The sequence below is a fragment of the Ursus arctos genome, unplaced genomic scaffold (assembly GCF_023065955.2).
Source record: "Ursus arctos isolate Adak ecotype North America unplaced genomic scaffold, UrsArc2.0 scaffold_26, whole genome shotgun sequence".
Lineage (NCBI taxonomy): Eukaryota > Metazoa > Chordata > Mammalia > Carnivora > Ursidae > Ursus > Ursus arctos.
In genome coordinates, this window is record NW_026622941.1 from 41856291 (window position 1) to 41925101 (window position 68811).

Sequence of the window (68811 nt, forward strand, 5' to 3'; positions counted from 1 at the left end):
AGGGCTGGCTGGGGTCTTCCTGAAGGCCAGGCGGATTCCTGAGCCCCTCCCCCAACACAGCCCCTCCCTCTTCAGGCTGTTTGGAATGTCTTACCCAGTCGTTCGGGGTGGCCTGCCACGGTGCAACCTTGGGGATTTTCAGGGGCATCCCACTCCGAATAGGCCTCCCCCCACCCCCACTAGATGATGTTTTTGCAATCTCTTAAAGGGGACAAAGGGATAGGAGACTTAAACTCTTAACCCCCCCCCAGGAAGGGCTAATCCCTGAAGACCCCTACACTGTGTCTGGGAGCCTTCCCTCCTCTTCAGGTCAGCCGCCTTTGTTCAGGCCTCGGCCCCTTTGGTCCAGACACTTGCAACTGTCCCACTTACCAGGCCATTCCTCCATACTGCCCCCGAGTGCGCATCCGAACACCCAAGCCCGGGATTCAGATCACTTCTCTCCTGACAAAACTTCCAGTAGATTCCCAGCAACCCTGCAGCAGTTGCACAGATATTCGTGTTACGTGTGTTTTGGACACACACACCATTTTAGAGCTAAAAAAAAAAAGTTGTCAACATTTAAAAACCTGGAGACAACACATAAGAATCGACATTTCTGATTTTTCTTGAAAATACCTGACAACACGAAGCTCCCATGCCAGCATGATGGTAACTGGCTGGAGCTGAGTAACGACTGTGGCCTTCATAAGGGGCCCCCGCGGCTTACGTGTGCACCATAGTCCCCACTGGATGAGTGAATGGCCTTTTTATCACTGGGCTGGCACTGACCTTTTTATCTCACTTCCTGTCAGCTTCGCTCCTTCTAGCCATTTATGTTCCTGTCTGTCTCTCTCAGTGCAGACACTTCCACTTGCTACAACAAACCCAAGTCTAAATCTCTGGGCCTAGGGTGTATGTCATTTCAGCCACCCTTCGACCCCATCCCTCCTCTCCTTGTCAACTCCTCCCCTCCAGCACTCTTGGTCCAAGCGCATGAAACTTCTCACTCTTCCCCAGACACATCCCAGACTTTCACACCCCCAAGGCTTTGTGCATCCTCTTTCTTCGGCCTGGAACACCGCATCTCTTCGGCCCCTGGTGAACTTCTGTTGCTCCTTCAAGCCCCACCCCAGAAGCTACTGACTCTGTGGCATCATCCTGACCTCTCCCAAAAGCAGTACCCTGGGTTGTCTGATAGATCCTGTGATTCCAAAATGGCTCATGGCGCATCCCCTCCCTGTAGCGAGAGCCTCTCAGGGGCTGGGAGTAGGCCGCTTGGCATTCCTGGGGCTCACCTGCGGGGAGGAATGGGCCATCAGCTCTGTGGGGGGAATGTCTGGGCATCTGAGCCCCTCTGGAGCTGGTCTTTGTGGCTAACACGGGTTTGTCAGAGTTGGCAAGGTTGGAGGAAGGGAAGGGGAAGGCAGCAGGCATTCTGCCACGTAAGGTGAGGTCTCGTGGCAGGAAGGAGGCCTCCCCTCACTCAGGATCACCTGTGCTTCTGCACCTGGGAGGCTGTTTAGACCCCTGGGTGTGTGTGGGGGTGTGTGTGTGTGTGTGTGTGTGTGAGAGAGAGATGTATGTTCCCCTAAGCGGGTCCCGGAACCCAGGCAGTGGGGTACTACTCTCCTCTGCCCTGTGATCACCCCCAGGGCCCCCAGAGCTGCCATCAAGGCTGGATAAAGAGGTCACACAGACAACATCCTCACCTCCTGAGGCTGATGTTGTAGACACCCCTGGAGATGGGGGCTTGAAACCAGTGGGGCTGCTCTCAGGATCTGTTCCCTGGCCCACTCCACCCCCCTTCCTGCCTCTTCAGGCTTCCCAGCTGCCAACACCTTTCACAGGGCCCACTCCCCTTGCCCCAGGGGCTCCGCCAGGCCAGGCACAGCCCCCCCCCCCCCCATCTCCGCAGGACTAGCACCTGGCCCTCTGTGGAATCACCTGAGAGGTAGGTACTGGGGATCCGGTTTTTGTGCACGAGGAAATAAACTCTGAGGACTCCGAGGCTCGAAGGAACGTCCTGGAGATCCCGCAAGTGAGGAGTAACTGGGAGGAATTTCGGCCCGGCCCCTTGTGTCTGAGGGCCGCTTGGCATCCCTGGGGCTCACCTGAGGGGAGGAATGGGCCATCAGCTCGGTGGGGGGAATGTCTGGGCACCTGAGCCCCTTGGGTCCCCCCCATCCGCCCACAGTCACCGCATCCCGTGCGCACAGAGATCGATGCGTCAAGGTCCCAGCGCCGGCGTTAGGCACGGACCCGTGCGGACGTCGCGTGCGTGAGTTGAGGCGGGCCGGCCCCCGGGAGCCTTCGGGGGTCCCTACCCGGCGTGGGGCAGAACCCGAAACCTGCAAAGCGGTGTGCCTCCAGCTCGGGCCCCTCAGCCCCTGCCCGAGAGAGGAGGCGGGCGCGCTTTCGGGGCCCCCCAGCAGTTGGCCCCCGGGGGGCTCGCGAGGCACTCCGAGCTCCCGCCCCCGGGCGCCGGGCGCGCGCGTCGGAGAGGCGTGCGGCGCGCGCCCCGGCCCCTCCCCCAGGCGGGGGCGCGGGGTAGGGGAGGGAGCAGATGGCAGCAATTACGGCTCGGACCCTCCCCCGCCTGTAGCCCGAGGCCGGAAGACCCGCTGCGTGCGCTTTCCCGGGCGGGAGGGGCGGCGGCCTCCGCGGCCAACTAGCCGGCGGAGGCGGGGCGGGGGCGCCGGTCCGGGAGGGGACTTCCTTCCCCCGGGAACGGGGCTTGGGAGATTCCCTCAGGAAAGGCCAAGCCCCACCTTCTCGTTCCCGGCCCCTGAGTGCTTTCAGGCCCGTGTCCCAACAAGCCCAGCGCCTGCAGATCTCAAAACTCCGAGGATTTTCAGGTTGGGCCAGTGGTCCAGGCGGGGGAGAGGGGAGCTGTACGGTTGTGCAGGTTGCGACCTAAACAAGGGCCGGGTGGAGGGGTTAAAAGGGATCTGAAGTCCAAGTCTTGGGCCTTGGCAGGTGCTGCTCTTTCTGGAGGGAAGGCAAGGGGCAGCTTTTCTCACAAAGGGCCCGAATGAGCAAGTCTGGACTGCCCCTGGTTTAGGGTTGCTGACTGTAGACCAGGGGAGAGCAAATAGCTAGAATTGGCTTCCGTGGCTCAGGGACAGGGCCAAAGAGAGCAGGAGGACTCTCATGGCTCAGCACAGGGACAGTGTCTATCAGTTGAGCTTCCCTGGTTCCTTCTTCCTGAATTCTGTTCCCATCCTGATCCTGTCGTCCAATCCACTAGCAAAGTTTGTCCCTTCTGTCTCTAAGATATATCTTGGATCTGCCCCTGCTCCCCATCCCCTCCAGCGTCCAAGCTCCTCTTCCCTCCTTGTACAGCTGCAAAGGCTCCTGCCTGCTCTCCTGGCTCCCTGACAGTCAATTCACACAGCTTCCAGGGGATTGTTAAAAATACCAAGGGGGGAGGGGAATCAGAGCATGTCACTCCGTGTTTAACAACTTTGCATGGCTTCCCTTGGAGGAAGACCCCAATTTCTTATCCTGGCCCCTGCCTATGCTGACCTCTCCTAGATTATTCTCCCTTCTGTCCAGATGCTGCTCACACTGGCTGTCTTTCTGTTCCTTGAACTTGACAAGTTTTTCCCACCTCTGGCTTTGGTCTTGCTGTTGCCTTTGCCTGGAACACTCTGCTCAGATCCTTCACAGGGTTGTTACCGCCCCGTCAGTCCTGACCACAATACTACAGCAGCCCCCCACCCAATTGCCTGATCTACTGTGTCACTTAACCATGTCTATTTCTTCAGGACTTAACATCTTTCCGTAATTATTGTTTCTATTCACTTGGTTTCTGTTCTGTTTCACTCACCAGAATGCCAACTTGAGGAATGCAGGTGTCTTTCTCGTTCTCTGCTAGCACGGTGCCTAGGCAAACCTAGGAGGTGCTCAACGTACTTCATGCAGTTAAGGAATGGATTGGCTGCTTATCCATTCGATCACGTCTAAGGGGGCCACTGCCTGGGAGAAGCCAGCTGCAAACCCCTGTATTCACCTGTGTTTCACCCAAATGCCCCATATAGGGGCAGGCCTGTGGTTTCCAGTATCAATCAACGTAGCAGCCAAGACTTCACTGAGCATTTACCGTGTGCCAGGCATTATTCTTTTTTTTTTTTTTTTTTAAAGATTTTATTTATTTATTCGACAGAGAGAGAGACAGCCGGCGAGAGAGGGAACACAAGCAGGGGGAGTGGGAGAGGAAGAAGCAGGCTCATAGCGGAGGAGCCTGATGTGGGGCTCGATCCCACAAGGCCGGGATCACGCCCTGAGCCGAAGGCAGAGGCTTAACCGCTGTGCCACCCAGGTGCCCCCCAGGCATTATTCTGAGTGCTTTACATGGCTTCGCTAATTTAATTTGTGCAACAAAGTAGATACTCATCGCCTGGGTTTACGAGCAGAGACATACCAGGACGCACACAAGAATGCGTGGTCATTCAGCAAACACCTGCACGCGTCGTAAGCACTGACTTGATGATCATTGTACAGCAGATGGGTGAATTGAGTAAATACACAGGTGAGCCTAGTGCAGGAAGGTGGAACAGATCAGGAGGACAGAGCGCCAGGGAAGGATCAGCATGGGGGACGTGGGTGGAGGACACAGGGCTAGTGTGGGCAGGTGGGTAGGAGAGGAAGCAGAGGGCCATGGCGCGTGCTCCTGCTCTGGTCCCCACAGCACTCAGGGGTGCAGCTGTGGTTCAGGGGCAAGGGCCTGGGTGCAGTATGCTGCCACCCCCCGGAGGGCGATCCTGGGCAACCCGCATGGGGCCACATTAGCGAAATGCAGGGGAGGGCTTATGGAACACCTAACTGCCAGAGCCGGCCCTGGGATTACATTTAAAAATGCTCGTGAAAGTGCTTCTTCAGCCGCAGAGGGCTGCTGAGGGAAGGCAGTAGGGAAAGGGTGCAGGCTGCTGGCCTGAAAAGCTGGGGTCAGAGCCATCCTTTGGCTCCTCTTGAGTCAGTCCCCTGCTGTGTGCCCCTCCAGGGTGGACCGGGTCTTCTAGTTGTTCTCTGCATGCGGCCTGGCACGGAGTTGGTACTCAGTGGGTATCTGTTGAGTGAATACAGGTGTTTGTGGAATGAATGCCTGAGTGAGGGAAAGGCCAGGGGAAGGGTAAGAGAGGGAGAATAAATACATGCGCGAAAGATGGAGGAAATGAAGAAGAGACTGGAGACACCCTCTGCCTCTGAGCCTCAGTTTCTTCATCTGTAAAAGGCAGTGGTAAGGCTCGGCCCACCTTTTCTTGGGGCTCTAGTGCAGATCTGGTGAGATGCGGCAGGTCTGTGGAGGCCACCCCTTGCTGTCTATGCTGGGCTGAAATGACCACTGCTCCCCTCCCCCACATCCCTGTCCCCCGGAATTTATAGATTCCTCATTGTCCTGCACAAAGGCCCTCTTGGGGAGGAGGCGGGGTGGGTGAGGAGACTGGGGAATTAAAAAGTCAGAAGCTGAGTAACAGCTAGCCACACCCGAGGCCCCATAAATCTTCTGGGGCTCCCTGTAAGGTGGACTTGCTCTGCTCTCACCCAGAGCGGCTTGCAGGGCTCCTGCGGCCCGGGATTAGCCCGGGATCAGCTCAGCCTTGCCGCTCGGAAGCCTCAGGTCACCACGGTGGAGGTGTGGAGGCCCGAAGACAAGACGGGACCCTGACCCTGGGGGAGGGGTGGATCCTATTGTTTTATCCCTATGACATCAGAAAGTCCTTCCTCACACCCCATTCCACTCCCTTACACATCCCTGTAAGTCTAGCCCACTGCTGTGGGGACTGAGCAGAAAAATTAGCTTTCTGTGGGTATCCTGAGTTCCTTGGGGAGGGGGTGGGGGGCTGGAGGTCTAGACTCCAGGAAAGCAGCCGCCTCCCCCACTCCGGCCTCTCCAGAAGAGGAGAACTGGCAGATGGTGCAGTGTTAACAGATGACAAGAAAACAGAATTACTCAGCTGCTCTGTCCCTCATGTTCATGGAAGGGGATGGCCTTCAAACTGGAAAGAGACAATGGTGTCAGTTGGGAGGGTTGGGGAGGAGAGGGAGGGAGAGAAGCTTTGGGGCATGGGGGGCCCGCACACCAGCACACGGAAGACCTGCTTGGAGTCCCATCTCAGCCACTCACCAGTTGGGGGATCTCTAGCAGGTCGATTAACTGCTCACAGTCTGCATTGCCTCATCTATAAAATAGATCGACGAAAAACCCTGCCTTACCTTCTCACTGGCTTTTATGAAGACAATATGGATTTTTCTCTTTATAAAACTGACTTTATGACTTGTGAAGGTGTCCAAATACAAGAGGTTATTATAAACTGTAAGTGCTAGCCCCTTAGGTGTCTGTAGAATCATTTTTAAAACTTCCTTTCCCTTACAACAAAGTGGAATGGAATAGAGAATGTCACGTGTATCACAATGTTGGTAAAACTTTTCCTTTTACTTCTGTGGATGTTCTTGTGTCCTGGGCCAGAGGAAGATATATTTTACTGTGGGTGATAGTCAAAAAAGTTTGAAATATTCCAAGGAGAGGAAGTTCTTTCGTGGTATCTCCAGAATGGAAAAGTGGATGGATGGAAACTAACAACAAGAAATGCACCAGGAGAAATATAAATGTATTGGGCCTTGGACTATGGAACCCCAGGTGGGGAGCCCTGGCTCTGAGTTGCTCAGTGTAACTAAGATTTGCGGCGGGGTGGGGTGGGGTGGGTGGGGAGTACTTACCTAGGACCTACTGGACTGCCCTCTTGGTGGGTGACAAGAATCTCTTTGCTTTATAGGATGCCTGAATCATGAGGACACTGTCCCTGAATGCCTACTAGGCCATGGCCACTGCTCCCTGAGCATGGCCCTGAGCTGAGCCATCGAGAGGGGCTGGTCAGTGAGAACCTTGAACTCCTGTGCTTGGGCCCTTCCCCCCAACAAATCCACTAAGAGTGCAACAGGTATGTTGTAGTGGCAGTCAGGACCCCCCCTGTCTGAACTTCACCCATGACCCTCATCCCCACCTCCATCCTAGGGGCCAGAGTCCAGTGGGGGTGAACTGGTCAGAGGGGGCCCTCAATCAATCCCAGACTTCCCTGGCTGGCATTGACTTACGAGCTGTGGGTTTTGTGATGTAGATCATGGTAGGGGAGGAGGGGGCATGACCTATGGCAGGTCACAGGGGACCCCCAGAAGGGGCCAGAGCTGGGGTCAGAGGTCACCTCCGCCATTCTCCATCCCACCGTGCCGGGTCCCATCCCATGTCTAGTCCTTAGGCAGGGGTGGGCCATTTCCCCACTGACTGCCGGCCCCAGCTGTACCTGCCACCAGGCCTGTGGGGTGGGAGTCGGGGGCTTGTGCTGGAAAAAGATCCTGGAAGAAAGGCAGAGATCGAGATGACAGTACATTTGGTTCCCTAGCAGTGATTGGCCTCTGCTCCCAGCTTGACTCAAGAGTTTGCCAAGCTCTTCCTCTGTAGATTTGTCACTGCACTTTCCCCAAATCTCCCCCTTCCCTTCTGATTGAATTCCACAAGTCGAGACTCCTGCAAACCCCAGCCCAAAGCATTAGATGGCTGGAGACATGGCGTGACGGTCAGAGACAAGATAAGGAGACAGCGAGCATCGAGCTGGTGCTCCAGACAATGTATGTTATCAGGGCTTAAGAGAGATTGTTAGAGGGATAAAGAGGTGGAAAGATCCAGACAGTGAGATGAGAAAGATCAGAACTGAAAAGATGGAGAAGAGAAGTCAGGCAGACAGAAGACAGACAGAAGGCAGTGAAGAGATCGAGATTGAAGGGAAATTGGAGTGGGCAAGAAAAGAGCATTCTGGTGCACTCCCATCAGAGCCCAGCAGCTAAGAGATCAAAAGGAGGATAACCCTCACTATTAATCGTTAGGACAGCCACACTGCGATTCTAGAAGGCCCCGACTGAAATGTACCCATAACGCCCAGGATGTCTTCCATTATTTTACACATTAACTAGCAACCTCCAGTCCCCTCTAGCACAGTCATCCCTATCAGCAAAGACATAAACAGGGAGTCAAGACCCAGCCTGGGAAACTAGACAAGGGGGGTGGGGTGGGAAGGGGCCAGCATACAGTCTGCCTGAGAACAGAGGCTTGGACAGGGCACTGGGGAACCGAGCACTGCTGCAGGCAGAAGATTGAAGAAACCTTACAAACCACCTGGGTACCCAACCAGGTTGACTAAAGCTGATAACAAAAATAATTCCCCTGTCTATCATGCTTCAGGACCAAAAATGGACCCCATTACCCTCCTCCTGTGCACCTGCCCTGCCAAGACCTTGCCCCTGCATCCAACCCCAGGACCCTCTGCTGTGTAGCCTCCACTCGGTGGGGATGCTCTCCCAATTCCTGCCCAGGGCTGCCACCTGCTGGCTGAGAGTGGCCTTGCAGAACAGGACCCTTGCGGAGGCTGCGGGTGGTCTAGGCTCGGAGGAAGATCATTTGAAAAGCAAAATGTGAAATTCCCTTGGACCTAGTCAGAGGTCCTTGGGGCACAGACTAAAGTCTCCTATCCCTCTACAGTCCTTGCTGAATGGTACTGGCGGGGGGAGGGGCTCTTGAGGCCGGAGGAGAAACTGTCCGGGAACTTCGCATTCCCTGAGTGGCCAACCCTGTGCTTGATGCAGGAGACGAAGGTGACCGAGGTGAGGGAGACAGCCAAGAACAGCATAAGGATAACTCATGCGAAGAGTCAGAGTATGTGCCTGACACAAGGCAGGTTTCAGTTCATGGTTATTGAACCAATGAATGAATGAGTGAGTGAAGTTCAGAGGTACGCTGACAAGAGGTTGGGCGCCTGGCTGGCTGAGTCGGTAGAGCAGGGGTCATGAGTTCGAGCCCCATGTTGGGCGAGATGTGAGATATATGTGAGGGGCTGGGGAGGAAGAAATCTTTTTGATTCTTTTTTTCCCTTTTGTTATGAATTAGTAATGATCTTGGAAGATTCAAACAGCAGACAACTTGAGAAAGCAGAACATGAAGATCCCCTTTCACCTCACTCCTGTTCTCCATTAGATTAACTACTGGCAAGGCTTTAATACCGGTCACTCTTTACAAAAGTCCTCAGACTTGGGTACACATTAAAACCACATGGGGAGATTTTTTTTTTTATTATTTAAATTTTTAAATTTTATTTATTTTTTTAAGTAATCGCTACCCCCAGTGTGGAGCTCCAACTCACAACCCTGAGATCAAGAGTCCCGCACGCTACCGACGGAGCCGGCCTGGCGCCCCGACTGTTTTTGTTTGTTTTGTTTTATTATTTTTAAAGAAGATGGATTGATGGATTTGAGAGAGAGAGGGAGATGGGCAAGGGGCAAAGGGAGAGGGAGAGAGAATCCACAAGCAGACTCCCTGCTGAGTGTGGAGCTGGACTTCAGGACTCGATCCCAGGACCCTGAGATCCTGACCCGAGTGGAAACCAAGAGTCAGCCGCTCAACCGACTGAGCCAGCCAGATGCCCCTATTATTTTGTTTGTTTTGTTTTAAAGATTTATTTACTTGAGAGAGAGAGAGAGAGAGAGTGCACGTGCACTCACACGCACAAGCAAGTGGGAGGAGGGGCGGGGGGGGGGGAATCCCAAGCTGACTCCCCACTGAGCGCCCCATGAGATCATGACCTGAGCTGACAGGGGTCAGATGCTTAACCCACTGAGCCACCTAGGCGCCCCGCTACTATTTTTTTTTTAAAGCGATTAAGTGATTACATGGTGCAGCCAATGTTGACAGCTACTGTTCCAGGCCTTTCTGTGCGTTTACATGCATGGAAGTTAGCCAAGCGCACACACGCACACACTTCGTATATATATGTCTATCTATGTGTATGTATGTATATATATGGCTTTATTCTCTTCAATTAACAAGATGTCTCAGAGATATTTTCCAAGCAGTCCATATGGATCTATCTTATCACTTTTTAATGGAGGCATAATCTCACGTGCATATTTTTTTTAAGCCCTTCCTCTATTGACAGACATTTAAGTCATCTCTAAATTTCTTTTTTACAATTACCAACGATGCTGCAAAGTATATACAATATATCTTTGTTCACATACGCAAGTAGTGCTTTGGGAAAGGTTTCTAAAAGCAGAATTTTTGGGTTCATGTGTATGTACATTTGTTATTTTGATAGATACTGTCAAAATGCTTTCCAAAAATACTTCACTAATTTACATTTCCCCAACAGTGCAAGCACTTAATATTATTAATGTTTAATTTTTGCTAAGCTGATGGGCCAAAAGCAACATTTCATTATTGTTTTAATTTGCCTTTTCCTGTTTACTTGTGAGATTAAGCATCTTTTCATATGTTTATTAGCCATTCGTATTTCTTCTATGAATTAATTACCATGTCTTTTCCCCATATTACTATTAGGTTTTTTTTTTTCTTAAAGATTTTATTTATTTATTCAACAGAGATAGAGACAGCCAGCGAGAGAGGGAACACAAGCAGGGGGAGTGGGAGAGGGAGAAGCAGGCTCATAGCAGACGAGCCTGATGTGGGGCTCAATCCCATAACGCCGGGATCACGCCCTGAGCCAAAGGCAGATGCTTAACCGCTGTGCCACCCAAGCGCCCCTATTTCTTTATTTTTAAAGAGTAAAACCAGGACGCCTGGGTGGCTCAGTCATTAAGCATCTGCCTTTGGCTCAGGTCATGATCCCAGGGTCCTGGGATCGAGCCCTACATCAGGATCCCTGCTCAGCAGGGAGCCTGCTTCTCCCTTTCCCACTCCCCCTGCTTGTGTTCCCTCTCTTGCTGTCTCTCTCTCTCTCTCTCTCTGTCAAATAAATAAATAAAATCTTAAAAAAGAAAGAAAGAGGAAGAAAGAAAGAAAGAAAGAAGGAAAGAAAGAAATAAAGAAAGAAACTTAGAACACCACAAAGAGAAGATTTTAAAGGCAGCAAGAAGGGCGCCTGGGTGGCTCAGTCAGCTGGGCATCTGCCTTCAGCTCCAGTCATGATCTTAGGGTCCTGGGATTGAGCCCCGCATGGGGCTCCCTGTTCAGTGGGGAGCCTGCTTCTCCCTCTTCTTCTGTCCGCCCCCCCGCCCCGGTTTGTGCTCGCACGTGCACTCTCTCTCTCTGTCAAATAAATAAGTAAAATCTTAAAAAATAAATAAATAAAGGCAGCAAGAAAAAAAGACAAGCTTTAAAGGTAAACAAACTTGTGTGCCATTTTATATGGAAGAATAAAAATCAGTTTTGAAAAAGAAAATCCGATATGGAGAACACGCTGTCGGGTGGTCAGACAGACCACAGACTCGGAGTAACACAATCAACGTCGGCAGAACAGTCCAATAAGATGGTCTCAGACAACTCAAACACAACAGGAAACATTAACGAGAACCCCAAGTTTCTGTCAAGTTATATATAGATGAGGTTGGATCTTACATTAGTCTGCTTGAGCTGCCATAGCAAATACCACAGACTGGATGGTTTAAACAACAGAAATGTATTTGCTCACAGTTCTGGAGGCTGGAAGTCCAAGGTCAAGGTGCCAGCAGGGTTGGTGTGTGGTGAGGACTCTCTCCTTGGCTTGTAAATGGCGGACTTCTCACTGTGTCCTCACTTGGCCATTCTACTGCGCTCCCATAGGCTTGGGGTTGGGGGGGAGAGAGAGCTGGAGGGAGCGCTGGTGTCTCTTCCTCTTCTTGAAAGAACAGCAGTCCTGTGGGATTGGGGCCCCACTCCATGACCTCATTTAATTTATTTTTATTTTTATTTTTATTTTTTATTTATTTTTATTTTTATTTATTTATTTGTTTGAGAGAGAGAGAGAGAGAGATTGAGCGCGAGCAAGAGGAAAGGCAGAGGGAGAGAGAAAGGGAAAAGCAGACTCCCCGCCGAGAAGGGAGCCTGACGCGGGCTCGATCCCAGGACCCTGGGTTTGTGACCTGAGCCGAAGGCAGATGCTCAATCGCTGAACCACCCAGGTGTCCCTAATTTTCTTTTTCTTTTTTTTTTTTTAGATTTTATTTATTTATTTGACAGAGAGAGACAGCCAGCGAGAGAGGGAACACAAGCAGGGGGAGTGGGAGAGGAAGAAGCAGGCTCCCAGGGGAGGAGCCTGATGTGGGGCTCGATCCCATAATGCTGGGATCACGCCCTGAGCCGAAGGCAGACGCTTAACGACTGTGCCACCCAGGCGCCCCGCCCCTAATTTTCTTTTTTAAGATTTTATTTAGTTATTTGTCAGAGAGAGAGAGTGTGTGAGCGAGCACGAGCCAGGGGAGGGGCAGAGGAAGAAGCAGGATCCCCACCAAGCAAGGAGCCTGATGCAGGACTTGATCCTACGATCCTGGGATCATGACCCCAGCTGAAGGCAGAGGCTTAACCTGGCTTAACCACCCAGGCATACCGACCTCATTTAATTTTAAGTATGTCCACAAAGGCCCCATCTCCAAATATAGTTACACTGAGGGTTAGGGTTTTAACTTATGAATTTTAGGAGGACACAATGCAGCCCATAACAGAGCCCTTCTTCATACTATATATGAGTAAATGTCACATGTTAATAGTTAAAGACTTAATTACTAAAAATAAAACAGCAAGATTAATAAAAGAAATGAAGATCTTCGTGATCTTGGTGGGGGAAGTTCTTCTTAAACAAGACTCAGAGGCACAAAGCATAAGGAGAAATTTTGATGAATTTAACCACATCAAAATTCAGGATTTTTTCTTTTAAAAGACTATTTATTTATTTGAGAGAGAGAGGGAAGAAGCAGGAGCAGGGGGAGGAGCAGAGGGAGAAGCAGGCTCCCCGTTGAGCAAGAAGCCCAGGGCTGCCAGGCTCCATCCTGGGGGGCCCAGGGATCATGACCTGAGCCAAAGACAGACGCTTAACCGACCGAGCCACCCAGGTGCCCAAAATTCAGGATTTCTTTCAGTGAAGCTCACCACAGATAAAACTAACAGAAATGTACATAGTACAGTTGCAACATCTAAAACCCACTTGACAATGGGTTTATTATCTAGAATATTAAAAGGAATTCCTGAAAAAGCAATAAGAAAAAGACAGGAAAACAACAGAACAGAACATCGGACAAAGGCTGGGAAGAGGCAGTTTGCAGGAGGGGACACAAGAAGGGCTACCGGGTATTCAGAAAGATGCTGACCTGGTTGATAATCAGAAAAAATCCAGTGCAAAATAGCGATATTACCTTATAGTTCTGTATGATCAGTGTGACAAAAATTAGAAGGCTGAATAATTACAGGCGTGGCCAAGGATGTAGGGAGGCTTTCATGCACTGCTGGTGGACACACTGCCAAAGAGAGAGCAATCTGACAGTACCTGGTCAGTAAGCATGTATGTGCCCTCTGACCTAGCCATCTCAGAGCCACTCTGTCGCAGGTCTGCTAGACGTGTACAGGGATGATCCCTGCAGCCTTATTTGTAGTGGCAGGAGGTTGGAGGCAGCTAGGCGTGCAACACTGGAGGAATTGGGAAGGAAAATCTGATGGACGCACACCCTGGAACTTTATGCAGCAGGAGGAAGGGGCAGAAAGAAAGAGGTAAAAAGCTCTGCCCCGTATCTTTTATCAAGAGAGCAAAGATTTTTCCAGGAGGCTCACCCATGAGACTGCTGCTTCCGTTTCACTAGCCAAAGCTGTGTTACACGGTCACACCTAACTAAAACGTGACTAGAGAGAAGGGGGTCAGAGATAGGGATTGTGTCATCTAATCAGTGGTGTCTAACACATAATCTAGTAGATTTCTTCTCGGTGCTGCACAGAATGGCATAGCGTGCATTGTACTGTGATGGCTAGAGGTACAGTAGCCACCTTGTGGCCACGAGGAAAAGTCGAGAGACTCCCCGAGAAGACCCTGCCATCATCAGTTTATATCAACACCAACAGCTTAGCCCTGAACTTCCTAATCTTGTGTGAAGAGTAAACCCCTATTTGGTTAAGCCACTTGTGGCAGTTAGGGTTCAACAGCAGGCAACAGAAATAGATCTGGCTAGTTTAGACTTAAAGAATGGAGAAACAGGTTGTAGGTTCAGAAACAACTCCCAGCTTTGAGAAGCACATGACCTCTGCCTGCGATCGGGAAGCAACAGTCACTACTAGGGGAAGCTGATGAATCAGGAAGCTGCTCACCAGAGCCCCACTGCATCTGTCCTGATCTGTGACAGCGAAACAGATGTCCCATGGTATTTAGCTGTGTTCCAAATTTATGACTTGCACAAGAGCAGAACCTAAATCACAGATTCCTAGCGCAAGGGAATCGAGGAAGTGTCGTTTTGGTTTTCCAGCCTCTGTAGTTCTTTTTTTTTTTTTTTTAAGATTTTATTTATTTATTAGACAGAGAGAGACAGCCAGCTAGAGAGGGAACACAAGCAGGGGGAGTGGGAGAGGAAGACGCAGGCTCCCAGCGGAGCAGGGAGCCGGACGCGGGGCTCGATCCCAGGACCCTGGGATCACGCTCTGAGCCAAAGGCAGACGCTCAATGACTGCGCCACCCAGGCGCCCCCCCAGCTTCTGGAGTCCCGAAGGAACACTGCAAGGAGTTTGGGATTGATGCTGGCAGCCACCACAGTCCTGAGGTCAGCTTTTGGTTACTTACAACCAAAGATCCTCCCAACAGACACACTGCACAGAAAGCAACAAGGGGCGGTCTCCAAACCAGCGTGGAGTGAGAAAAACAGAAGGAGCCCTGTCACACGATTCTAGGGTGCTGGTTAAAGCATACATAAACCACACAGAGGAAGGAAGGTAAAAATAAAATAAGACGAAATCAGAGAGGGAGACAAACCATAAGACACTCTTAACTCTAGGGAACAAACTGAGGGTTGCTGGAGGGGAGGTGGGTGGGAGGTTGGGGTAACTGGGTGATGGACATTAAGGAGGGCACTTGATGTAATGAGCACTGGGTGTTATTTGTAAGGGATGAATCACTGAACTCTACATCGGAAACTAAAAGAAAGACATACATAAACCAACACTACCTTTTTTAACGCAACGTACATTTTCGAGAATATACAAGTGCCAATTGGTAAAGGGAAAGAGGAGAAAAACGGGCTGTGGGGATTAGGGATGAAAGAGATAAACCAAATAAAGTAAAATAAAAAAAGATCTCATACACGCCGATGGTGGGAGTGATATAAACAGAACACAGTTGGCTGTTTTCTACATCTGAAGTCCAAAACTGATTCATTAAATTTAATATTTAGTGTTAATTTAATTTAAAGGATGGTTTTATAATTATTAATAAATAATTGTAAATAATGTAACTCATTTATTGTAATTTTAATGCAATCTAAATATTCCATACTTAATTTACCATACCAAAACTAGTCCATGAAACTGCTATAACATCATTTCTATCCTCCTAATTAGGCAATTCTTTATGTTTTAATTTCCCCAGAACCTCAAAAAAAAAAAAAAAGGTCCAGGTGACCCGGAGCCCCACCTCCCCTAGTCCCAGCCCCTACTCAGCGAGATGTCTGCACTCTCACCCTGTCCTTCCACCACCCAGGCTCCACGGAAGGGAAAGAGACCTCCAGCTTTCGCGGCCAGATGGGGACCCCTCACGCCCCTCCCACCTCCGAAAGGGGTGCTTCTGATGCAGGAGGCGGAAGGTGAGCGCGTTGCCGGGGGGCGGGGTCTTCCCCCAGAGCCGCCTCTGCGGGGGAGGAGCCGTCGGGATTGGGCCCCGCCCACTCGGGGCGGGCTCTCGGGCGAGTCCCAATCTCGGGGACAGGAGAGCACCCGCCCCTCCCGGCCCCCTGTCCGCTACTGACCCAGCTTGATCCAGCTCAGCCCCGGGGTGTTTGCAGCAGCTCTTTCCCTAAGTCCAGCCATCTGTTACCTGCTTTGCTTCCTGAGGAGAGAGTCCACCTCGGGCAGCCCCGGAGAGTCCGCGAGTGTGCTCCCAGGGGTCTGGGGGATGCTGTGGGCCCCGGCAATGACCGCCTCCTAGGAAGCCTCCACACTCGGGTAAGGTCCCGTGGGAAAGAGAAGACCCCGCCCCTCTCCTTGACCCTTACTGGGATCCTCACAGCGAACCACTTCTGCCCTCTTAGGGCTCCTGCCCACAGCTTGTCTTCTCTTAAGGTGGGTGGGGTGCTGGGACCCTTCCCTGGGATACAGGGAGACACTGTTCCCCTCCATTCTGTGTTGTAGATGCCAGCTGCGTGAGGCGGAGGGACGGTCCTTCTTGCCCCCCGGATGGAAGAGGAAGAGCCGCGGTTGCACAGGGGAGGGCTGGACATGTCTGAGGCATCGTCCTGCCCCACCAGCCAGGAGACGCCTGCCCCAGGCTGTAGGCTGGGGGCCTTGTACTGGGCCTGTGTCCGCAATGACCCTGTCCAGCTCCAAGCCACGTTGGATGGTGGGGTCTCCCCCGAAGAGGCCATCCAGGTGGATGGCAACGGGAGGGTGAGCTACCCCAGGTGTTTCCCAGGGCACCTAGAGCAATGCTGTGTCCCCGCCGCAGGACATTCGTCCAATGCCTGGATCCTTGGGAGGAAGGGAGGGGTGAGGGCGGGTGTAAACAGAGGCTGGGGCGTCTCTGGGATAGACGTGGGTTTTAGAGGGCACAGGGGCTGCACGGAGATCCTGGGAAGAAGTGCAGGGGCTGAGCTGTCCCTCCCCCAGACAGGTCTCATGGTCGCGTGCTACCGCGGCTTCGAGAGTGTCGTGGCTCTGCTCAGCCGCTGCCCTTTCCTCGATGTGAACCAGCAGGATAAAGAAGGGGACACAGCCCTCATGCTGGCTGCCCAAGCAGGTGAGAGACTGTTGACCTTACCTTCCACCAGTTTCCCCCACTTTAGACGGGTCAATCCCGTACTTTTTGTATAATTTTCTCCCACGACAGACACTGTCGTGTTTGGTGGAGGGTGGGTTTGGGGCTTCTTCACCCTCTTTTGGGGAAAGCTAACCTCCGTCCTTGGTGCCCTGCAGGCCACGTGCCTCTGGTGAGTCTCCTGCTCAACTACTACCCGGGCCTGGACCTGGAGCGCCGAGACCAGCGGGGGCTAACAGCACTGATGAAGGCTGCCGTGCGGGACCGTTCGGAATGCGTGGCTGCCCTCCTCATGGCAGGTGCGTGGGTCTGGACCGGGACTTGCGACCTCCAGTCCCTCCCCAAGGCTTCCAGCCTGACACTAAGTCAGCTGTATAGTTGCAGGGAGAAAAGAGGTGGAGATGGAGGATCAATCTAGGCCAGCTTCCTGGAGGAGGGGAGTGTCCTTGAGCTTCTCACAATCAACAAAACCCAACTATTGATACCTCTGTTTACACTGTGAATGTTGGTCTCAGGAAAGAAAGCTTGGGAGGATAACCTAGATCAGCTAGAAAAACAAAAAAGGCTGATGTCTGGAACCGGACTCTTGGGTTCTAGTCCTGGCTCGGCCACTAGCGGAGTGACCCTGGGCGGATGACTTCCCTCTCTGGGCCTTACCTGTATAATGAGGATATTGGCTTTCTATGGGATGACTTCCGTCTCTGACAAGCCAGGATTCCAGGGACACGATGATATGTAGTTGAGGCATGTGGCCGCGTAGGTTGTTCTGGGGTGAAGTCCATACTGCTCATGAAGTCTTGGGCCTTCACTCTTCCCTGAGGTGGGGTTGCCATCTGTTGGTCACCCTCTTCCTTTCCCTTTTCCATCTGACTGTGTTTGGGGTGAGAAGGGAGAAAACTCTGCAACCTCCCTTTATCCCAAAGTGACTGCTATTCCCCCAGCCCAGATTAGAGGGGTGTGGTGTTGACGAAAAGAATGAGGAGTGGGGGCCAGCAGGACCCCCTCCACCTGCCCAGCAGGTGCTTCTCAGGCCTCCCCCATCCTGGGCAACGTGCCTACCACTCCTTCCTTGGCTCAGGAGGTCCCTATTCTGCTCCTGGTTTGGAGACACCCCCCCCCCCCACCAGGTCTCTCTGAAGTCTTTTCCACTCTCTGGACTTTCCGTTTTCTTCTTTAGTCTTTTTTTTTTTTTTTTTTTAAGGATTTTATCTATTTATTTGGGGGAGAGAGAGAGAGATGGAGAACACAAGCAGGGGGAGCTGCAGGCAGAGAGAGAAGCAGGCTCCCCGCTGAGCAAGGAGCCTGATGCAGGACTCGATCCCAGGACTCCGGGATCATGACCTGAGCCGAAGGCCGACACTTAGCTGACTGAGCCACCCAAGCGTCCCTTTAGTCTTAAACAGGCTGTTGGGATCTGCAGCTGGTACTGGCTGAGGCTGTAGCCTCTGACGGCTCCCAGATCCCAGCTGCAACAGGATGGGACTCTGTGGTTTTTAATCTGACCCCCATCAGTCCTGCTGCTCAAGAATCTGCCCTTCTGGAAGTTACTAATCCCCATCCCATCCCGTGTCACTCCTGCGCCCCCTCCCAGGTGCTGACCTGACCTCGGTGGATCCTATTCGGGGCAAGACGGCCCTAGAGTGGGCGCTGCTGACCGACAGCTTCGACACCGTGCGAAGGATCCGGAAGCTGCTGCAGCGCCCCCGGATAGAGCAGCTGAGCCAGCATTACCAGCCCGAGTGGCCAGCCTTGCCTGGGCTCGTGGCTCAGGCCCAGGCCCAGGCCACCCCATCTCTCCTAGAGAGACTACAGGCCACCTTGAGCCTCCCCTTTGCCCCGTCTCCTCAGGAGGGGGGTGTCCTGGACCACCTTGTGACCATCACGACCAGCCTGGCCAGTCCCTTCCTCGCCACGGCCTGCCACTCCCTGTGCCCGGACCGGCCGCCGGCACTGGGGACCCGAAGCAAGTCCGTGCCAGAGCTGCTAGGTACTGCCCCGCCCCCTCCCCCAGTACCCCAGCCCCCCCAGGTAGTCCCTGGCTCCCGGGTCCTCATCCCCTACCAGAGCCGTCAGGGTGTGCTGAGTATGTGCCCTCAGTGGCTACAGCCCAGGGACAGTAGCAGCCCCAGGCCCCAAGCCCCCAAGATCCGCCTTTTCAAGGCACCCTCATCTCCCAGATGGTACAGGCTAGAGCCCAGGCCTCGAGAGAATCAAAGCCTGGCCCTTCCTGTCTGGAGATACCAGGAGCTCAGGATGGAGAGGAGGAGGCAGGAGGAGGAGGCTAGGTGGGCACAGAATTAATTAGGGGAAGATGGGTGAGGCCAGGCTGGGAGCAGGTGATCAGGTCCTTCCCTAAGGCTCCTTAGCCCTCTAGAGCCCTTCTGCTTTCCCGTCCATCTCTGTACAAATAATTCTACTCTAACCTCCTTAGGACGTTATTCATACGGCATCGTTTGAGATCGTAAGAGTGAAAACAACCTAAGTGTCACCTAGCTAAGTTGATTATGGGTGTGATTACCGTACGACCATATGATATATTCTATACAGTGGAAAAACAAGATTAAGGACGCTCTTTATGTTCTGATATGAAGCTATCTTCAAGATATATTAAGCGTAAAAAATTAAGGGATGGAACAGTGCGTACGGGATGCTACTATTTGTCAAAGTAAAATTTGCACCAAGATAAACTTGACTAACACAAACATATAGTGAATGCCCGCGTGTGTGTAACTGCTTAGTGAATGAAGGGTTGGAGGACGGAAAGGAAAAAACCATGCCTGACAGTAGAGAGAAGAATGCTTGAATAAGATTGGAAAGGTAGGTACCAAAAAGTTGAATTCCTGTCTGGCAATAAAACCATCACTTTTTTGTTCTGCCAGATAAAAATGATTTGCTATTTCTCGATCTTCTACAGCTTAACCTCTTAACTTTATGTAGAGTCTGGGCCTTAATAGTAAACGGGAGGTCAGACAAAATTACTTCCCCTAGATGACCCATAGGTGGGGTTATTAGGCAGTGAGCTAAAATATCTTGAAAAGGCACTTAGTAATCTTTTGTGTGTGCCTTATTTACAATTTTTTTCTCGGGGTTTTGTTTTGTTTTGTTTTGTTTTTTAAGATTCTATTTTTAAGTACTCGCCACACCCAAGGTGGGGCTCAAACTCACAACCCTGGGACCAAGAGTCTCGTGCTCCGCCGACGGAGCCAGCCAGGCGCCCCTGGGTATTTTTTTTCTTAACACCTTTGCTCCATAAATACATTTGCATGTTTATTTGTAGTAATAAAAGCAACCATTTATAAGATGCTTACTATATACATTAATACACTGAACACTCCCAATAATCCTATGAGGATTTTATCTTTGAGGACACAGGACACAGAGAAGGTAAGGAATTGCCTGGGGTCACAGGGCTAGAAGATCAAGATTGAGAGCCAGCCATCCAGTTGTGGAGGCCAGGCTCTACACTGAAACCTCCCTGGGAAGAAACACGGCCGTTTGCTCGGGAAGATGACTGAGCAACTGACCAAGGGCAGAAGGGAAACTTCTCACTGAACAGCTTTTTGAAACTTTTGACTTTTTAAAAAATCAGCTTTATTTTTTGGAACAGTTCTAGATTTACAGAAGAGTTGTGGAGGTGGTGCAGAGTCCCCATACACCCCACACTCAGTGACCTCTATTGTTAACATGAATGTAGTACGTTTGTTACGAGTGAACCAATATTAATACATTATTATTACTAAAGTCTAAACTTTATTCACATTTCCTTAGGTTTTCCCTAATGTCCCTTTTCTGTCCAGAATTCCATCCACGATACCACATTACATTTAGTTGTCATACCTTTGTAGATTTCTCTTGAATGTAACGACTTCTCGGATTTTCCTTGTTTCTGATGACCTGGACAATTTTGAGGAGTACTGATTAGGAATTTTGCAGAATATCCCTCAATTGGGATTTGTCTGATGTTCTCCTCATGATGAGACCAGGGTCATGGGCTTTCGGGAGGAAGACCACAGAGGTGACGCGCCATTCTCATCACATCCCGTGAAGGGTCCGTGCTATGAACATCACGGTCGAGGGAACCTCGATCACCTGGCCGAAGGAGTGTTTGTCAGGTTTCTCCCTGGGATGTTACTCTTTCTTCCCCCTTTCTATATCGTGCTCTTTGGAAGGAAGTCATTACACGAAGCCCACACTGAAGGAGTGGGGAGTTACATTCCATCTTCTTGGGGGTGGAGTGTCTACATAAATTACTTGGAATTATTCTGCACAGAACGTTTTGACTTTTTAGTCATCTATTACTACATTTTGCAAAATTAAAAAATAAACCTGTTCTTTGAATAGGGGGAAAGCATGCAGACACACTGAGGTGACAACGACTGTTTGGGTTAGATAGTGTGTGATTTCTCCCAGAGGGTTCCTTTTTTTTCTTTTTTAAAGATTTATTTATTCTTTTGAGATAGAGCAAGTAAGCATGAGTCAGGAGAGGGAGAGAGAAAGAAGCAGACTCCTGCTGAGCGCAGAGCCCCTTGCAGCACGGGGCTCGAGCCCAGGGCCCTGAGATCATGCCCTGAGCTGCAAGGAAGGGTCAGCCGCTCAGCGGACTAAGCCACCCAGGCACGCCTTTGCTGGCGGCTTCTGAAGGCAGCGATGGTGGACTGGAATGGATTCAAGGCTGAGTTACCGTTTCCTACCTGTGCGAATGAGGCACTTAGATTCCTCACCTCCGTGAATGGAGAAGGACAGGGTTTTGGGAAAGATCCATTAGATAATATGGGTTAAGAATGCCTATAAACCGTGAAGTGCTACCGAGATTTGAGGTGCTATGGAAGGGCCCTGGGGAACTGAGTTTGATTGAGCTGTTTCCGGGCCTCCGGGATGGAGCTCGAGTCCTTTCCTCCAATGGAAGACAGGGAAAGAAACTACATCTGCAGGCTCAGAACAGCATGGTGGGCGCGCTTCAACCTGGGAGCGGGCTGCTGACCTTGGGCAAGTCACTGAGCCTCTCTGAGCCTCCAGGCTCTCACGCACGCAGTGGTGGTAACCGTGACGTGTCAGCGCGGGGCCGCTGGGAGAATGCAGCGAGCTGGTGGAGCGCTTTGCACTGTCCTGGCCTTAGCATCACCGTTACCCTAGTGAATCCTCACGACCTTCCTGCTTTATAGTCGAAGGAACAGACTGTGATTAAGTGACTTGCCCAAGGTCACCAGCTGGTAGGGGCTAAGTGACACTCAGAGTTCATGTCTGTGGACCCTGAAGCCTGTGTCCTTTCCATGGCAGCGCATGGCCTCTGCCCACAGCCCGGGTGCCTGGGCTCTCTGAGCCTCTCCTTGCCACGTCTAACCGGCCTGAGTTGTCCTAGGGCGCAGTTGTCCTATGGCATCTTCAGGACCAGAGAACTAGCGCTCCGTGGCGCTCTCTCCCTCCTGGTGAGCGTGGGCTGGCTCTGGGCTGGGGGGGTTCAGCGAGCAGGCAGTCATCCTCTGGCAGGGGCAGCCTCTCCACCTTGGAGACCCACTGTCCGTCTCTGGCCATCCTGGGACAGCTTGAGTCCCAGGCCTGCAGTCCCGCAAGTGCTCTTCCCAGGCCAAGCCTTTTGTCTGGAATCCTCTAACAGCTTCTGACAGCCTTTCAGGCTTCCAGAGAGGAAAGAAGCCGACGTGGGCTGCTCTGCTTGCGCCACCCGAAGTCAGCTTCTCCACCAACATCCCAGCTTCTTCCCACGGCAGCCAGCGCCTAGAGCTTCCACGTGGAGTCCCTGTCGGCAGAGGCCAGGGAACTCAGGACCAGGTCCCCGGCTGTGCAGATCACGCCAAGCCGAAAGCGGCCTGCTCAGGCCAACACCTGGGTTTGCACCCTGGCCCTGCCTCTGACCATCTCTGTGACCAGGGACCGCCGCCAGCCTCCATGTCCTCACTCGTAACACCCCGTGGTGATAGTACATAATCTCTACTTCCCAGGGTTGTCCCGGGGCACCGAGTGGGGCCCGGCCAACAGTCCGCACCCCGTCAACAACAGGTTTCGTTACTGGGCTGATCTGCGAGGGGTGTGGCCCAGGCGGCGGCTCTGTGGAGGACGCCTGTGGACACGTCCTGGGAACCCCATGGCATCCCCCGTGATTCCCGGATTCTACTCCGGTGGGCCCCGAAGTGGAAACACGAGCTTATCCCAGACAGCCTTCTCAGAGCAGCTCCTGCAAGCTGTGTGTCCCCCAGCCCAGTGCGCCCCCGGCCCGCTGCCCATCCCCACAGCACTGATGGCAGGCCAACCTGCTTCCCGCATGTGCGTGTCCACCCTCGCCCAGCCCAACGAGGGCTCCTCAGAAGGGGCTGAAAAGTTGGCTTTCCAGACACACTGGGATGTCAGCCAGGCTTGTGAGGACTCCTGGGACAGCCTCCCCTCCCTCCTGCACGGGCAAAACCTGGGTCTGTCTCCCTAGACCCTGGCTCTGTGCCCAGCCCGTACAGGTTTAATAAATGTGTGTAGACAAGAACTGAGTTCAGGCTCCACCAAGGTCTGGGATGCTTAGAGGGCCCTTTATCATTGCCTTCCTCTTCATAGGGGCTGTCCTGGCCCAGGAGCCACGGTGTTCCCGGTCATCCCGGGGCATGCCCATAAAAGTCCTGCTGAGCCAAGAGAAGACAAGGGAGTACATGTATGTAGGGAGGACAGAGGGACAGGTGGGGACTCAGTGGCTTATGTCCCCTTTCTTCCAAACTGGGGCACCTGGACAGGATTCCCTCCCCTCCCGCAGTCATACTTTCCAAATGGTTGGAAACATCCACTCATCTTCCACCACACCAACCCCCGGGGCCCGCTTCCCTCCCCACGCTTTTCCCCATCCTCCACCCATTCCTCTCCCTGGCCTCTGAGGACATTTCTCCCGTCAGATTTCCGCTGGCCTCGCTGACAAACCCACCTGGCCAGGGCTCCTGCCGAGAATCAGAGCTGTTCCCTTCTCTCCTTTCCCTCAGAGGGACCCTGGCGCTTCACGGTTAAGGAAGGCACCCCGTCTGGAGGGAGGACTTGAGGGCAAGGCTTGGAGTCGGGGGGACCCTGTAGCCTAAATCTGTCACACGGGCAATGTCATGTGCCAACACACCGCCAGCCCGGGTGCCACAGGGCCCTGCAGGTTCCCAGGCACAGAAGTACACACAGGCCCCCCCGGCCCACACATACAAGCACACATAAACCCACCCCGCCACACAGGTACACAAACACACGGACCCACCAACCAAGGGAAAAATAAAGACAGAGTTCCCTATCCCTGGGGTCCCATCCCACCCCCAGCCCCTCTGCGCCCCAGCACTCCACATTCCCCAGCTGTCCAGCTCCAAGTGTGCCCAAGGGACTGTGCTCCAAGCTGCGGTCTGTCCAGCTGTTTGGAATGGGAGTTGGTTGGGGGAGGAGGGCCAAGGCTTACCCTCGAGTTCACCCTTAGACCTCACTGAAAAGCCATGGTCCCTCAGAGGGAAAGGGGAGAGGGGAGCAGGTCAAAACCCAAATCCTGCTTTGTGGTTATTTACTCCAGACCAGCCTTGGATACCTCCCCACCTCTACTTCCTACACCCGTGCCTATGATCTGCTGTGGGGGAATTTGGGGCAGAGGCCGGAGGATGAGGGGCCCTGGAATCAAGAGCTTGCAGAAGGCCCTCCATACCAGGCTGTCTGGTGCTGCAAGGACGGAGCCTGGGCACGGATGCCGGAGGGGTGGGAAAGGGGCAGGATTTATGGCATTTCCCCTCCAGCTGGAAACAAAGGCAGATTCCTGTGTCCAGTTCCAGCAATCCGGTCCCACCCACCCGAGTGGCTGGAGCTGAAGGAAATCCCGCTGGCCTGTGGCCTCACCCAGCCACTCAGACCCTCTTTCGAACAATCTCTCCCAGCTGGCGCCATGACCAGCTCTCAAATCCTGGGGACCCCCTCCTTGTCCAAATACCAAGCCCTTCCCATTGGGGGTAGTCCCCTTAACCTCTCAGACTCTCTCCTCAGGCAGCAAGGGTCCTCTCGGCACCACCCAAAAGCCTACCAGGCCCCCATCCCCTTGCTGGGCAACTCTACCCACCCTCAACCCACAAATCTGCTTTTCTTTAGAGCGAGTGAAAGTGTTGATGACTCTAGGAACTCCCACGCTGTCCTAAATGCTCAGCCACACCTTCAAGGCATCTCGCGTGATCTTTCAATTAACAAAACAAAACAAAAACAAATAAATGGCCTAAATTCTGGAGCTTTAAAATAATGGCAGAGGACGTCTGGCTGGCTCAGCTGGTAGAGTGCGTGACTCAGGGTTGTGAGTTCGAGCCCCATGTTGAGTGTAGAGATTACTCAAAAATAAAATCTTAAAAAAAATAATGCCTGAAGCTTTTCAATGTAGAGGCAGCAGAAAGACAAATGCTGCACAGTGTCCCTTAGACGTGAAATCCCAAACCAAGGCAAACTCATAGAAACAGAGAGTAGGGGGCGCCTGGGTGGCGCAGTCGTTAAGCATCTGCCTTCGGCTCAGGGCCTGATTCCAGGGACCTGGGATCGAGCCCCACATCGGGCTCCCCTCTCAGCGGGAAGCCTGCTTCTTCCCCTCCCACTCCCCCTGCTTGTGTTCCCTCTCTTGCTGGCTGTCTTTCTCTCTCTCTGTCAAATAAATAAATAAAATCTTTAAAAAAAGAAAAGAAACAGAGTAGAAAAGTGGTTGCCAGGGCTGAGGGGTGGGGGAAATTGGGAGAGGTTGGTGAAAAGATACAAACTTTCAGCTAGAAGGTGAATAAGGTCTGGGGATCTAATGTAAACCATGGTGACTACAGTTGATAACACTGTATTGTATAACTGAAATTAGCTAAGAGCGTAGCACTTAAATTCTAGTCCCCAAAAAACTTCTCAACAACGACAACCAAAAGATAAATATGGGGGTAATAGATGTGTTATTTTGATGGGAAGACTCCTTGCACCCCATCTCCGTGTATGAAACCATGATGATACACACTTCCAATGTCTTACAATTTTGTCTGCCAATTGGACGTCAACAAAGCTGGGAAAAGATGGCGAGACCGCAGTGTGAACGTACTGTTAAGAGTCAGCAAAGTAAACGACAGAGAAAGGAAGAGCTGAGACCCCAGGAAGGGGGTTGTGGCCACAGCCAGAGGGTCTGGGGCTGCGCACAGGTGCTTCTCCTTACCAAGTTTCTCTGCAGAATATCCCATTTCTTTATCTCACCCCATGCTTATTTGGGATTTCTTCGAATGTTTTTCTGGAATGGTCACCGCATCCTTCGAAGTCCTCCGCAGTGGCTCTACCTTCAACTGGATAACAAGCCCTCAGGTAGGTCCCTATCAGCAGACGAGGTAGCAGGGGGTACTCATCCTTGAACAGGTAAGGAAACGGAGCCTCTGATGTCTAACTCGCCGTTCGCGCTCTTTCTCCCACCGCACGGCTCGGCCTCCCTCTCGCGCACAGACAGACATCTGTGTGGGTTTTACAGCTGGTGGGGGACTCTCCCAGATCGGTTGCCTTTAGGCGGAGAATGTGCTAGGGAAGGAATGGTCAGCGCCTCGCACAGGTGTGGAGATGAAGGCTCACGTGGAGAGACTCCAAGTCCGAGTCTGGACCCTTTCACAGTGGGGTGGGGGGCAGTTTGGTGGAGGAGTCAGGGCCTCGAGGGGGCCTGTGGGGAGGCGCAGTGCAGAGGTCCGGGAGGGGGTGGTGCTGGAGTGGCTTCGCCCGCAGAGCCCGGCTGCTTGCCAACTCGGCCGGAGGCCTTGTGTGGGCACCGCCTAATCTCAGACTGCTGCCCTGACATGCCATCCCTTCCTTCACAGGTTCCATCCTGAGATGAGTCATCCTGATGGTTCGGGGGCAGGCAAGGAGCGGATGAACCCAGCTAGGGGACATCCTGGAGGAGCTGGAGAGGAAGAGGAAGGTGACTCGGTGGCTCCACGTCTGGCGATCTGGCCCCCCGTCTGCCAGCCTCTTCCTGAGGTGCTGGGCGGGCTCTGGCTGCCGCACCCTCCCCAAACCTTAGCACCAGCCGTGTTGCCTTTTTACCTGAGCTGTGATGGACCAGGCGAGGGACCAGACCATTTTCTGAATCTTAGAGCCAAACGAGGCTGGGCAGGACCTTTGGAAGGATCTGGGTTTTTTTTTTTTTTTAAAGATTTTATTTATTTATTTGACAGAGAGACAGCCAGCCAGAGAGGGAACAACAAGCAGGGGGAGTGGAGAGGAAGAAGCAGGCTCATAGTGGAGGAGCCTGATGTGGGGCTCGATCCCATAACACCGGGATCACGCCCTGAGCCAAAGGCAGACGCTTAACGACTGTGCCACCCAGGCGCCCCAGAAGGATCTGGTTTAAACCCCTCAGTGTCCAGAGGAGGAAACGAAGCCCAGAGAGGTGATCCAGGCCTGAAACCCAGGCCCCACGACCCCTGGTTTACTGTGGTCTTCAGGACACGACCGATGGTGCTTCTGCTCAGAGCTGAAGGAGACCTAGAGAGGTCACTTCTCCCTCCCTCTCTGGGCAAAACTCAGGCTGCATTCAGCCCAGAAAGCTCACTCTGCCCTCTGTGTTGAATAGATGGACAAACGGAATTCACAGGTACCTGCCCCACTTCTCTCCTAAAGGAGACCCATACTTCTCCGTCCTCAGGTAGGAGAACCCTGTTCCACTCTTTCTGTGTCTCTTGCATTTGAAAAATCCCTAGATTGGCTGATCGCAATCCCCCACTCTGCAATTTAAATGAAGCAAAGCCCAGCTCGCCCTTTGCTAATTTCCCCACCCTTGCTTTTTCTTCCTACTCATCCTGGTGCAGAACCAGCTACATAATTTGTGGGGCCCAGTGCAAAATGAAAATGCCGGGCCCTTCGTTCACACATTATTAAGAATTTCAAGATGGCAATGGCAGAGCGTTAAGCCAAGCGTGGGGTCCTATGCGTCTGCGCGGGTCGAACACCCGTAAAGTTGGCCACGCCCTGGTGTCAAGAGCAGTGCTCGAACCCGATACTCACAGCTGGTTCCAAAAGCACAAGTTGTCCAGTCTCCCTCCTTCAGGCGGGACTCCATGTCACCTGCCTTCCACAGGTAAGAATCTCCTGGAAGTTCACCCCACGTACCCTCCCTAGGGTCTCCAGACCTCTGCTTCACACACCGCTGGGAAATCCTTCTGAATATCAACATTCACATCGTAGCCCTTTCAGCCTGTTTCCTCTTGTTCTGTCCTCACTGAATATGGGGAACAGCTGGTCCTTCTGAGTAATTAATTTTGTACACTTGGATACAGTCTGTCATTCCTTTTCCCTTTCCTCATTGGGCTGAGTCTCCGGGGCTTTCGCCGACTCTGCGGCCCTCTGATGCCTTCCCCAGGTTCTCTGTGTGCTGTAGAACTCATGGGGGTCACAAGAAGCCTGAGAGAGCCCCAGTCGGGGTCCAGAGGGCCCAGTCGGGGTCCAGAGGGCTCAGCGCTCTGGCAAGGTGGGATGTCTCCAGGACAGACTGACATCCCCGTTCCCCAGTTCCCCATTGGGCCCTGTCTTCCTCCTCCAAACCCGATCTTTCTTTCTTTTTTTTTTTTTTTAAAGATTTTATTTATTTATTTGACAGAGAGACAGCCAGCGAGAGAGGGAACACAAGCAGGGGGAGTGGGAGAGGAAGAAGCAGGCTCATAGCGGAGGAGCCTGATGTGGGGCTCGATCCCATAACGCCGGGATCACGCCCTGAGCCGAAGGCAGACGCTTAACCGCTGTGCCACCCAGGCGCCCCCCCCCCCGATCTTTCTTTCTTTCTTTCTTTCTTTCTTTCTTTCTTTCTTTCTTTCTTGAAGATTTTATTTATTTATTTGACAGAGAGACAGCCAGCGAGAGAGGGAACACAGGCAGGGGGAGTGGGAGAGGAAGAAGCAGGCTCCCAGCAGAGCAGCCCGATGGGGGGCTCGATCCCAGGACTCTGGGATCATGCCCTGAGCTGAAGGCAGACGCTTAACGACTGAGCCACCCAGGCAACCCCCCCACCCTACTTTCATCTGTTTCATGACCCCTTCCCAGATAAAGTCCCCTGTCCCCACCGACTCTCACCAGCGACTCAGCCCTAGCCTATGTCACTGTTTCAGTGCTCGCTTTGTGTCTCAGACTGAATGCTTCCCTCAGGGAAGCCCCCATTTCCACCTCCCAGGACAGAGATCCATGGGCTGGGATTGGGAGAAGTTTATCAGAAGCCAGAGCAAGGCCGGGGTTGGGGGGGAGAGTGGGTATGAAAGATGGACAGGAGGCCACACTCCGAAGTGGCCGCTATAATCTAAAAGAGCAGATACCGTAATCCCATAGTACTTCCTATTGGCTGCAGGACGCAGCTCTGTCCTGACACTGAAATTTGGGTGTGCCTTGGTTCTGGAATTCACAATGCTCACAAGTTGTGAAGCAGCTGTGGGGTGGGGGCTGGGGAGGGTTTCAGCAGAGGAAGTGAGGTCAGTCGGCAATTGATGGCTGGCTGAGCCTTTAGCCGATGTTTCCCCCAGCCTCTATTCCCAGCAAAGGGTGGGGGTCCCTGGCCCATTTTACACAATCTTCGTAGAGGAAGACACCTTAGAGGTCCGCTTCTGCTTCCAGTACCTGCTCTTTCCGCTTGGCTCCGAGGCTACCGCCTCTCCAGGTGTTTTACTTATTAATTTAACACGTTCATGGAGGGCCTACCCTGTGGCAGGCACAGCCAGCCAGCGTTTTCACTCTGAGCTGAGATAAGCATCATCGCCTTCCTTCTCATGATGACCCTTGTGAGGCTGGCTCTGTTGATTATGCCCATTTAGCAGATGGGGGAGTGAGGCATGGCGAGGTGTCACTTGTCTAAGGTTACGCAACTAGTCTGGGTTCCCAGACTTCAGGGTCTTTGTGGATAACCGGGAGGCTAGAAATGAAGTCCTGCCTCCAGGGTGGGTGCTCACGGTGGTTGGAGCAAAGCAAGACCATGATGTCAGTGTTCTGAGCCTCTGCAAAGGAATCAGAAGGAAGAGTGAGTCTCTCTCTGGGGGAGAAGCCATTCTGCTCCCCCCCCAGCACCTTGTCTGCCTTGTCCCATCAGTGTTCCCGCATACTTCCAGTCCCCATCTCCATTTGGTGGGGTGAGGGGCCTGCCTGGAAGGGGGCAGTCCAAGGCACTTCCTAGCCTCTCCCTCCATTCTGGCCAAGCGTTGTAGGGAGTGCCGTCCTTGTCCCTGAGCTGGGCTGGGGCTGGAGGGGCTCTCTGCTGTTCTCACTACGGACCCAGAGCAGCCCCATCTGGGCCTGTTTACCCTGCGCGGAGCCGAGGGAGGCTGCGGAAGAGGGGAGTGAACAAAGAGGGGGTGAAGGGGCAAGAGGGAGGAGGCTGAAGGATTTGGACCGAGTGGGGACTCCTCGAGGGCGGGGGTAGGGGGTGGAGAGGGCGGGGCTAAACTATTTCGGACCCTGCCAGCCCCAAACTCTGCCTCGGCTGCTCGGAGCCTCCCAGGCCCAGGACCAGGGGCTGAGAGTGGGAGGCCAGGTAAGTCACCTCTCCTCTCTCCCTCTCCCCGCGGACCTTCCCTCGGTGCCCCCCTTCCAGTCCCGGATTCCAGGACCCCCTCCGCGGCTCGGAGCGCGAGGGGGCGCTTCCCCCTCCATCCCCTCCTCGGGCCGGGGCTCAGACCGTGCCTCCCGCCTCGGCTCCGGGCCCCAGGGCCCCGGGCCTGGCCCCCACGAGACCCCCGCGGCCAGAGTCCAAGGCCCGCCCCCTCGGGGAGGCGGATGTGGGAGGCTCGGGGCGGGGGCGCAGCCGCGATCCCGGGGCGCGGGGCAGCCGAGGGTGGCGGCTGCCCTCGGGGTCTGGGAGCCGCGCGGAGGAGGGTCCGGGCCCTGCGGCCCCAGCGAGGGGCGAGCGGGCGGCCCGTCGGCTAGTTGGGCAATAGGAAACGGTTTATTAGGAGGGAGTGGTGGAGCCGGGCCAGGCAGGAAGACGCTGGAATAAGAAACATTTTTGCTCCAGCCCCTTTCCCAGTCCCGGGAGGCCGCCGCGCCATCCGCGCCGAGCGAGCCCCTCCCGGGCCCCAGCGCCGTCCCGGGCCGCGCGCGACCCGCGCCCGCCGTCCAGCGCTCGCAGGGCTACCGCGGCCGCCGCCCGGGAGGGGAGGCGCCCGGCCCGCTGCCCGCAGGGCGGGCCCAGAGGTGAGTCCAGGTCCGCGGGCCTCCTGACACCCCCCCCCCACCAACCCCGCAGGGCCCCTTCTTGGGGCAGATCCCAGAAAGCGCCTCAGAGAGGTCGCCGTAGGGTCAGTCCCAGCTCCGCACTGGGGCGAGCTGCCCCTCGCCCTCCGCGCACGTCTGCCCGTGACCCCATCTGAGACTGAAGCAGACTGGGCCGAACCTGGGCTGGAAATCGGAGAAGTTCTGGCTCCTGGGGCCAGTCACTTAACTTCTCTGTTCCCCTAGCCTCATCTGTAAAATGGGCAGAAGGGATCCCTGCTCTTCTTCCGGGACAAGGGGTCACATGTCCCTCGAGGCAGCTGCCTTAACCTGGGAGTGAGCGGCGACTTCCCACCCTGTTGGGCCTCCCCTTGAAGCCCACCTTTCTCAGACCAGCCTTTGCAGTTCTTGTTTAAGGAATCTGCCACTGTAATTCCAGGCTACAAACCTCACCTCCAACCCTGCGTGGTCAGATAATCCCCATGCCATGGCCTTCTCTGGGGATCCAGGCCAGAGGGTTTCCCAGTCTCCCTGCAGGCTGATACCCCAGGTTTTCAGCGGGCCCTGGAGGTCAGTGCTGTTAAGAGCATTCCTGGCCTGGCCACCCACCCCCTTTCCTACTTGAAGGACAGGGGCATAGTGGACTGCAGCACTCGCCCTCTCTATAAGGGGCAGCTTCTGGCTGAGTCAGGGTCTGTCCTCTCTGATCCCTCACGGCCCCATTTGCCCAAGTGCCTGTCCGCCCATCTCCCTGGGTGGTAAGACTACTATGTAGTCTTAGATATGCACTTAGCTGTATTTTTCTCATGTAATCCTGGCCACAACATAGCAGGGCAGGTTTCTTATGCCCATCCTCCTGAAAGGGAAAGAGGTTCAGACCTGAGTCACTTGTCCAAAGCCCCATGGATGGTGTAAATGGTGCTGTTGGGCTTTTGGTGGCATTTATTAGGCGCTTACTGTGTGCCACTTAGTTTTACTACGGTGTACCCCTGAAATGAGCACTCTCGTTATTCTCATTTTTTGTAGGGAAGCCTAAGCCTTAGAAAGTTGAAGTTACTTGCCCCACAGCTCATAGCTCTAAGTGGCAGAGGCAGGATTTGAACCCAGGCAGAGGCAAGATTTGAACCCTGACCCCTGGGCTGTCTGGCACTGCCTGCGCCTTCTAGAAGCCTGGCCCTAAGATCCAGGCTTGATGCTCCATCACACTGCCGTGGAGGGCCAGGGAAGTGATGACGATGAAAGTATTGTGTGTATGGGAAGGGGCAGCCCGGTCTGGGTAGCGCCGTCTAGCCCTCTGCTGTTTGGCTAAGACCTGCTGACACGCCGAGCAAGGCTCTTCCAGCCCTGTGACAATTCCTGGGGTGTGCTGAGGAGAAACAGATTGACAACCACCTTCTGAGCGCACCCCGATGCTGGTTCCGCCACTGAAGACTAAGCCTACAGCAAGCAGATGATTTCTGTCTTCACATCTAAGCAAACCCGCCTCGGGCACCCGGCGACGACAACAGCTGCGTGCAATCGGGTTACTGTCCGCAAAACCCACTTGCTCTTTCTACTCCTTTGCGGGACTCACTGAACACCAAGGAACTGGAGGCAGAAAATGCCCAAGTGAGGATTTATTACCAGCAATTTAAGTCAGTCAAGACACACACGATGATTATAGGCAAGAAACGTAACATCCCCGAGCCTCAGTTTCCCCACCGGATGGTTGCCAGGATTAAACGAGATTAACCGTCAAAATTGAGTCCTTAGCTCATAAGTAGTATTCAGAGATGGTTCATTCTTATTATGAAGGCTTTCACAGCGGTAAGTTAACGTTTGAAATTAGCTTGGCACTTGTGATGTCTGGCCAACAGCAGTGATGCTTCTGGCAGCGGGAGATCTCCAGCCTAGAAGGGGAGGGATGCCACCTGTCCCCAGGAGTCTGTTCCTGCTAGAGTCAGGTCTCCAGGCGAATCGTTCAGGGTCGCTCGGAGTTCAGGCGGGTCAGGGCTCAGCACGTCTCCTGTCCGTCACTCCGTGCCAGGCCCGGTTAAAAGCTGGAGGGAGAATCACAATTCTACTCCACCATATTCCCCAGATGAGACCAGAGGTGGATTCTGCAAATGCTGTCAGGCGCTCCCCGCGCCCGCATGGTAGCTGAGCCTGGGAGGCTTGAGAACAAAGCCCTCCCCGTGCCCTCCCTCTGCAGTGTCTTCAAGTCCCTGGCTTCTGCAGTTGGGGAGGGGGGGGGGTTAGGGAGGTGCCCTGGTGGGAGTGAGAGTCTCTGCCCTCTGCACTCTGCTCCCCGTCACCCAGCAGGGCCCCGCACAGCGAAATGAAAACACGCGGACCGGATTTAGCATGTGTAGGACACATGTCTCAAGGGGTGGGACCCATGCCAACCGATGAGAATTACCTGGAGGCCTTTTTCAAGTGCATGCTTCTTGCTGGTTCCAGATGGACTGAAGTCAGAATTTGGAAGTGGGGGTGGGGCTGAAACCAAAGAATGTGCATTTCTAACGAAGCGCTTCAAGTGAGTCTTATGCCCCACTGGGGCACCGTCAGAGAAGTGAACACATGGGTAGAGGATCCGAAAAGGATGCCCAATTCATCCTTACTGTTATCCCCCCTTCCCTTCCTCCCCCATACTTTCTCCTTCGCTGCTTTCTGGACAAGCAAAGGCTTCCACGGAAGGCTTCCCGCCCCTACCCCAGGGGGCAAATTCAGCTCATCTTGGGCTCCTTCTCCAGCTACCAGTCCCACTGCTGAGTGCTTGCCGGAGTCCCCACTGCCTGCCGGGAGGGGTGAGAGGCAGGAGGTCAGGCAAGAGGCTGGGGACACAGCTGCAACAGCCCAAGGCTCCGTTTCCTCCCCCAGCCCTGGGCCTCTGGGGCAGAGGAAGCCCAGGCAGGAAGGCCAGAGCTGCCACCAGCCAGAGAGGCCCAGGAGCACCCCCCCCCCCCCAACAACCACCCTGCCCTCAGAGCCTCAGCACCGTGGAGCTTCATATGGTACCATTCTTAGGCTATAGGTCTGCTGAAGCCCATGTGGCCAGACAGCCAGCCCTCCCAGCCTCACTGTATTAGGCCGGAAGACACTCCCCTCCCTCGTGTTCGCTGCTCCTGCCTGAGGATCCAGTCCCCAGGCACACACCTGCACACTCTCCACCATTCAGAAAGTCCTTCTTGCTGTCTGACCTCAGCCCTTCTTGCTGCAGCATCAGTCCTTATCTTCTTGTTCTAAGTCTTTGAGAAATGATGAAGGGGGTGGCTTCTGGAGCACCACATGGTTCGGGACCTAGGTTGGGGACTATCATAGATCAGAATTACTTCCCTAACACTCCCTACCACACTTCTGGAAAAGTTCAAACTTAACCAGCCATGGAAGGTCAAACCTTCAGTGTCTAAGTATGTTTCACTTCCCCTCCCACATCACAGGCCCTACCCCCACCCCTTCCCAGGACAGCAAGGAGAGAGAAGGAAGGGGGCCAGGGAATGGCTCAGAGAGGGCATCTTATACCCTTGTGAGGTGCAGAGAGGTTTCTCCCCACCTGGGGTGAGCCAGCACTGTTCAAGGTCTGTACGGTTGTTACAACCCCGAGGGCTCAGGCCAAGGCTGCCCCCTGGGTTGGGAGACAGAATGGTGAAAGCGGGGGCCTGGGAGTCTGGACACCAGGGCTGTACTCTTGGAGCTGCCACTGAATCCCGTCTGACCTTGGACAAGTCTCCTGCCCTGTCTGAGGTTTAATCTCCATCTTCTCTAAAATAAGGAGCTGGGCTTTGTGGTTCCCAAGGCGTCCCCCTAGAATTCTGTCGTGGGGCTGTCCCGGCCACAGGTGGCTCTTCCAGACCCTGTAGCCACCCCAGCCCTCTCTGAGAATACCCCCTGAACTCTCTGCAGTGCGTGACTCCTGCCTGTTCTATCCAGACCCCAATCTAAACAATCTTGATTCCTGTTCCCAGCTTGGCGGGACCCTGAATGGCAGGAAGTGAAGACAGGAGCCTGTTTATGTTTGAGGCAGGCAGTGCTAGGGGGGTGGGGGCACTGGGAAAGAGGTGGACAGGGAGGGGGTGGGCAGGAGGCAGAGGACAGAAGGGTGGGGGGGACCTGAAGAGATGCTCCTTCCACCCCAGCCCCATGCCCTCTGTGCCCTCCAGTCTGCTCAGAAGCAGGGGTAAATAGCTGGGAGTCCCCCAAACTCTCTGTCACTTAAACATGGCTCCCCCACCCTTTACCCCTAACAGGATGGTTTCCATGGGGAAGTGAACCAGGACTTCCCCTGCAGGCCCCGCCCCAAAGCCAGACACAGGGAGTAGGGAGGAGGCCTCCCTGCCCCCCCAAAAACTCCCAGTGATTTCCTCTGGGTGGGAGGGACCCGCAGTTAGTGGCTGAAAACGCCGAGGGGATTGCCGAGGGGATCACATTTCACAGATCTTACTGTACCCCCTCTCCTCTCCAGGGACCATGACCTGCGACCCCCCCAGGAGAGGCCTTCTGATGCTCCTGATGGCCTTGGGCCTGACCCAGGGTAAGTAGAGGGAAGCAGGTAGGGGACAGGGGCCTGGATGGAGAAAGGGCTGGCTGGGTTCAGCTCCTGCTGGGGCTGAATTTGAGGAGCTTGGGAGAGGGGGGACTTAGGAGCTCGGCTGGAGAGTGGGAGGCAGGCTCAGTTAGACTAAACCCCCAGCTACCCCAGCCCTCCTTTGCTGTCTTCCTGATCCAGATCTAAACCCGGTAGAACTGGTGCTCTACTGGCCTCCAGGGTGGAACCTCTCTGTCTGCAGGGTGCAGAGAGTGGGGACGTTGGCAGGGAGGGCCTGGGAGAGCTCTCAGGGTTGGGGCTGGGGGCCAGGGCTGGGTCTAGAACCGGGAGGAAAGGTCCTAGGATCAGGGAGGGGACAGTAGCCTGGTTCTCACTGTGTCAGAGAGTAAGGTTCTGGAAGGACAGATAATCTATGGGTGAGACTAAAGGACCAAGGCCTCAGGGGGTGTGTGTGAGAGGCCAGAAGGGAGGGGCGGTGGGACAGACGGGGTGTGAGGCCCGGCCTAGGCGTCGGGCCCAGAGTGGCTGAGCTTCCAGTGTGCGTCCCAGGCGACCCTGTGAAGCCCTCTCGGGGCCCGCTGGTGACCTGCACCTGTGAGAGCCCACACTGCAGGGGGCCTACGTGCCAGGGGGCCTGGTGCACGGTCGTGCTGGTGCGGGAGGAGGGCCACCACCCCCAGGAGCACCGGGGCTGTGGGAGCCTGCACGAGGAGCTGTGCCGGGGGCGCCCCACCGAGTTCGTCAACCACTACTGCTGCTACAGCCCCCTCTGCAACCACAACGTGTCCCTGGTGCTGGAGGGTAGGTGCAGCCGCCCGGCCGGCCGGCCCCGTCTTCTCGGACCCTTCCTCCCTGCCCTGCTCCCACCTCACGGGAGGGCGGGGGGAGGCAGGACCCTGGGATCTGACTGGCAGAGTGGCCAGGTGGGGGGATCTGGCCTGGTGGAAGCTGGGCCTCAGTGTCCCTCCTCCACCAGCCACCCAAATTCCTCCGGAGCAGCCGAAGGTAGATGGCCAGCTGCCTCTGATCCTGGGCCCCGTGCTGGCCTTGTTGGTCCTGGGGGCCCTGGGCGCCCTGGGCCTGTGGCATGTCCGGCGGAGGCAGGAGAAGCCGCGGGGCCTGCACAGCGAGCTGGGGGAGTCCAGCCTCATCCTGAAGGCATCCGAGCAGGGGGACAGCATGCTGGGGGTATGGGCCTGGGGGCACCCGGGACACGGGCGGGGAGGGGTGGAGACAGGAGCCACAGAATCAGAGAGGGGTGCCGAGAGACAGGTAGCCAAGAAAGGCACAATCACAGACAGAGATCTGATTGGGCGGGGGGGCTGGGCGAGTGAGGACCATGTGGGGACACAGCAGCGGGGCCCAGCTTAGGGAGGCAGACATGGGCTGGGCCAGGTGGGGGCAGCCTGTCAGTGTCCTGTTCGTACCCCCCAGGATCTCCTGGACAGTGACTGCACCACGGGCAGTGGCTCAGGACTCCCCTTCCTGGTGCAAAGGACAGTGGCGCGGCAGGTGGCCCTCGTGGAGTGTGTAGGTGAGCCGTGGGTGAGCGGGGGGATGGGACCAAGGGCTCCCGTGGGCTTGCAGGAGGGAGCAAGCGAGCGAGCTCTTGGCCTCGGAGTCCTGGGCAGGACCAGGCCCCGAATGGGAATTCTGCTGGGTAGGGGTGGCTTGGAGATAGGTCAGGGCTAGATCCTTCTGCAGGTGCTGGGGGTCACAGGGCAAATGGGGGCAGGGCTGGATTAAGCAAAACATAAACGTCAGGGGTTCTGCAGTTGGGGCCAGTGCAGCACCAAGATGGGGGTTTCTTCTGGCGTTCCCCATGCCCAGGGGCTACGCGTGCCCATATGTGACCTCTCCCACCCCTCCCGCCATCTGATCAGGCAAGGGCCGCTATGGCGAGGTGTGGCGTGGCTTGTGGCATGGTGAGAGCGTGGCCGTCAAGATCTTCTCTTCAAGGGATGAACAGTCCTGGTTCCGGGAGACCGAGATCTACAATACGGTGCTGCTCAGACACGACAACATCCTAGGCGAGTGGGGACGCTGAGCACTCAGGGCTGGAGTCCCCAGGCCTCGGGACACGGACCTAGTCCTGAAGGATGCCCGTCGGCCCCTCGGCCCCAACCTCTGACTCCAGCTTCCTCTCTGACCTAAGCCAGACCAGCCTCCACCCCAGCCCCAGCTTTACCCTGGCCGTTTGTTCTCTGACCCCAGCCCCAGCCCTGACCCTGACCCCGACCCCGATCAGTCCAGCCTCCCTTCTCCCTCGCCCCTTGGCTGAGCCACCTGACCCTCTGCACACAGGCTTTATCGCCTCGGACATGACGTCCCGCAACTCGAGCACACAGCTGTGGCTCATCACGCACTACCACGAGCACGGCTCGCTCTACGACTTTCTGCAGAGGCAGACGCTGGAGCCCCAGCTGGCCCTGAGGCTAGCTGTGTCGGCCGCCTGTGGCCTGGCTCACCTGCACGTGGAGATCTTCGGCACGCAGGGCAAGCCGGCCATCGCCCACCGAGACCTCAAAAGCCGCAACGTCCTGGTCAAGAGCAACCTGCAGTGCTGCATTGCCGACCTGGGTGAGCAGCTGGGCAGGGGCAGGCACTTCGCAGGGCGCGGGGTTCGAGCACTGTCCCTCCCCACCGGGTTCTGCCTTTGCCCGTTCATGTGTGTGGCGCCACCAATGCCACCGATTGGTACTTTAACACCTCCTGGCGCGTGTGCTGTCTCATTTCACCTCCGCAAGAGCCCCGCAAGTTGCCTTGCCGCTTTGCAAGCCCAGACTCCTTCCAGCATACCGCCCTGGCTCCGGGAGTTGGGAGAAGGGGCACCCTGGCTTCACTTGACTGCATTGCTCCCCTCCCCGGGCCTCAGGGTTCTGCTCTGTGAAATGGGCACAGTAACGCCTGCCTTGCTGACTCACATCTCTCTGGGCGATTGGGCACCTAGCAGGAGGGCTATTCAAGCAGAGCATAACAGGGACAAGTGTGCTCCGGGTGGCTGCCGCCTCCCAGCCCGCCTCCGGGCAGGGTTCCGTCTGCCTGCTGCTCCGTGTCCCACCATCTCTCTCCAAGCCCACCTTGCCTCCTGTGCCCCAGCCTCCGGTACTGTCTGTGGGCTCGGGTGAGCGGCAGGAGTAACAGGCCTGGTACCCACAGGCCTAGCTGTGATGCACTCCCAAGGTAGCGATTACCTGGACATCGGCAACAACCCGCGAGTGGGCACCAAGCGGTACATGGCCCCCGAGGTGCTGGAAGAACAGATCCGCACCGACTGCTTTGAGTCCTACAAGTGGACAGACATCTGGGCCTTTGGCCTGGTGCTGTGGGAGATTGCCCGTCGGACCATTGTCAACGGTGAGGGCCTGCCCCGCACAGGGTGGGGAAAGTGGCGTGGGACAGACGGATAGACAGGCGGACAGGCAGGAGATGGGGGCTTCCTGTCATGGATGGTGCCCATGGCCTGAGGGTTCAACTGAGTGACCTTTTAAGGTGTGACTCTGTGGTTCTGGCTGTGAGATCTTGGATAAGTCACAGTAACAGATGTATCAATAGCAGCTGACTTGTGTTGAGCTCACAGATGTGCCGAAGGCCGTGCTATAGCTATGTATGACCTTAGCTCACCGTCCCGGGTTGGCAGGAGGTGGTATCGCTTCGCGGTGAAGAGCATGGGTTGGGAATCAGACTGCCTAGGTTCCCTTCCTGATTTTGCCACTGACCACGGGCAGGTTACTTAACCTCTCCGAGTCTCAGTTTCATTTGAAAATTAGAATGAAGATAGTTCTAGTTGTTGAGATAATCCTTGGACAGTATCTGGAGCTATTCTGGGGCTCAGGAAATATTCGTGGTATTATTGTAATAGCGAATGCCTGACACAGCGTCAGCCCCATTTCACGGGTGAGGGCACTGAGGTACAGAACTACAGCTGGCTGCAGGCAGCACCAGGCTCTGAAGCCGGGCAATCTGACACTGCAGCTGTGGTTTCTTTGCTACAGAAATGCAGGGTGTACCAGCGTCTGCCCTGGCTGCTTATCGCTGCCTCGTTATGACTGTGGGCGCCTTTGGAGGGGCTGGGAGCAGGTAGAGGGACCGCATTCCTGATGGCTGGTGCAGGGGCAGCCCTGTGGCCGGTGCCCTCCCAGCCCTGGGGCGGATGGCTATTGGGTGGTGGTCCGGACCAGGTGGGGAGGCTTGTCAGTGTCTGTGGAGGGTGTCTATGGGGAGGGATGGCTGGCGGTCCTCACAGGTCGGGGACCACCTCAAGATATGACTGGAGCTCTGTTCCTTGGGGACAGGGACACTCTCATTTCCTGAGCATCGGCTAGGAGCCAGCCCCATGCCAGGCTTCATGCACCCTCAGCATCGACAGATGGAGGCCAGGGTGTAACCAGTCCTTCTGGAAGACTCTCGAGGGGCTCAGATTCCTGCCCCTTCAGGTGTGAACTCCCCAAGGTTGGGGCAGGCGGCACCTGGAGGGAGCCGAGGCCCCTTGGACAGAGGCTGCAGGCAGGAAGGGAAGGCTGGCCCGGCTGGGACTGAAGGGGGAGGCTGACTGCGGGCCCCTGGGGCGGAGGGAAGCTCTGTCAGCCCCACACAGATTCGTGGCGCATTATAAACACTGTAATCTGGTGTCAGCCCCGGCACTGATTAAAGGCCCATTAGACACGCTCAGGCCTCTACGCAGCACTGATTAGGGCTCGAGCGGCCCAGGGGCCGGCCTGGAAGCCCGCCACGGGGAGAACAGCTGGCGAGGCTCTGGCTAGGTTGTGGCTCTGTGGCCGCGGCCCCCAGCTTCGGGCTGGGAAGCGGGGGGTGCGGGGGTCTGGGGCACCTTCTCTGGGTCTGGCCTTTGCTGCCTGAGCTGTCCACAGGCAGCATTTCCAGAAGGCTCCTGCTCGGGGATGACGAGGAGAAGTGGCGCTGGCGGCTGAGAAGGGGCAGCGAGGCCTCTGCCGTCTCCGCCAGTGGGGGGCTGTTACGGGGGCCTGGGTAAAAGTCCCTTGCTCCTTGTGCCGCAGCGTCCCCCAGCAGCAGGCCAGCTCTCCTCCCGCAAGCGGAGCTCGGAGGTCAAGAGCCTGGGCTTCGGTGAGACCGTCTGGGCTTAAATCTTAGCTCAGTCACTCACTACCTGCGTGATTTTAGCCCAGTTGCGTCACCCCTCCGGCCTTAGTTACATTGTTCATAACGTGGGGCGAATAGCATGACTTATATCCTAGGGTTGCTGAGAGGATTCAATGCCGTGCAGTTAGGACAGCGCCTGGCACAGCGTACGTGGCCAGTAAACGTTTTTATCAGGCATCCGTGAGAGTTGGGGCCTGGGAGCGGCACCCGGGCCCTGGGTGGGAGGCAGCCACGGAGAGACTGGAACGAGGTCTGGCCTAGCAATCCGACGGGATGAGTTTAAGCCTGTGCTCTGCCCTTACTACCCGTGTAACCTTGGGCTCAGCTGGTCCGAGCATCAGTTTCTTCATCTGTAAACTAGAGGTGACAGTCATACCCATTGGGCTGTCGCAAAGGTGAAGAAGATAGAGCGTGAAAGGGTGTATAGCCCAGCGCCTGCGCGTAGTGAGTGCAAGGTCAACAGCCGTCATTCGTATTATCGGTAAACATACTGATTACGTTATAGAGGCCCCCTCAGGGGTAGCCTGGGTCAGACAGCGGGTTTTCTGGACCCTGGGACAGAAGGTGAGCAAGGCTGTCCTCGGGATGGTGTGAAGCCTTCTTGGGGTGCCGAGTGACTGTCCCATCCCCCCTCCGTCCTCAGGCATCGTGGAGGACTACAGGCCCCCCTTCTATGATGTGGTGCCCAATGATCCCAGCTTTGAGGACATGAAGAAGGTGGTGTGTGTAGACCAGCAGACGCCCACCATCCCCAACCGGCTGGCTGCAGACCCGGTGAGGCCTCTGCAGGGGCTGGGGTGGCACGGGGTGGTGGAGGCTCACAGCTGGGCGTTCTGGCCCTGGGAGCACGTACCTGAGGTCTCTGCCTCACCTGGAGAGATTCCGGAGGGTAGATTCCAGGGTCGCTCCCTGGGTACTCCCTCCCACATCCCTGGCCTGTGGACCCCTGAGATTTGGGTGGTTCTGGGATTTCCAGAACCTTCCATCTGGCCTGGAAAGTCAGAGTCTCTCTGCTACATTTCTTGCTATGAACTTTTGTTGTTGCTGTCTGCTTTTGTGTTTTCTCACAACACTCCGCAGGCATATATAAGACACACACACGTGTGTACGCAAACACATACAGGCATGCACATGCTTCCACATAAACACATCCTCACAGATACATACGTGCGTGCACATACATGCCAGACTGTTGCCCTGTGAAGACAAAGAGCGTGTCTCCTCCGCCGCCTCATATCCCTGTTATCTGTCGCTGTGCAGGCTCACGATAAGTGCTCAACCGATGTTTCTGGAAAGAGTGAACGCACATGTATATACACATACGTACACAGACCACATGTATGTTTCCACACGACATGCGTATCCGTGAAAAGCCACATATATGCGCCGCTCTGCGCGCACTCCCTGTCAGGAGGCAGCTTGAGTTCTGAGACTGGCTCACTCTGGGGCCCCTGAGCGTCCCGGGCTGGGTTCCCCCGGGACACTCCTCCAGTGGCCGCTGGGCCCAGCCAGGGCTGGTGGAGGTGCAGGCAGACACTGTCTTCCGCCCTGGGGTCCGGCTGCAGGGGGGCCCCGAGGCTCGCACATCTCCCCATCCCCGGTCTTGGCGAAGGCGGGGAGTGGGTGTAAGGTGTTCCACAGACACTCCTCTCCAACGAGGGCCGGCCTGAGTGTGCCCAAAGAGCGGAGTTACAGCGTCTCTCTGTCCTGCCTGCTGCCTTCCGCCCCCTTCTCACTCCACAGTCTTCCTCTTCTATCTCTGTCTCTCTCCTCTCCTCCCTGCCTCCATTCCCCCTCTTACCACCCCGGCTTTCCTCTTCCCTTCCTCAACACTCTCATCTCCCTCTTCCCGTCCTTTCTGTCCTGCTTCTGTCTCCCCATTCCGGGGGCATCCTCCTTGCCACCCCCTTTCCAGGTTCCCTGACCCATGTCTCTGCCCCCTCTCCTCTGCCTCTCCCCGCCCCACAGGTCCTCTCAGGCCTGGCTCAGATGATGCGGGAGTGCTGGTACCCCAACCCCTCTGCCCGCCTCACTGCACTTCGCATCAAGAAGACCCTGCAGAAACTCAGCACCGGCCTCCAGAAGCCCAAAGTGACTCACTAGCCTCAGGCCTGAAGCCTGACTCCCCTCTGCGGGCGGGGCGGGCGGCAGACGGTGCGGGGTGGCCTGTCTGGGGAGAGGTAGTGTGCGTGTGCTGGGGAGGGGGGTGCCCCTCTATGGGCGGCTGTGCCTGCCTGCCGGCTCATCCAGCCAAAAATACAGCTGGGCTGAAACCCGATCCCCCACCGTCTGGCCTGCTCAAAGCAGCAGGCTCCCTGACGCCTGGCTCCCTCCCCACCCTCATGCCCTGGGCGCAGCCCCTACCACCCCCAGGACAGGATGCAAAAGAGGCCCCAGAGCCAGGGTGGCCAGGCCAGGGAATCCCAGTCGCGGGCCCAGAGCCCGGGCTTGCACTTTTCCCCCTGCCCTCGGTCAACCCCACTGCCCCACCACAGCTGCCAGGGTGACGCAGGGCTCTGTCTAGCCTTCAGGACACATCTTGCCTCTGGCATCAGCCCGACACCCAGGGTCCATCATTTCCTCTCTGCGGGTTTGCCTGGGGCCTCTGTCTCCTGGACAAGACCCCATCAGTTGAGCGCCAGCTGCCTGGGAGAGCTGGGGCCTGATCCTGGGCCCCTTCCCCAGCCCCATTCTAACTCACTTCTTAGGGCATCAAAACCGGGGAATCCTGCTGCAGCTGTGGCAGGGTCAGAGGACGGTGGAGAGGTAGTAGGTCAGACGGGGGAGGCCCAGGACCTTCAGAACAACTGGGAGAATCTAAAGCCAAGCACAGCTGGGGAAATGCTCAGCTGGGAGTCAGGAGACCCAGGTTCTGCTCCTGGGCAATTGCTTTGTTTCCTCATCTATCTACTGAAAGATTCAGTCCTGATGTCCTTTGAGGTTTTTTCAGCTCTAATTTTCTTTGAAATTTCAGCCTGTGTCAAAGGTCAGTTCATCAGTCCGTTCTGCTCATTTTGCCCCAGCCCCTGGCAATTTGCCTCAAGGTGGGGACTTGAAAATAACTTAATCTGAGGCCAGGAGTGCCTGAAAGGCCTCCTAGACAAATTCTACAAGCTCCAGTCTTAACTCAAACCAGTAGCCATCCTTGGGTTCAGACAGCCCTGGGCCTTTGGCAGGCAAACCAGCCACTCACCCCACTCTGTGGCTTAGCCTTCTCTCTCCAGGACTGAGAAGGGCTGAGGGCCGGCTCCCTGCAGGGCCTCCGAGGCTCAGAAGAAATTTGGCTCCAGCCAGCTAGCCTCCAGCGCCCAGGTTCCTGCTCTCCACTGGCCCCTGGCCCAGACCCACAGCCTTGGCCAGGTCCCAGACAGTGTGTGTCTAGGAAGAACCTGGTGGCTGTGGAGAAACACATGGAAAGTTCAGCATTTGGCAGTGTCAAGGGTGTATGTCCATGCAATGGAGAGGTTACCCCAAACCCTGGGCGGGAGGATGGGCTGGAGGTCAGTCGATGGGAGGTGGAGCCTGAGGGATGGGGGATAGGGGGCTCAGGCTAGGGACGAGGACAGTCCCAAGCTTGGAAGACCCGGCATCTCAGCCCTCGGGGCAGGCTGGAGAAGGACCCTCAGTTCTCCACCGGAGCCTCCTCCCTCCTGCTGTGGATGACCCAGCACAACCTCCCCAGGCACTTGCGTGCTGCTTCCGCCAGCCACGGTGGCACTTTCCCAGGCCTGTCTCCCCATGTTGTGCAAGGCCCACAGCACGACCAGGAAGTGAAACCGGGTGAAAACAGAAAGTGAGAGGGACCTGCTGGGTCCTCAGATGAGCCTGGGGCACTTTCGTGTCTTTTGGTCACTGCAACCCACCCAGTGTAGGAGCCAGTGCCCCCCAACCCCATGCCAGATTTTCTCTCTGCTGGGTGGGGGGCAACGTGTCTCCTCCTGGGACTCCACAGCCAGAAACTGAGGGCCGCAGCTCCCCCCCGAGGCTGGAAAATCCCAGAGGAGGAGAAGGTCTGAGGCAGGAGACAGACTGATGGGGGCCACCGTGCTGGAAGAGAGGAACCAGTGGCTAGGGAGGGAAGGAGGCCCTGGGGAGAGCAGCGCGCCTGGTGCTTCTGTCTGAGGGCAGGAAGGTGTGCCAGGGCCCAGATTACAGTCTCTTACCTGGCGACACTGTTTGTGGGAGCACTTAGCTTGTGCTTAGCACATAGTAGGTCCTCAATAAACCATGGTTGAATCTCGAGCTCCTGCTGAGTCTTGCCAGGCTGGTGCCTCTGCAGTGGCTTGACGCAGAGGAAATCTGAGGGGGTGGGGAAGGAGCGGGTCCCAGAGTATCATGCCCGGTCTTTGCCCTTTGGGGACAAGTCACAGTTGGCGCAGACCCCTGCGTCCAACCCCCACGACCCCCGCGGCCGCCCAAATCTCAGGTCTGTCCCTGGGCTGGGAGCAGCCTGCTCGCGGCGCCCGCCACACCGCCCTCTGCTGGCCGACGGCTGCCCAGCGGCCGCCTCCCGCCCCGCCCCGCCCCTGCGCAGGGACGGGACCGACTCCCGCGCGCCCGGCGCCAGCGTGCGTGCGCTACGCCAGGCCTCGGTTTGCGGGGACAGTCCCCCGAAAACCATACCTAGGGAGGAGCTTTCTGCGTCTTTACGCAGAGGCAGCGTGGACCCGTCCGCTTCAATTTCTCTGTTCTCGATTCCCTCCACAAATGGAGCCCCCATGTTGCCTGGAGTCAGCGCTCATCCCTAGGATGGGAAGGAGCTCACCATCCTCGGGGACCCCATCTGGCATCCTGGGCTTAGAAAGCACCTCCCCCACCCCCAGCCCCTGGAAATTGGGGGCAAGGAAGCGCCATGGGGGAGAAAAGTACTGAAAGAAGCAAAGAGGTTCTCCTCCATCTGACTTCCCAGCCTCGAAAATTTGTGCCTTTGAATTAGAGGCCCTCGTAGGGAACCACAGAAAGGTACCCTAAATCTTTCCACCACAGAGGACCGACCCGACTGCCTGCAGGCCCCAAGTTGGCCTCATGCCTGGTGCCCGCTAAAGCCTGCTGGTGCCTATGTCCCTGGAAACCACCCAGCCCCCAGACAGTACCCTCCTTCCCAGAGGACCTCTTAGACCAGCTTTGGGGAAATTAGAGTGTTCCTGGCCTCCCACAAAGGCAGTCTTTCTCCTCCCTGGGCCTTCGTTCCCACCCTGATGTCCACACCATGGTTGGACATGGCTGGGGTCGGAAAAAGGAGAGTTGGCTCATTGCCCTCCAGGGTTAGAAGAGTCCTTGGGAGATCACCAGGTCCCAGCCCCTGTCCCCCACGAAGAACCTAGGGAACCTGCCAGCCTGTGGAAGAAGAAAACCCATTGACTTCTTTGCAGTTTTGCCCTACTTTCCTGGGGGACCCCAAACTCTAATTTCCTTACCTGTACAAAGAGGGAAGGGATCATCTGTATAATAAGAACCCTCCCTAAGGGGTGACGAGTGTCTGTAACATGCCAAGTGGGGTGAAGGTGGTCTCCAGAGCATGAGCTTTGAAGCTGAGGACCACCCCTTCCCCTGCCAAGGCCTCAAGGTACCCAGGCCCTCAAGGACGGTTCTCCCTTCCTCCATGTGAGTCACCAGTCTCCCTCAGTCCCACCCCACATCAGCCTTCAAGAAGGGTGCTCTGCTTCCCCCCAATCTTCCCTTGCAACAAGACTGACAGACCAAGACGTGGCCGTCCTTGTGTGTGGGAGACCCAGGCTGGGGGTGGAGCGGAGGGGTGCGTGCCCTGAGTCCGGTCTCCCAGGGCGGGGACTAAGGCTATCTGTGCCACCGTCACTCTAGGTGGGCGACTCTTGGAAGGAGCTGCTTCCACCAAGGCCCATTCAGTTTGCTAGAAATAGAGACAGAGGGCTTCTTGACTTTGCATATAATTTGCATAATGTCATAGACACACAGTCTATTTTCAGGCAGATTTCAGGTTAAAGTGTTGTCACTGCTGCCCTGCGGGGTGTCACGTCTGGATGAGTTTCTTCTCTGTTCTTTCTCACCCACCCACTCTTACTGACCTAGATCCCAACGGCAGGAGCAAGTGGTGAAGCGAGGGGAAAGAGTGGGGTTGTCCAGGGAGACACGAGGACGGGACAAGAGGCACGCTGGAATTTCCTTTATTCCTCCGGCCACCACCAAAAGCAGAGCATGGCTGCTCCAGCCGGTGGGCAGAGGGCAAAGGCATGGAAGCGAGGTGGCCCATGCTCTGTTCTGCAGAAACCTTTCCTGTCTCTCCTAACCAGGAGAACAGCCAGTTCTCATACTCTTGATTCAGGCTTTTGCCAGTTTGAAGAAAGACGTCTAGATAAACCTGTTCCTCTGAGCCACCCATAAAGCCTTGCTTGGCTGAGCTATCCCTCTTGGGCGTTTATTTTCAGCACTAAGATTTGATCTTCGCCTCCTGTGAAATCTGACCCTCGGTCTGTCCCTCTCCTGGGAGTCCCATCTGGGAGACCAGTATCCTGGTCTGATGATCCGTGTTTCTAAAGCACCCAGCACATAGTAGGAGGTCAGTCAGTGCTAGAGCTCCTCTCCTCCCCTTCATCTAGAAGTCTGTGCCAAGTACCTAATTGTCCCAGCCCTGGATGCCCAGCACATGAGGGCTCGGGGCAAATGCACTAGAAAGGCCAATTGGGGTGATTGTCACTACGTTGTCTGTGACCTTGGCAGGTCATCTGGCCTCTCCTCAGCTAAAAAGGAGGGGATTTGGTGGGTTTTAGAGCCAAAAGCAGTTCTTACTTCATAGCTTGAGCTGTTCGGGGACTTGTCCTTGGTCACACGGGGCTAGGGGTGGAGCCCCACCCTCCCGCAGACCGTTTGGCCTCAGGGCCTGTCTGATGTGCTGTCTCACTCCGTAGACCTAAGGATTCACCAGATACCAAGGCAAAGAGCCTTACTGGGTCCTGGGAATCATGAGGCCACTCGGTCACGCTGGACAGCAGCAATGCGCTACCCAGAATTCCCAGTCCCTGGCGTCCAGTCCCCCTGGACCTGCTTCGTCCCCTTAGGCAGGCGTTTCCTGTTGATAAGAAGCTCAGTCACAAACACTGATAAAGAGATGAAGAAAGGAAATTGACGGGCTTGGGTATAATGGGCATTTTGTCTGCCTTTTCTACCTTCCTCCTTCTCCCAGCATCCCTCCCCCCACTGCTTCCCAGAACTGAGGGGAAAACATGCCCCCCACCTCCACTGTGGGCCCTATTTTGTAGTTTCCAGGAATTTGGCCTTACAGAGCCCTTAGCAGCAGGGCCTAGCCTGACCTGGTGGGGGGGGGGGGTGGAACGCCGGGTCAGAGCTCAGAGGCAGGAAGCACTGGGTGCTGTGAGGCCCCCAAGCCCAGGGAGAAGGGCAGTGGCAGCAGGAAGGAAGGACGGTCAGGCACAGGTTGCATCCGTGACCTTCCCTCTCCTTCCTCCCTGCAGAGGCCTGGCTCCAAGTCGTGGCTAGGTGGCTGCCTAGTCTATAATTAGTGGATTTTCCATAATTTTAGTCTTAGGCTCGTTACTGGAAAATCTCATTAATTTTGACTCTACTAATTTGGAATCTGTGATCCTTCAGGACAAGAAGCTGGACTGATCTTTAGAAAAACAAACAAAGCAAACAAGTTTGCAAAGCACGCTGGGCTGCCCTTCCTGGGTTTGGATTTGTAAACCCAGCTGGACAAAGGCAGTTTTTCTCAAGCGCCACCCCCACCTGCAGTTAAGATAACCTGCCACCAGGTGGGTGATGAAGTCTTACCCGCCATGTAGGCTGCTTGACAGAGGTGTTCTAAAGATCTCTGTTCAATACTTCTTTTTCCTTCTTCCCCAGAGATGTAATTCCTTAATAAAACAGTTAGGCAAACATAAAGGAGTGGAATAGACGGTTCTCTGAACGGCCAGTGTTTAAAAGAAAAACAACAGCCATTTAGCACTCGTGACTTTCTCCTGAATTCTTAACTGTTTCCAGTCCTGGGACCCACCTGACCAGCGTCTCCTGGCTTCGGTCCCTCGTATCTTTCGTTGCACTTCTGATACTCGCGGAAGGAGCAGAGTAGCGAAGAGCAAAGGTTCTTTTTCCTTGTCAAGATTCCAGCTGGATTTTTCTTTTTCTTTCTTTCTTTTTTTTTTTTTAAAGATTTTATTTATTCATTCAACAGAGATAGAGACAGCCAGTGAGAGAGGGAACACAAGCAGGGGGAGTGGGAGAGGAAGAAGCAGGCTCCCAGGGGAAGAGCCTGATGTGAGGCTCGATCCCAGAACGCCGGGATCACGCCCTGAGCCAAAGGCAGACGCTTAACGACTGCGCCACCCAGGCGCCCCTGGATTTTTCTTTTTAGTAATTCAACAGATTTATTCTTAATTTAATTTAATTAATTTATTTTTAAGATTTCTGTATTTGAGAGAGAGAGAGAGAGAGAGAAAGAGAGAGAACACAGAGGGAGAGTGAGAGGAAGAAGCAGGATCTCTGCCGAGCAGAGAGCCCGATACCATGCGGGGCTCAATCCCAGGGCCCTGAGATCATGGCCTGAGCCGATGGCAGACGCTTGACCAATTGAGCCACCCAGGCGCCCCTACTCTTAATTTCATATGGAAGAATAGAAATTCCTAAAGAGCCACATCAATTTTCTCCTTATTATAGATGACTTTTTGAATAGTTCATACATTCACATGATTTAAAACCAAGAGTGCCAAAAGTCTTCCATCGTTGTCTCCTGTCTGCTCAAGTTCCCTGACCTCCAAAGAAGCCACCAGTCTTAGTTTCTTATGCTTCTGTCCCTTCAGAGTTTATATATATAAAATATCTATATACTTATATAAATATAGATGTGAATTTAATATGGATCCTATCCCACCCCACCTTTTATAGAAAAGTAGCATTTTTTAAAAAAGATTTTATTCATATTTATCTGACAGAGCGAGAGCACAAACAGGGGGAGTGGCAGAGGGAGAGGCAGAAGCAGGCTCTCCCTGGGGGGCTCGATTCCAGGACCCTGGGATCATGACCTGAAATGAAGGCAGACGCTTAACCAACCGAGTCACCCAAGTGCCCCAAAAGTAGCATATTATATATACTCTTCGACACCTTACTTTTTTCTTCTCTCTTTTTTAAGATTTTATTTATTTATTTATTTATTTATTTATTTATTTATTTATTTATTAGACAGAAAGAGAGCACAAGCAGGGGGAGCTGCAGGCAGAGGCAGAGGGAGAAGCAGGCTTCCCACTGAGCAGAGAACCCAACGCAGGGCTCCATCCCAGGACCCTGAGATCATGACCTGAGCTGAAGACAGATGCTTAACCAGCTGAGCCACCCAGTCACCCCAATACCTTCCTTTTTTCACTTAATAATATATACTCACAAGTATTTTTTCACTTAATAATATATACTTAATAATATGCCTTGGGGGTGCCTGGGTAGCTCAGTCAGTTAAGTGTTTGACTCTTGGTTTCAGCTGGGGTCATGATCTAGGGGTTGTGGGATGGAGCCCCACATGGGGCTCCATGCTCAGCTCAGAGTTTGCTTGTCCTTCTCCCTCCCCCTCTGCTCCCCCTGCTTGCTTGCTCTCCCTCTCTCAAATAAATAAATAAATAAAATCTTTAGATATTAGGGAGGAAGGGCTAGGTTGCTCAGATACTGCTGGGAATGCTAGATCATGGTTTTGAGAAAAAGTGTGGCTGGATCTCTATTTCTACATCCCATGTAAACATGGCCTCCAAATGGGTTAAGGACCAAAATGTGAAAGACAAAACTGTAAGGCCAATAAAAAAAATGTAAGAGGATATCCTTGTGACCTGGGGTGGGGGAGGGGGGATACTTAAATAAGACCCCGAAACACAAGCTGCAAAACAAATAAATCATATAGATATGATGATACTAGTTCACTCTTCAACTATACACCATAAATAAATTTAACATAAATAAATTCATAAACTTAAAAATAGGTAGTAGACTGAAAGAAGATACTTGTAATCCCTAAAACTTTCAGGCATTAATATTTACAACATATGAGAAACTCCTGCAAACCAACAAGACCCAATAAAAACTGGGCGAAGACGTGAAGAGTCAATTCACTAAAAAGGGAGCCCCAAAGACTAACAATCAAGAAAGGAATGCTTTAATTCACTAGTGATCCGAGAAACACACACTTGAATGACATAGCAACTAACATCCATCAAATTGGCAAAATTTGAAAAGGGGGTAATGCCAAGTGTTGGCAAGGACGTGGGGGATAGAAGCTCTCGTGCAGTTCTTTTTTTTTTTTTTTTAAGATTTTGTTTATTTATCCGAGAGAGAGAGAGAGAGAGAGAGAGCGCGCACAAGAGAGAAAGAGAGAGCACAAGCAGGGGGAGGGGCAGAGGGAGAAGCAGACTCCCTGCTGAGCAGGGAGCCCGATGCAGGCTCCATCCCAGGACTCCCGGAACATGACCTGAGCTGAACACAGACACTCAACCGACCGAGCCACTCAGGTGCCCCTTGTACAATTCTTGTACAAATGTAAATTGGTACAGTCTTTTTAGCATTACTTAGAGAAAGTGGGTGTGCCTATCCCATTTGACCTGGTGCGGGATACCTTTTCTGCATCTGTATCTCATCAGAGTTCTCAGAGAGTCCCCAAGGGGACATGCATGAGGGAGTTCAACACAGTGCTGCTTGTGGGGCCAGGGAGGGAGCCAACCTTGTTGTCCATCAATGGGGGAATAGCTAGGTAAAATGTTATAAATGAGTATTTCAGAATATTACATCATCCAATGGACCAGATGTACATACAACAACATGGATAGATCTTAAAAATACAGAACTGATTGGCAAAATGAGAATTCAAGTTCTAGCACAATGCCTTTTATATAAATTTAGAACGCATAAGAGAACTATCATATGATCCAGCAATCCCACTTCTGGGTATGTATCCAAAGGAATTGAAATCAGGATCCCGAAGAGATAGCTGCACTCCCGTGTTCATTGCAGCATTGTTCATGAGAGCCAAGACATGGAAGCAACCTAAAGGTCCTTTGACAGACAGATCGATAAAGAAAATGTGGCCTATTGGGGCGCCTAGCTGGCTCAGTTGGTGGAGCGCACGACTCTTGAACTTGGGGTTGTAAGTTCGAGCCCGACATTGGGTGTAGAAATTACTTAAAAACAAAATCTCTCAGGAATGCCTGGGTGGCTCAGTCGGTTAAGCATCTGACTCTTGATTTTGGCTTAAGTCATGATCTGAGTCATGAGATTGAGCCCTCCATCGGGCTCCGCACCAGGCACGGAGCCTGCTTAAGATGCTCTCTATCCCTCTCCCTCTCCCTCTGCCCCTCCCCCCACCTGCTCCGGCAAGCACTTCTCTCTCTCTCAAAATTAATAAATAAAATCTCTTTAAAAAGAAAACGTGGTATATATCTATATCTATATATGATGGAATATTATTCACCCATTAATTAATGTTCATATTAATATTTAAAAAGGAAGAAATCCTGCCATTTGCAACAACATAGACGAACCTAGAAGACATTATGCCAAGTGAAATAAGCCAGATACAGAAGGACAAATACTACAAGATATCACTTCTACAAGGCATCTAAAATAGCTAAATCATAGAAGCAGAGGGAAGAATGGTGGTAATCAGGGCTGCTGGGGGAAGGTGGAAATAGGGTGTTTGTAGTCCAAGGTACAAAGTTTCATTTATACAAGATAAATCAGTTCTAGAACTCTGCAGTATACAGCCTATTGTTAACGATACTGTATTGCATACTTAAAAATACGCTAAGAAGGTAGACCTTTTGTCAAGTGTTCTTATCCCCCCAATAATAATAGAATATATGCATATTCAAAACAATGCTACATCCTTCCCAAGTATATGCATGCATTTAAAGACATTAGCAAAGGAGCATCTGGGCCTGGGTGGTTCAGTCGGTTAAGCATCTGACTCTTGATTTCAGCTCAGGTCACGATCTCAGGGTGGTGAGATGGAGCCCCATAGGGCTCTGCACTCAGAGGGGGGAGTCTGCTTCAGGATTCTCTCCCTCTTCCTCTGCAGCTCCCCCCCACCGCTCACGTGTGCTCGCTCTCTCTTTCTCTCTTTCAAATAAATAAATAAATCTTTAAAAAAAAGACACGAGCAAGTTCCCCAGAGTGCCTGTGGGGTGAGGGGAGCAGGTGGGTGGAGATTGTAAAGGGGGTGGGAGAATGAGGTAGAAAATAAAATCCGAAGGGCTCCTTGCTGCCTTGCACAGGCCAGAGATGCTAACAGGCAACCGCGTGACTGACCTGAGGCCCAATGTGGGGGCTGGTAAGAAAACAAAATCCAGGGGCGCCTGGGTGGCGCAGTCGTTAAGCAGCTGCCTTCAGCTCAGGGCGTGATCCCAGCATTCTGGAATCGAGCCCCCCATCAGGCTCCTTCCTAGGGGCCTGCTTCTTCCTCTCCCACTCCCCCTGCTTGTGTTCCCTCTCTCGCTGCCTGTCTCTGTCAAATAAATAAATAAAATCTTTGAAAAAAAGAAAACAAAATCCAGAGCCGCGGACTTTTGGGTCCCGACAGCCATTCATTCACGAGCCTGTGATCCTGGACACAAATTGGCACAGAATACTCAGCAACCCCATCTTGAAATGGGGATACTATCCACAAGGCGGTTGTGAGCATGTGGGGCAAAAGGCCCCGCCAGAATTGTTGTTTGAGAAATAATAACACGAATACCAACGATAGGACGCTATCCTCACGGACGGTGTTGACGGCTTCAGTCCTGCGAGTTCCAGGCTGGCTTGGTGTCAATGCTTCTAGCTTTGTTCCTCCCTGAAGTGAGAACAGAGAAAGGCAGTCCCTCTCCCCAGCCCCTGGCTCTCTAATCTCCCTGGCCTCCTTATCAGGGCAGCAGCGAAAAAGGAGAGATTTGTGGGACAAGGTGAGAGCCTAAGATTGCACATACACACATATATGCTCTGTCTGTATGTGTGTTTATTTCAATTAGAAAAAGCCTTCTCATCCTGTACTCGCTGGCTGATCCCTTTGGATCAATACTTTCGTTAGGTCTTTTGTGAAATGAAATTTATATTCACGCTCCGCTGTTCCCTTAGTAACAATCTCCGGCAATCAGATCTGCTCTCTGGTGGAAATGGCCTTTGGAAAGTGCCTGAGAGGAGCACAGTTGTGCGATCTTACCTTTGCCAGAAACAGTTTTCTGATGTAGCCGGTATCTTTTCCAGAAAAAAAAAAAAAATTAACTACATTTAAGCAGACTTAACAAGGTCTTAAAATAGATATAAAGTGGTTTCACCCCACAAGGGGAATTCTTAAAATACTAAAGTACTGTTTTTAAGCATAGTCAAGTACTTCAGAAAAACTAATTTACATTCCAAACAATTTCTATGCTAATTACAAATGATTCTTTCCCAACCGCTAGGTAATATTTTGTGTTACTGTATGTACCTGAAATGAATAAAATTACCTCTTTCTTTTTTTTTAACCAATATTCACTCATTCAAACTGGTCTTTCTGCAATTCTTCCGGATTTGCATTTTTATTGTATTTCAGGTGTGAATTTGAGAATTTGATCCCGTGGTATTAAGGTAAAACCACGAAAACAGATTTATCACAATCGTCTAAATGAGATGGTTGTGAATCTCGGTTTCCACTGCTTTTGCTTTTTCATAGAAAATGAAAGCCCAGGCTGCCCTCTGTGGCTGACATGAAACCCATAAACTCACCTGCATCAGCGTCTCTCCCTCCTCGGGTCCTCCTTGCAGTTTCCTCTCAATCTCTCTCTCTCTCTGTGTGTGTTTGAATAAAACTTTATTTATAAAAACAGACAGCTGGCTCGGGGCCTCAGGTTCCTCTCTCTTAAGGACCCTTCACTCTTCAGAATGAATCTTCAACTTGCCCTTCTCTGTGGGTCCTTCCCACCAGGGTGTAAACTCGCTGCAAACAAAAACTCTCACCCCCACCTTCCAACCACGCGGATCTCTCTCAACCACCCCTCCTCTTGCCGGTCACATTTATTGGAAAAGTCTCTGCTTCCTCACTTCCCACTCTCGGCCCACTGCCTTCCAGCTCTGCCATGGAAACTGATCTCTTGGTGGTTACCACTGGCCTCCTTGTTGTGAAATCCAGTGGCCCCTTATCAGTCCTTATTTAACTCAACCTCTAGGCAACATCTGACTGCTAACCACCCCCACCTCTTGGCTTTCCTGCCACACACCGCGGGCCTCCCTCCGGCCTGGGGTGGGGGTGGGGACTCCTCCTCAGACTTCTCTGCTGGCTTCTCTTCTTTGCCTCTTGCATAAAAGCTGGTGCTCCCAGGATTCTGTCCGAGTCCTCTCCTCCATCGATGCATGCCTCTGAGTGAGCTCATCACTCCTTGGTTTTAATGCTCACTGATGACTTTCAAATCTGTGTCTCCAGCCCACACATCCCTCCTGAGCTCTAGACCTCAAGCCCCAGCTGCTTCTGGACCGCTTCTTGGATGTTTCCAAGGCTTCTCAAATTCATCATGTCCCAAACAGCACTCATTATCTGTCCCCCCCAACCTGATCTGTCCCTGGTGTTCAGAGAATGGTATTACTATCCAAGCAAACACGGGATTTGTTCATGACCTCTTTCTACCTATCACTGCCCCCCTCTGTCGATCAATCAAACCCGGACTCTTTCCCTTCCACCTCCCAATTACCTCTCCAGCTCTGCCTACCTCTCTCCATCCCCACCTTGGTCCCAGCCACCAGTATCTCTCACCTCGGTTCGTGGGAACTCCTCTTGCTGGCCTGCACCCATCTAGCCCCTCCAGTTCGTCCTTCATACTGAAGCTGGAGAAGTTCTTCTAACATACCAATGTGTATTCCATACTGTTCTCTGCGGCATGCCACCGCCCTCAGGTTAAAGTCCAAACGCCTTATTAAAAGGCTGGTATTGCTCGATCTGAGCCAGCCTGCAACATTCCCACAGCCCTCCTCTCCCTTCGTGGTCCAGTCACACTGGATTTCTTCCCTTCAGCTCCTTAGACTCACAGTTCCTCTTTTGCCTCTGGACCTTTGCACATGCCATCTCCTCCATCTAGGACACTCTTAGGTCTGACTAACTTACTATCAGTAACTGTGTGTGGTGATGTGATGGAGCAGACTTCTGAGAGAGACAGACCTGGGTCTGTATTCCAGCTCTGTATGTATGACCGTAAGCCTGTCCACTAGCCTCTCTTAGCCTTGTGTCCTCATCTGTAGAAAGAGAAGTAATAATGTTTGCTATGTCTGGCATACATTGGTTTTTCTTTTCAACTACCTGACCCATCTCCACCTATCCACATTGAAATCCTTTTTCGAGGAATTGCTCCCTCTTCCCTATTTGTGTAGGAACAGTGGTGATTCCTGGCAGCCATATTCATATAACATGGTGAAGCCCACTCCCCACAGATGATGGGGCCGGGGTTGGCACCTGACCCAAGCTGGACCATCAGTCCCTACCTCCTGAAGGAGGAATTGGGACCCAGAGAGAGTCACACTGGAGACTCTTGTGGGCCGCTGGACTGAGCAAAAACCCAACAGCTATCAGGAGCTATGTGTTCCTGGCAGACCGGAAGCAGAGAAAGTTGGTCTGCCTCAAAGATGGAAACAGGTGCTGAGAAGCAAAGTCCTGGAGAGGAAGAGAGGGTAGAAACAGAGAAAGAATCTGGCACCTTCGACATCCTGCTTCCACTGACTGACTGAGACTAGCTGCACTGATTCTGGGAGAAACAACTGCATCCTTAAACTGAAAAAGAAAAAAAAATTTTTTTCTTAATTAGCTAAATGGATTTCTACTACTTGGAATCAACAAAGTCCTAGGTAATTTACCTATCTCACAGCGTTCAGAGTTATTGTGAAAGGTGCAAATGAGGTAAGTATCCATATGGTAAGTAGTCAATGAATAATAATAATATTATTATTAATACATTTGGTGGATGAATGAGGTGAGGACTGAAGATGTCAGAACTCTCTGTACCTGTCTTTCTAGAACAGTTTTAGAAATAGGGCCCAGTGCTTTGTACTGTATCATCCCATGAGTAGGTTTTTTTTAATTAAAAAGGCAAATGATTGTATTTTGGTAATTTTGAAAGAAAGGAAAAAATTACACATAATCTCACCCCACCAAATGGAAGCAAATATTTCCCTTGCATATGTACAGTACATACTTGAAATCACAGCCCACACTCCATTTTGTGTCCAGTGTTTTTCACTTAAGATATCATTAACATTTTATGGGGTGCTTGGGTGGCTCAGCGTTAAGCGTCTGCCTTTGGCTCAGGTCATGATCCCAGAGTCCTGGGATCAAGCCCCGCATCGGGCTCCCTGCTTGGCAGGAAGCCTTCTTCTACCTCTCACACTCCCTTTGCTTGTGTTCCCTCTCTCGCTGTCTCTGTCTGTCAAATAAATAAATAAAATCTTCAAAAAAAAAAAAAAGATATCATTAACACTTTAATATTTCTGCACAGGCTTTGTAATCATTTTAATGATTACGTAGTACTTAATACAGTGTATTAGGTAATTTAATAAGCCATTCTCTCGCTCTCTTTCTCTCTCTAAATATTTATATTTATTTTGTTTTTGTTTTTTTCTGTCTTACATCACACTTCAAAGTATATTTTTCTAGATAGGCATTTTTTAAGATTTGTTTATTTATTTATTTGAGAGAGAAGGCAGGGAGGAAGGAGAGAATCATCAGTATACTTCCTGCTGAACGGAGACCCTGAGGCAGGGTTCGATCCCACTACCCATGAGATCACGACCTGAGCCAAAACCAAGACTCCGATGCCCAAGCGACTAAGCCACCCACACGCCCCTGGACAGGCTGTTTTAAATGAGCTCACATTGGTTGTTTTTATTACAAAAGTAATATGTCGTCATCTTTGAAAATGTTGATGACACAGATAATCAAGAGGAGAAGATTTGTCATTTCAGCACCCAGAGATAACTCTCATGAACATCTTGCCAAGTATCTTCCCAGCTCTTTTTACGCATAATTAAATATTCGGTTATACTGTACGTATTTTGTAACCTGCTTTTCCCCACTTTAACTGTATATCAGAAACATCTTTTTGTGTCATTAAATATTTTTCTACAACCCTTTGTATCAAAGTACCTCACAGGAACAATCCTCTGTTTTTGAATATGCATTTCTACCAATATTTTCCTATTTCGCCTGAAACTGAAATGACTGGAATTCTGGAATTCCCGAGTCACATCTTTCTGCTTGTGTCTGATGACAGTATTTCCTTAGAATGAACTCTCACAACGGGAATTGTAGCGTCAAGAAATATATGGATATGCTTGGGATAATTTCTAGGAGTGAGATTATGAGGTTCAAGGTTACAAGTTCTTTAAGGCTCTTGTTGTGCTACTTTGCTCATAAAAAAAAAAAAAAATAAGGTTGCCTTAATTTTTGAAAGTGGAATTTGAGTGGGGGAGGAGGGAAGAGTGCTTTTTTTGTCCTCCCGGAATCACTGGGTTATGGGGACCCGCTCTCTTCCATCTTCCCTTCCCCCTCTGCACCCAGGCATTTCAGGATAATGGCAAAGATCAAAGGACTTGGATTCCAGGGGGCTGTTTCCACATCTTACAGACGAAATGACTCAGGCAAGTCACTTAGATGTTCCTGAGGCCTCAGTTTCCCCATCTGTTAAGTGAGGTTAATTATACCTACTCTGGAGTAGGATCGTTTTCTCAGAGGTGAAGACGAAGGATAGATCAACCATAAACCCCTGCTCTGAGCCGTGCATTTGTTCAGTCTCACGAGCAGACAGTGGCGCTCAGCACCGGGCTGTTTCTGATAAGATGATGGAGACGGGGGAGGGTGGGGGGGGGTGGAGAGTGTTGAATCATGGGATTTTACCTACCTGGCCAGAGGCAGGACAGGCAGGGGGTAAGCCCCATACGCTCCACCCTCTGGCCCCCACTGTCTGGATCTCTTCTGTGGGGCAAGGATGGTGGGCCAGCCGGCGGTGGTCATGGCTCCAGCAGCCGTGGTGGGATTCTGTGGCTTTAATCCACCACCCCTTCCTCCCCCAAACCCAGGCAGCCCCTGTAGGTTCCCATGACAACAGCACGCCCGGGAAGGACCAGCCTGGGGGGAAAAAAATAAACAGATTTCACTGTAAGGAAAAGTGGCCAGGAGCCACAGGCAGGGCAAGCCGAGACAAGGGCTGGCGGGCTGGGTCCTAGGGACAAAGACCACAGGGGTGTGAGCGCGGGCTCCGCGCAGACGGTACCTGACGCGTCCTGAGCACGTCCTCCAGCCGGACGCCATGACATGTGCTGTGTATGTAGAGTGACTTGTTGGATTCTCCCGACTGACCTGCGACGTAGGACCATTACTGGCCCTGTTTTTCAGGTGACAAGACCGACACCGGGAGGTTGAAAACCGGCAGTCTGCCTTCAGTGCTCGTATTCTGGACCTCTAGGAAGTCGTAACTCTTCTGTCCACAGCCTTTGGTGATTGATAAAGTACAGCTTCCTTCTTTCCTCACAGAAATGTTGCGAGAGAAAAATTATTATTCCCGCGTTACAGATGAGGAACGCAGAGGTCAGAGAGGTTAAGTGACGGGTCCCAAATCACACAGTGAGGAAGTAATAGAGCTGGGGTTTGAACTCAGATCTGTCTGAACCCAAAGCCCGTGGTCTCTCTTCTACGGAGGTGCCTAGAGGTAAATCTGGAACTTTCTATCGGCCCGTAGGTTCCTTTGCCTGTCAGCCTGAAGAGGCAAGGCATGGCTGCTTAGTATAACTTTAGGGGTGTGTGTGGGGAGTGTTTCTGTGCCTTCAGCCCTGCGCCAACTCTTTCCCAACACACACACACACACACACACACACACACACGCACACATGCACGTAGGCACACACACATGTACACACAGGCCCTGGCAGGCTGTGCTGTCTTCCTCGCAGCCAGGAATGGGCCCGCCTACTCACAACAGGCTTTCCGGGCAGGTGAGCCTGCCCACACCTGCTCGCCTCACCTGCGAGAGGCTGCTGGAAGGCACCTCTCCCCACCCCAACTCATTCTGTGTAACCAGGCTGGGGCTTCCCAAGGGAGGAAGAAACTTCCGGAGGTCTGCGAGGCCCCAGGGACTTTGGGGGAGATTTTTCTCTAAATAGAACGGGGAGCCTAAACTTCAGAGCTTGGAGCCTCAGTTGGTCCAAGGTTAGGATGGGGAAGGTTCTGGCATTCCAAAAGGAAAACTGTTCCTATTGGTCTTCCAGTGTCCTTTTTTACTTAATGTATTTAATTACCTGCACCTTGATTTAATTCTTTTCTGGATGTGGACTTTGATTTTTAAAAATCCTACAATCCCTGTGGAAGAGCGGTGGTCTTCTATCTGCCATTCTATCTGTCATTTTTTAAGTTTTTTTTAGGGGCACCTGGGTGGCTCAGTTGGTTGGACGACTGCCTTCAGCTCAGGTCGTGATCCTGGAGTCCTGGGATCGAGTCCTGGGATCGAGTCCCAGGATCGAGTCCCAGGATCGAGTCCCAGGATCGAGTTCCATATTGGGTTCCCTGCTCAGCGGGGAGTCTGCTTCTCCCTCTGACGCTCCCCCGTCTCATGCTCTCTCTCTCATTCTCTCCCTCTCAAATAAATAAAATCTTTAAAAAAAACTTTTTTATACAAGCGTAGCTAACGTATAGTGATATATTAGTAAAAAGTTAGTGTATTAGTAAAATCAGTAAAATCATGACATGTGCCGAAGTGCAGGTGTACAATATAGTGATTCGACTATTCTATACGTCACTCGGTGCTCATCACAATAAGTATACTTTTAATCCCCTTCACCTATTTACCCACCCCTCCCCCCTCCCCTCTGGTAACCAGCAGTGTGCTCTCTATGGTTAAGACTCTGTTTCTCGATTTCTCGCTTTCTCTGTATCTTTCTTTTTCTTTGCTCATTTGTTTTGTTTCTGAAGTTCCACATATGAGTGAAATCATATGGTATTTTTCTCTCTCTGACTTATTTCGCTTAGTATTATACCCTCTATCTCCATCCATGTTGTTGCAAATGGCAAGATTTCATTCTTTCTTATGGCTGAGTAGTATTGCACTGTGTGTGTGTGTGTGTGTGCGCGCGCGTGCGTGTGAACCACCTCTTCTTTATCTATTCATCAGTCAGTGGACGCTTGGGCTGCTTCCATAATTTGGCAATTGTAAATAAGGCTTCAATAAACATAAGGGTTCATGTATCCCTTTGAATTAGCATTTTTGCATTCTTTGGGTAAATACCTAGTAGTGCAGTTCCTGGATCCTAGGGTAGTTCTACTTTTAATTTTTCGTGGAACCTCCGTACCGTCTTCCACAGTGGCTGCACCAGTTTGCATTCCCAGCAATAGTTCACGAGGGTTCCTTTTCTCCACATCCTCAGCAACACTTGTTTTCCTGTGTTTTTGACGTTAGCCGTTCTGACGCGTGAGGTGCGAGGTATTATCTCATCATTGTGGTTCTGATTTGCATTTCCCTGATGATGCGTGGTGTCGCGCATCTTTTCTTGTGTCTGTTGGCCATTTGTATGTCTTTTTTAGAGAAATGTGTGTTCAGGTCTTCTGCCCATTTTTAAATTGGATTATTTGGTTTTTGGGTGTTGCGTTATATAAGTTCTTTATATATTATGGATACTAACCCTTTATCAGATAAACCATTTGCAAACATCTTCTATCATTTCATAGGTTGTCTTTCAGTTTTGTTGATGGTTTCTTTCACTGTGCAAAAGGTTTTTATTTTGGTGAACTCCCAATAGTTTATTTTTGCTTTTATTTCCCTTGCCTCAGGAAACGTATCTAGAAAAACGTTGCCGCAGCTGATGTTAGAGAGATTACTGCCTGTGAGCTCTTTTTTTTTTTTTAAAGATTGATTGATTGATTTAGAGAGAGAGAGAGAGCAGGGGCAGAGGGAGAGAGTCTCCAGCAGACTCCCCACTGATTACGGAGCGACGTAGGGCTTGATCTCAAGATCCTGAGATCATGACCTGAGCTGAAAACAAGAGTTGGACGCTCAACCGACTGAGCCACCCGGGTGCCCCTGCCTGTGCTCTCTTCTAGGACTTTAATGGTTTCGGGTCTCACATTGAGGTCTTGAATTCTATCATTCTATCTGATCTCTGAAGGACTAGTCTATATTTTCACCTGGGACCTTACCTCAAAGGTCTTGAGTAAAATCATGACATTTGCATAAGATCAGTCATTACACAGATATTGATCCTATGCCTTTCCCTGAAAGACAGGGTATATATTGGAAAATAAAGACACATTTAGGTCCATCCCTTCTTACCTCTATAGAGTCAAGGGAGGCACCAGAAGCCTCTTCTGCCAAGTGTCCTCTTAGGTAGTGGGTTAGATAAGGGGCAGAGACCCAAAAGCCTGTTCTACAGCAGGAAGCTTCTACGCAGTTTTCCACTGGAAGCAGAGTTAAGGTTCTCTCCCCGACTCCATCAGCCTGACTATCTGCCTCTACCCAGTTCCTCTCTGAAGCGCCCACAAGACCTCCTTGGGGATGACCTGGAGACCATCCTAAGCGGCTTTCTCTAGCATCTAGCAGACCCTGCCCTGCTTAGGTGAAACCCCGTTTCTGTTCCATGCCAAACTGCCCAGGATGGGGGTTCGATTAAGCACACGACAGCTCCGGGTTTCTCACTTGTGTAGAAACTAGCCATGAAGCCTTTTTTTAGAGGACCCTGACGTCCATCCACGGGACAACATGGACTCCAAAGTGGAGTGGGCAAGGGGGAGAGAGGCTGCAGAGCAGGGGACGACGGCCAAAATATGTCAATATCATGTTTGTTTTTTCCTCTCGTGGAGGACGGGGGAGAGTGTGCCCGCTGTCTTGAGTATGGCGCACCTGAGCATGCCTCCCATCCCCCAGAGCTCCCTGCAGGCTAGCCCAGGCATGCGGTGGGTATTTAGTAAGTGCCCACTAGAGCCGGTGGTGATGTTGATGGGATGGCCGCACAACACTCAGTCTGCAAAGTCCAGACTTCTGTCTCTCCCGCCCCCTGGGAATTTCATAAATAAATCCCTGGACCTGTTCCAAGAAGAATTTCAAGGCTTCTCTGCATGTGTGTGTGTGTTTCCAGAAACACAACAATTTTACATGCTGCCTGGTGTGCAAACTCCTAAGCAACTCCTGGGGAGGGATGAGGGCCGGCTTGGCATGAGAACGTGGAGCCCAAGTTGGGCTGGGCCAGCGGGGTGGCCGGGATGCCAGCAGTTAACCGATAGGTTGGAGCAGAGTCTCTGCAGCTGGCTCTGCTAACCTGGCTCGCAGACACCGAGTCGGCCCCAGGCTCAGGTTGCTCAGCCCCCTCCCCCACTCTTGGGCTTTGGCAGTATTCTCCACCAGGTTTTTGCAAAGTGCTGGGGTCTTAAAATAGCATAAAGACACACACACTCTAGACCATAGTGTCAATTCCCGTACCACAGAATGATCAGAAAGGAGGAGCGTGGAAGCTGGAGAACTCCAGGGCATCTTCCTGAGCAGAGAGCAGTGCGAGCGTGAGGCCAGGCAGGAAACAGGGTGGGCACTTGGTGTGAGGACGGGGATGGAGGAACAGAGAGGAGAAAAAAGACAGAGCCCATGTCTGGGTGTGTGTGACACAGTGACAGGGCTGATGGTCACGTATGGTGTGTGTGTGTGTGTGTGTGTGTGTGTGTGTGTGTGTGTGTGTCTGGGATCACGAAACCAGAGGCTGTATTGGTGTGACCAGTTTGGTGAGGAGACCCCGGATTTCCCTCCTGGACTGTGAACTTCATCTTAACCATCCCCAAGGCTTAGCCTGGTGCCTGGCACATAGTCACTCGGTGCATGTTCCCGGGATAAATAAATGATGGATGGATGGATGCGTGGATTTGCCAGAACAAGAAATGATAGCAATAAAGATAGTCCAGCTTCAGACAGCAAGATTAGAAATGGGTGCCCCAAAGTGAGAAGGTTTGATCAATCAATACGTATTTACTGAACATGGGAAGGAAAACGGAAGGGGTAGCGTTAATGGTCTGTCTGGGGAAGGAGAGAGGAGCACACCCAGGAAGGGAGAGGCTTCCTGGAGGAGCCAGGCCCTGAGCTCCTTCTGAAGGATGGGTGCCGTTCCTTGAGCTGGTGCTCCAGCTAAGGCTCGCAGGCTACAAGGACCAGTACACTCAAACCAGCGGAAGTGGAAAGAGGATCTCCTGGAAGGACGTGGGAATCTCAGAGAAACTGGGAGTGGAAAATACAGCTAGATCTCATGGGCTCTGAGAAGACACTGGGCTGGGTGTGTGTTGAGGACAATTTGACTGAGTGGGTGAGTCTGGAGGGCGTGTGGGCACACGCACACACCCACAGGCACACCTCAGTAATCTCTCTCTCTCTCTCTGCCTGTGCTCCACTCCACTCTCTTTTCCTGGCTCAGCCTGATGCCACATGGCCCAGAGCGGCTTCTGGTACTGCTCTGTCACTCCTGTCACCATCTAAGTAACTCAGTTACTATGCCTCCTGAGTTCAAATGCCCACACGAGAGAAACTGAATAGCTCAGCCAGTCTACTTACAGCTTTTCCTGGGTTCAGATGCCCAAACCTGGTCAATCATCTGTGAACAGAGGGCAGACCATGTGCTTACCCAGGAGAAAGGGGCATTGACTCTCGTAATTCAGGTGGAAAAGAGGGAACGAGGGCTGTCCAGGCAGGGGGAACACTCTGAGTGAGGATTTGGTGTGTGTGTGTGTGTGTGTGTGTGTGTGTGTAAGAGGGAGAGGGAGAGAGAAGCCAGGAGAGCTGTCAGGACCAGAATTAGTTGGGTGAATTTTGGCAACTTATTTTCAGTTCCTCATCTCTACAATGGAGTTGTTGTGAATATTAAACAAATAATCCATAGAAAGTTCGGAGTAAACTGTCAGTGTCTGTACGCTATTTTAAAAAGTATATCTGAATGGATATTAAGTTCTCATCATATGAAGATCTTCACCTCCAGTTTTGGTTCTAACCTGGACAAGTCATTGATCTTCTCTGAATCTCAATTCGTCCATCTGTAAAATGAGATCAGACTAAAATAATTTCTATAATCTCCTCCAGATTTAGAATGTCATGGGTTTGGCTTTATGTTTTGGGCAATAGGGAGCCTGTATGCTGTCCAGAAGGCAGATGACACAATGAAAGGGCCTTTCTTGGACAAGGGTATGCAGCGGTGTCCCTGGGGACAGCAGAGAGTGTGGCCGGGTGCTAGAGAGGTTGTAGCACAAGCAGTACCAGAGATGTGTAGTCTGAGGCTCTGGACTGGGACCTCACAAAGGGCGTGGAGAAGAACGGGCCGGACAGGCAAAAGCTCAGAGGTCCATGACAAAAGAATGAGCAGGAGAGCCATCCTGCTTGGCCATCGGGCATGCTCAGAGAGAAACTGAAGTCTGAATCATCAAGGCTGAGGGCACCAGGCCTGTTTACCAAGGAGGCACTGGGGTAGAACGAGGTCAGTGTGAGGGTTAAAGAACAAAACCTAAAACCATGCAATGGTCTCTGGAGCAGCAACAGGGTGAGAAGAGCCAGGAGAAGGTTTTCCTCAAGGGTACCAGAGCTCAGCACCATCCCACGGGACCACTGAGCACAGACTGTGTACAGCTGACGGCATCGGGTTCCTGATGCAGTCTGGGGCCTTCAGGCTTCAAAGGGCCACAGCAACCGCTCTGGCCAGCCTCCCATCCTCAGCCACCAGCCATACCACGTTCAATGACCTTCCATTCCTATGCTGCCCTCCCTCTGTTTCCCTCAACTCCCTGTCCCATCTGTTCACCTACCAGCCCCATCACCCCACTCCCTACCCCTTCAGCCTCCAAAAGTCCCTTCTTCTGCTCCCACCTGGGGGTGCGAAGTATTTCCAGAGGAAATGGTATCAAAGCTTGTTATGACCTCAGCTTTATGTTCTGCGACCCTGGCTGGGCCCCGGTGCCCCCTGGCGATTCTTTTCTGCTTCCATGTCCCTGCGCACCGCTCCCATTTTCCACAATGGCTTTTCCAAATGCTCACCACTCTCTTCAAGCAGATCCACCATCACATGCCATCCTGCCTCCTGACCACGTTGTACCACAGCAGAGGGCCATGACTGCAGTTTGACCGAGAACACCCAGGTGGCCCTCTCATGCCTATAAACTCCCTTGGTTCACCTTCTTCCTCCAGCCTTTGGCCAAAGCTACTCCCTGTACCTCTGGATCTTGGTCCTGTGTTCCCCATCCACCCTGGGTTCTGGCTCCATCACTTATTCCTTCTTCTTCCTATACCTTTGAATTCCTTTTACCATAGTCTAAGTTGCAATTGTTCCCTTCCTATTAAAGCAACAAAACACAGCAAACACTTTTGTGACCTTGTGTATCCTTCTAGGAATCTCCTTTTCTCTCTTTCTCTTGTCCAGTCTGAAAATCTGTATCTTTAAGTTGGATTATTTAGCCCATTCACATTTATTGTAATCATGGGCATATTTGAATTTATTTTCACTGTTTTGTTTATGCTTCCTATTCATCCTACCTTAATATGTTTTTCCTTTCTTTTCTTGCCTCCTTTTGGATGGATTATTTTTTCTCATTCTATTTTCTTCCTTCTCTTAACCTGGAAGTTATGTAATCTGTTTCTCTTTCATGAGCAAATATCTGACAATTAATAAAGTATGCATGAATTCATACATAACTATAAGTTATGTATTTTTATTTAGCCTCTAAAAAAAAATTTACCTATTTATTTGAGAGAGAGAGAGAAACATGAGCAGGGGGAGAGGAAGAGGGAGAAACAGACTCCCCACTGAGCCGGGGACCTGATGCGGGGCTCAATCCCAGGACTCTGGGATCATGATCTGAGCTAAAGGCAGATGCTTAACCAGCTGAGCCACCCAGGTGCCCCAAGCCTTTATTTTTGAAAGACGTTTTCTATGAGTACAGTAACCCCTTTATCTGTGGTTTCCCATTCCACAGTTTTAGTTACCTGAGGTCAACCATGGTCTAGAAGCAGATGATGCTCCTTCTGACATGTAGTCGGAAAGTCAGTAGAAGGCCTAACCCTGCTACGACTGCTACTACTTATAATGCCTACATCATTCACCTCATTCATTGCATCTTGTAGGCATTTTATCATCACACATCATCACAAGGAGAAGGGTGAGTACAGTACAATAAGACATTTTGAGAGATCACATTTACATAACTTTTATTACAGTATTTTGTTATAATTGCTCTATTTTATTGTTATTGGTGTTAATTCCTTACTATGCCTAATTTATAAGTTAAACTTTATCATAGGTATGTATGTATGCATAGGAAAAAACATAGTATATAAAGGGTTTGGTACTATCTACAGTTTCAGGCATCCACTGGGGGTCTTGGAATGTATCCCTTGTGGATTGGGGGTACTATTGTATACAATATTCTGAGTTGACTGCTATTTTTCTCTTGGCCCTATTTCATTGTTTTTGGATTTTTGACTACAGAGATTATATTTCTTGGAACTTTGTCTGTGAAAATTCCTTGTAGCCTGAGTTGAAGGTGGGCTCCTCTGGAGATGATCTGCTCTTCTTTCTTCCAGGTACCATCAGGACGTACTGCCAGCCCAGGACCATTGGAAGCTAAATAGTGTGTCGTTTTCCAGATCACACTGGTAGGGTGAATTTGTAATGAAATTAAATCATGCAAGCCAGCTTGTGGTTGTGAATTCTCAGGGAAGATTTTCCCCCATTCTCACTCATAGCCAAGGTTTAAGTCTGGCCATTTTCCTTGCCTATCTCCTGGAGGAGTGAATTATTTCTAGTTCATCCTTCAACCTAGTATATTATTACCCATTATGGGTCACAGCTCTGTGCAGATGGTTGCTCATTAGACTCCTCACCTTGGCTAGGCCTGCCTTTGTTTTCTGTTCCTTGTATCCTGCTTGCCTTTGAAAACCAAAGTTCAAGTTCACCTGGTATGCAAACGGTCTCAGGGTGAAAGCCAGCTTTGCTGCTTTGCTTTCCTCTCTTTGGTTCCTTAGTTTTTGACTTGAATGTTCTTCATTTCCTTGGTAGTTTACTAAGCTTTCTGAGTTGCTCCTTCAGCAGAAGGTTTGCTCAGGGAAGCTGGCCCATCATGCTGAAGGAAATCCAAACCTCCTCTCCCATCACAGCCATGTTTTTTAATTTATTTATTTGTTTGTTTGTTTGTTTGTTTGTTTGGGGGTGGGGGGAAGGGCAGAGGGAGAGAGAGAATCTCTCTCTCTCTTTTTTTTTTAAGGATTTTATTTATTTTTGCAAAAGATAGAGAGAAAGCATGAGCTGGGGGAGAGGCAGATGGAGAGGGAGAGGCAGACTTCCCGCTGAGCAGGGAGCCTGATGAGGGGCTCAATGCCAGGACCCCGGGATCGTGACCCGAGCCGAAGGCAGACACTTAACTGACTGAGCCACCCAGGCGCCCTGGGAGAGAGAGAATCTTTTTTTTTTTTTTAAGATTTTATTTATTTATTTGACAGAGAGAGAGGGAACAGAAGCAGGGGAAGTGGGAGAGGAAGAAGCAGGCTCCCAGTGGAGGAGCCCGATGTGGGGCTCGATCCCAGGACTCTGGGATCACGCCCTGAGCCGAAGGCAGACGCTTCACGACGGAGCCACCCAGGCACCCCCGGGAGAGAGAGAATCTTAAGCAGGCTCCGTGCTCCCTGTCCAGCATCCAGTGCAGAGCCTGAAGATATGGGGCTCAACTCACAACCCTGAGATCATGACCTGACTTGAAATCGGGAGTTGGACGCGTAACTGACTGAGCCCCCCAGGTGCCCCTCAGCCAAGTTCTTTTAAAGAATAGATGACTCTCAGTGTTTCTGAGCCTCCACTTGCCATTCGCTCGTAATCCCGTGAGGTTAGGCCTCCGCCCCATGTTGCACTGAACCTGTTCAGGTAAGCATCACCTTCAAGCATCAGGCTTCGAGTCACCCAATCCTAGACATTCTTTGCTCCTCATCCTACTTTACCCCTTCTCAACATTAGAAGCCACTGATCTCTTGAAACCCTGAGTGTTCTATGCTACTGATGAATCACCGAACTCTACCTCTGAAACTAATAATATGCCATATGTTAATTAATTGAATTTAAACAAAACAAAACAAAACAAAAACCTGCCTGCTTAGAACCCTGAACAAGAAAACTGGAGAAAAGTACCTGTCCAAGTGTACGTCCACATCTGTCTCTCTCTTCAACGTCACCTGTCTGCCCCACCGCCAGCCCCCTTCACCCTGCGCCCTCGGGGCGTCCTGCCATGCTGCACGGGCTTCCCCTGAAGGCCAGGCA

The 68811-nt window shown here is 52.6% G+C and overlaps 2 protein-coding genes and 3 long non-coding RNA genes across 12 annotated transcripts; 3 read left to right on the forward strand and 2 right to left on the reverse strand.

Moving 5' to 3' along the window:
• Positions 1–228: 228 nt before the first annotated feature.
• Positions 229–2438, reverse strand: LOC130541857 (uncharacterized). Its single transcript, XR_008955924.1, has 3 exons — positions 2197–2438; positions 1927–2093; positions 229–537 (listed from the first exon to the last, which is right to left on the reverse strand). It is a non-coding gene; the product is annotated as an uncharacterized LOC130541857 (long non-coding RNA).
• A 1800-nt stretch (positions 2439–4238) lies between these two features.
• LOC130541860 (uncharacterized) lies at positions 4239–16234 on the forward strand. Its single transcript, XR_008955929.1, has 4 exons — positions 4239–4513; positions 6759–6923; positions 15471–15931; positions 16118–16234. It is a non-coding gene; the product is annotated as an uncharacterized LOC130541860 (long non-coding RNA).
• A 50-nt stretch (positions 16235–16284) lies between these two features.
• On the forward strand, positions 16285–19811 carry ANKRD33 (ankyrin repeat domain 33). The gene is made up of 4 exons (XM_057303252.1): positions 16285–16372; positions 16596–16721; positions 16898–17038; positions 18331–19811. Exons 2-4 carry the CDS (start codon positions 16601–16603, stop codon positions 19038–19040), a joined length of 972 nt encoding a protein of 323 aa, XP_057159235.1. The 5' UTR covers positions 16285–16372; positions 16596–16600; the 3' UTR covers positions 19041–19811.
• A 10347-nt stretch (positions 19812–30158) lies between these two features.
• On the forward strand, positions 30159–44797 carry ACVRL1 (activin A receptor like type 1). Of its 6 annotated transcripts, none has more exons than XM_057318924.1 (10): positions 30159–30234; positions 30715–30893; positions 35353–35421; positions 35986–36237; positions 36413–36624; positions 36871–36970; positions 37320–37466; positions 37741–38016; positions 38596–38793; positions 41201–44797. In XM_057318924.1, exons 3-10 carry the CDS (start codon positions 35358–35360, stop codon positions 41758–41760), a joined length of 1809 nt encoding a protein of 602 aa, XP_057174907.1. In that variant the 5' UTR covers positions 30159–30234; positions 30715–30893; positions 35353–35357; the 3' UTR covers positions 41761–44797. The 6 variants fall into 6 exon arrangements, with proteins under 6 accessions (XP_057174907.1, XP_026357617.1, XP_057174909.1 ...); XM_026501832.4 differs by lacking the exon at positions 30715–30893 and having other exon boundaries at positions 30161–30234; positions 41201–41331; positions 42526–44797; XM_044385458.3 differs by lacking the exons at positions 30159–30234; positions 30715–30893 and adding an exon at positions 32595–32717 and having other exon boundaries at positions 41201–41331; positions 42526–44797.
• LOC123001247 (uncharacterized) lies at positions 32515–42326 on the reverse strand. Of its 3 annotated transcripts, none has more exons than XR_007189453.2 (3): positions 41739–42326; positions 33310–33386; positions 32515–32950 (listed from the first exon to the last, which is right to left on the reverse strand). It is a non-coding gene; the product is annotated as an uncharacterized LOC123001247 (long non-coding RNA). The 3 variants fall into 3 exon arrangements; XR_006409878.3 differs by lacking the exon at positions 41739–42326 and adding an exon at positions 34047–35186; XR_006409877.3 differs by lacking the exon at positions 41739–42326 and adding an exon at positions 34047–35186 and having other exon boundaries at positions 33310–33685.
• Positions 44798–68811: the final 24014 nt, after the last annotated feature.

Excerpts from the sequence above, each read along its gene's own strand:
- ANKRD33 (XM_057303252.1), top strand. The coding sequence starts at position 16,601 with ATGGTCGCGTGCTACCGCGGCTTCGAGAGTGTCGTGGCTCTGCTCAGC. Across the intron at positions 16,722-16,897 it reads CATGCTGGCTGCCCAAGCAG|GCCACGTGCCTCTGGTGAGT; the intron begins GTGAGAGACTGT and ends GGTGCCCTGCAG. Across the intron at positions 17,039-18,330 it reads GGCTGCCCTCCTCATGGCAG|GTGCTGACCTGACCTCGGTG; the intron begins GTGCGTGGGTCT and ends GCCCCCTCCCAG.
- ACVRL1 (XM_057318923.1), top strand. The coding sequence starts at position 32,684 with ATGGTTCATTCTTATTATGAAGGCTTTCACAGCG. Across the intron at positions 36,971-37,319 it reads GGCCCTCGTGGAGTGTGTAG|GCAAGGGCCGCTATGGCGAG; the intron begins GTGAGCCGTGGG and ends CCATCTGATCAG. Across the intron at positions 38,794-41,200 it reads CCGTCGGACCATTGTCAACG|GCATCGTGGAGGACTACAGG; the intron begins GTGAGGGCCTGC and ends CTCCGTCCTCAG.